Raw genomic sequence first — 70,992 nt, 5'->3', positions numbered from 1 at the left:
TAGACGGGGTGAGGAGGCCGTTGCCATGGGAGTCAGCCGATCCCATCAACACGTAGTTCAGTCCTGGTCAAAAGACAAAAATCTGGTCAGCTAATGTCCTCAAACAACATACTCCAAGAACAAGGTCAACTTGACCGTGTCAGTTCCTCAAGCTGGGTGGGTTTCATGTCTGGAATGTTTCAATAACAGACAAATTGCAGGATCTTGATCAACAGCACAATCACACGGACCGTCTAGATGCTTATATTTTGGACTTTTTGCCCATTTTTGGCTTTTGTCTTCCATTCTTGGATCTCGTCAAGTCTGCTTTTGTTCTCAACCAAGTTTGATCTCTTGGCGACTGTTTCTTGTACCCACATTTGAAACCTGAACCACGATCTGCTCTGTGTAGTTCAATCCAACCACCACACGATGGCAGCAAACACACTTCGGTGGAGCGTGTGCATGACAGTTTCTAGAAGGTTGGAGTTGGGATTTTACCTTTTGTTAAACCGGGGCATCTCCTACAGGTGGACATCAGTGTGACTGACGAGGCGGGTCCTGATTTGGTAGTTTTCAGGCGTCCCGGCTTATAGACCTTAATGAGGGACACCTCAACTGTGGTGGAGCCCCTCGGACCAGAGGTCACCGATGTAACCTTTCCGGTAATCACTGAAAAATAAGAACGGACAGATGAGGAAAGAGTTATTTCTAAAAAAAAAAAAAAAAATCTAAGATGAGTCGTTTGAGGCGGAATAAGGCTGATGTTTTGACTCACCGAAGTCGTGAGGGCAGAAGTTGGTCTGCAGAGTTCCCGTCCTTGTACAGTTTTGTGTACACAGTGGGTTCAGCGGTAAAGCTGTGGAAAACGTGCACATACATGATGAGAACCTGCTGCAGGTGCGCGCCGTTCCTGTATTTTAAAAATCGGTTTCTTACGTTTTTTGCTCACAGCGGGCTTCTTTGGCAGCGTCTTGCTTAATCCCGGTTTTGGGGTCACTACTTTAGACTTCATTTTCGGCTTAGTTGCTGGTTTTACTCGAGTCTTTGAGGTAGGCTTTACTGGTTTGACACCTGGTTTACCGGAGGGTTTGGTTTTTGGTGCCGGCTTACGTGTGGGTTTGGTCTTCATGCTTGGTTTAATCGTAGGCTTAATCTTGGGTTTGGGTGTTGGTTTAGCTCCTGGTTTAGGGGAGACCTTTTTCACAGGTGGTTTCCGGGTGGGTTTGGCAGGTTTGACGGGTGGTTTGCGTGGCGGTGCTTTCTTTGGTATCTTCACCGCTGGTTTTGGGGTAGGTCTGGGGCTAGGGGTTGCTTTTGTGGGCTTACTTGGCATCACAGTCGGTTTTCTCATCGTGGGGTTGACCTGAGGTCCGAAGATGAAGTCACCTCCGGCGGTGGGTGTCCGGGAACTGCGGGGAACGCTGGAATAGTGGGCCATGAATCCATCTGAGGTCACGCTAAGATCAGAAACAAACTGGACCAGGAGCTCATTCCCATTTGTCACAATCGTTCTGTTAAAACCAAATATGGGTCAGACTGGTGGTTTGCACGCAAATATCTGTTAATCCCGATTCCCGATTGTGGGCTCACCCTGGCGGCCTGTCGCCGCAGAATTTCCCAATCCGCCGAGAGTTGTCCCTCTCCCCGCCGTTGAACAGCGCCACATAGTCGTAGCGACAGTACATGTCAGGCTCCAGATCCAACTTCTCGAACTTAACCTCGATCACCTGGAAAACAAACGCCGTGAGCTGCCACATGTGGCTAACGTGCACGAGTGCGGTCCGGTGCAGGCTGGGCGGAGGTGGAAGAGGCATGACTTGTGAAATACAGAAGGGCATTTACTCCCTCGCTCTCACACTTGTTTCCTTCCCTCTTTCCTTGCATGCAGTATCGCAGCACATATGGACACGCCTCCAATCTCTGAATGAAGTCTTTCATTTGGATGCCGTCAGCTCCTGTCACACAGGTTGGGCCCCTTCACCACAATTTACATTTCTTCACCTCCTCCTGCACCAAACATCTGATTCCACACACCTGGCGTGGTTGAAATAATAACTTAATCAAATATGTCTAAAAAATAATTAATAGGAGTGGTATTATATGGGGTAGAAGACAGCCTAAATTACATTTATGCTGTATACAACCCCTGGCAAAAATTATGGAATCACCAGCATCGGAGGATGTTCATTCAGTTGTTTAATTTTGTAGAAAAAAAGCAGATCACAGACATGACACAAAACTAAAGTCATTTCAAATGGCAACTTTCTGGCTTTAAGAAACACTATAAGAAATCAAGAAAAAAAGATTGTGGCAGTCAGTAACGGTTACTTTTTTAGACCAAGCAGAGGAAAAAAATATGGAATCACTCAATTCTGAGGAAAAAATTATGGAATCATGAAAAACAAAAGACCGCTCCAACACATCACTAGTATTTTGTTGCACCACCTCTGGCTTTTATAACAGCTTGCAGTCTCTGAGGCATGGACTTAATGAGTGACAAACAGTACTCTTCATCAGTCTGGCTCCAACTTTCTCTGATTGCTGTTGCCAGATCAGCTTTGCAGGTTGGAGCCTTGTCATGGACCATTTTCTTCAACTTCCACCAAAGATTTTCAATTGGATTAAGATCCGGACTATTTGCAGGCCATGACATTGACCCTGTGTGTCTTTTTGCAAGGAATGTTTTCACAGTTTTTGCTCTATGGCAAGATGCATTATCATCTTGAAAAATGATTTCATCATCCCCAAACATCCTTTCAATTGATGGGATAAGAAAAGTGTCCAAAATATCAACGTAAACTTGTGCATTTATTGATGATGTAATGACAGCCATCTCCCCAGTGCCTTTACCTGACATGCAGCCCCATATCATCAATGACTGTGGAAATTTACATGTTCTCTTCAGGCAGTCATCTTTATGATTGCTTTTCCTTAGCCCATTGTAACCTTGTTTTTTTCTGTTTAGGTGCTAATGATGCCTTTCGTTTAGCTTTTCTGTATGTAAATCCCATTTCCTTTAGGGGGTTTCTTACAGTTTGGTCACAGACATTGACTCCAGTTTCCTCCCATTCGTTCCTCATTTGTTTTGTTGTGCATTTTTGATTTTTGAGACATATTGCTTTAAGTTTTCTGTCTTGACGCTTTGATGTCTTCCTTGGTCTACCAGTATGTTTGCCTTTAACAACCTTCCCATGTTGTTTGTATTTGGTCCAGAGTTTAGACACAGCTGACTGTGAACAACCAACATCTTTTGCAACATTGCGTGATGATTTACCCTCTTTTAAGAGTTTGATAATCCTCTCCTTTGTTTCAATTGACAGGAGCCATGATTCATGTCAGTCCACTTGGTGCAACAGCTCTCCAAGGTGTGTTCACTCCTTTTTAGATGCAGACTAACGAGCAGATCTGATTTGATGCAGGTGTTAGTTTTGGGGAGGAAAATTTACAGGGTGATTGCATAATTTATTCCTCAGAATTGTGAGTCCATATTTTTTTTCCCTCTGCTTGGTCTAAAAAAGTAACCGTTACTGACTGCCACAATTTTTTTCTTGATTTCTTATAGTGTTTCTTAAAGCCAGAAAGTTGCCATTTGAAATGACTTTAGTTTTGTGTCATGTCTGTGATCTGGTTTTTTTCTACAAAATTAAACAACTGAATGAACATCCTCCGAGGCCAGTGATTCCATAATTATTGCCAGGGGTTCTATCTACCCAAGTGAAGGCTCGTAGTAGGGGAGACTGGGAACATTTGTAACAAATGGAAAGTTGTAACAACACCTGTCCCACCAATCAGGATAAGGTTGTCCCATTTATGATGGTAAAAAAAGGCAGATTATGCACAAATGCATGAATAACTTGGTATGAATTCGCAAAAAAAAAAAAAAAAAAACATATTCACCACTAGGGGTGACAATCACTTGGGTAATTTATGCAAATGTAGGTGTTGGTACAAAACAATGTTGCTGACCAGTTTTCCATGCTGGTGTTGCATACCTGCCAACATTTGGATATACCAATGAGAGACACCCACTCATGGATGTGAACGCAAACTGCGTGAAGCATAACTAGGGGGGTCCGGGGGCATATCTAGACCTAGACTACTGCGAGACTAATGGGTGTTCCACACACACTCATGCAGGATGTGAGACACAGGGGTACCAGGACTGTCCTGCACAGTGCGGGATGGTTGGCAGCTCTGCTGTTGAAATGGAAGCAAACAACATGGCTGCCATATTAGCTAGCTGTTATTTAATACATTATTATCAAATTCTGACCTACCAAAGTAAAACCTAATACCAAATTAATATCATTTGAAGTTGGTGTAACCTGCGTCGCTGCATCCCATTCTGGGTGTGAACTGAGATCCTCTGAGATGGGAGGCAGGCACTCTAACCACAAGGCTAACCACATTGCCTCTAGCATCGGTCGCTAGAGCAACTTTTGGCCTTGTAGAGTGAGGTTTATTTAACTTCTGCTGCACAGCACCACCTGCTGGCCATTGTTACATTGGGATGTAAATGCATTCACTTCAGATGACTATAAGCTTCTCTGAATAGCAGCAACAGCTAGCTAGCTAAGCTAGCACAACCATTACTCTATCTATCTTAGCTTTGCTTGTTAGCATGTAGGTGGTTCTAAAATGAGTGATCTTGTTTCTGAACATTATCACGTTCTGCTAATATGTGGCTGCTACCAATTACTGATGTGTTTCATCAGCTAAATGTTTCAACCTTACGGCTGCACCATTACAGATTTTTGCAGAAACGTTAGCATCACATTGATGATACCCAATAGACAACCTCTCTACAACACTACCAAGCTTTTAGCTGCAACATTTAGCCAAACAACATGGAGAAAACTTGCATTGTCAAACACTGCCCTGACCAACAAAATGTTATAGTTGTCCCAGTCTCCCCTACAAGTTGTTTTTGTTGAATAAATAGAAGAAGTGTGGGGAAAAAATCTTAATGTGTGATACGAGTGGCTGACATTGCTGGGTTCTACGGAGATGTGCCAGGAACAGCTGATGCCTGCTGGGTAATCAGAGTTGGGCCAGTTGGGTGTCCTGACAGAACCCTGGGGTTTGGTCAGTCTTCCTCCACAGAAGTGGTTATCTACTTAAAAAAAAAAGAAAGAAGTCAAAACATAAATAAATGTGAGAAACTACCTTAATGTCATTATTTTCACTGACATCTTTTAAACTTTAAGGGGATTATCAGTGATCCCAAACTGGATTAACTGTTCACACCCTCCACATGTGGCTTTCCTGCGTTGAAATAGGCCAGGAAGCCCCTCCCTCCGGTGGCCTCGTCTGACACCATCTCCAACATCATGGTATTGGACGTGGAGATGAGCGCGCCGGGCCGGAACGTTCCGCAGAAGCGACCCAGCTTCTGCACCAAGCGGGAGTGCCCGTTGTAGATGTCTAGGTAGTCATAGCGACACGTGGAGTCAGCTTCCAAGTCGAAGAGACGGAAAGACAGCATGACCACGTGACCCTCTGGGACCTGGAGGAGCCAACAGGATGGTCTGAGTTTTAATATATACCCAAGAAATGTAATCAGAGTCTATTTTTTTTCAATCTGGGTGCTTCACATCTTTGTTTCCAGCATGTCTGGGTCAATGGAGATGAGATGTGACTCAACTGGATGATGGGACATGTTCACATTATTATTTATAGTGACATCAATTAATTAATGTGCACACAAACTGTGGAAGTGGCTCAAATCTGGTATGTTGACATCACTCAGAAATCTGACCTGCGTAACTTGTTTACCTGTGTTCTCAGAAGCTTGACTGCGTGTGCGTGTCTGTTTGGGCAAATTTGTGTTGGCGTGTTTCAGCTCAAGCTGTAGCTACCAGGGGGGCAAAGTCTTTGGAACATTTTATATGTGGGATCATGTTAAAGACTTTGTGTACCAAAGTGAAATTTGGCACACAAGGTCACCTCACTAAAACCTCTGGCAGGTTGTGCTGGGTGAGATTTAATTCTAGTTGTGGCCACCAGGGGGGGCAGAGTCTCTGGAAGCTTGCGTATGCAGTATCGTTACAAATACATCACAAATCAAGGTAAAATTTGTAACACAAGGCCACCTCACTAAGATCTCAGACAAGTGTGATGTTGGGTGGAATTTGATTTTAAATGTAACCACTAGGGGGCAGAGTCTCAAACCTGAAGTTATGTGATAATCTCATAATAACTTTATGGATTGTCATGAAACTTACTGTTGTAGATTATACTTTGCTAAAACCTTGCACAATTCCAACACTACAAATGGTAATGTGAACATAGCCTCTGCGGTCGCCCATTTAGGTTTGAGATTGTAAATGGACTGCATTTATATCGAGCTTTCTTGGTCAAAGCGCTTTACAATAATGCTTCACATTCACCCCTTCACACACACATGTGGACATGCTGCCATGGAGATTAAGGATCTTGCCTAGGGCCCTTAGTGATTTTCCCCAGTCTGACGTGGATTCAAACCAATGCCATGTTCACATTACATACTGAAATGGCCTGAATTCAATTTTTTGTATTTAAATATCAATTTTGTTAGGCACAATCACAGACCTGTGTCCTATATGAGTATTTTTACAAGGACAATCATATCCTCAGATTAGCTGTGAATCACATCAAGGACAGTGTGAGCTCTGTTCACATTACTGGTTGTAGTGACCTGAATCTGACTTTCCATTTTTATTTTTATTACTGTTATAGTTATTCAGATTGTTTTTTTCTTATTAATTTTTGCCTTTGTTTGATACAGATATTTTCTGACTAAATTCAGCACACAGTATTTCTATATACAATACACCCGCATGCTAGATTTGGGCCATTTTTGCATCGACTACAATACATTCACATTAATGGCCCAATTGTTCTGTTTTGTTTGGAGAAAGCCAATGAAAGTTTATATTAGCCGTTAAAGTGACTTGAATCAGATATTTTCTTTTTAGAATAATAATAAATTAATTTTGTTTATGGATAACTTTCTGATTCAGAGGTGACTCTTATTGTTGATATGGTTTCGGTATGAGATGTTGGGCCATTTTATATAGGTTACATTCACATTAACAATTGAAGTGACCATAATCTTAATTTTATTTATTTATTTTTTTGAAGGTAGGGGGTGTCCAAATTCATTTATTTCAACAATTATTTCAACTAATAAATTCATACAGCTTTAATTTAATGTGGATGCTTTGGTTTCATCATTTGTTGCCAGACTCACAGTGATGTACCAGGTGCATTTACTGTTGGGTTTGTAGTGACCGGGGAAGCCTTCACTGGCCACAATGCCCGAGTCTGTGACCAAGTGTCCTCCACAGTGGAACACAGGTCTGAGAAAGACACAGAGAGACAAATACAGTCAAAGGTCCAACTCAAAGCGCTGCAATGGAGGGAAAACACGGCAAGCACATGCATCTATACTGAAGGGGACTGAGGTCGAACCCCTGCACGTAAACACTTTTACATAACCACAGTGGTACAGTGTGTCTCTGTTCTGTGATTCTGGGGAGGTTCCTAAAGAACTGCCATGATTTTTCATCAAACTTGGCAAAACTGTTCCAGTAAGGATGTGAGAGCTTTCAACACCACAAAAAAGGTGTTTTGACACGAAACGCATACTTTACTCTGGCAGACGTGCAAATCACACATGAAGTTTGTACACACCCACCCGGGCCTTGAACTTGGCTAAACACAGAGCAAAACCAAGTCGGTCTGGACTCTTAAATCTGCAGCACCCACTGTGTTAAGTCTTAATTTCAACGACTGCTCGCATCCTCTCACAGCAAAATTTTGCAGCTTTACTTTTTTTGAATCGAGAGTTCACCTTCGTTTGTGCTCTTTTGAGGACTGTGTGTCTGTGATCACAGTTCTGCAGACATTGCTGCGGTACCGTCGGGCAAAAATATCACAGTGGTGGCGTCAGTCCCCGTGGCGTCCCTCCCTTATGACCCTCTGGGGCTGAGCAGCCCACAGGCATTTGTTTGTCTCTCGTGTTCAATCTGCACCCTGTGGAGTGCAAGTAGTTCCGGCATCTGGTTCAGCATTAATTTCAAAGTTGACATCTTTAGCAAGAACTGCGAGAAACCTGCAGAAATTAAGTGTAAATGCAAATAAAAACGAGACAACCACATTTTAATTCTACGCGATTACGAAATGCCAACCACATCTTTCCAAACCCAGCAATCATCCGGCCTTGAAATACTCTAGCGGGGGGGGGGGGGCATAATGTGGTTTTAATGCCACATGTGCATTCAGGGTTTAAAGTGTTGATGCATCTAAATGGGGTGACATGCGTGAAAGAATGTGAAATCTGTGTCCTACCTGGTGAAGTTGGTCTGACTTTGGGCCTTGGTCCATCCCAGTGCAACGATGACAATGGTGCATAAGCTCCACATGCACATCCTGCCCTCCATCCTGCCGTCCTCTGAATTTAGGAGAGATATTGAAGAGGTGGGAGAGGAAGGAGGCAGGAGTATCAGAGAGGCGTGGAGGGATATAATGTTCTTAGGGGAGGAGAGAGAGGATAAACGAAGAGGAAAGGAAAGGAAAGGAAGGGGAAACAAGAGGGAAAGGTTAAAGAAGGCAGTTGGACACCTTTGTTGACCACCTTCAAGAGAGTACAACCCCCCCACCCCTCCAAAAAACATGGGCGATTGCACCAGCCTATACTCTGCCTTCACTTGACATCCTTGCATGGGGTCATTGACATCTGATCCACATTAGACCCACAAGAGCAGAATTCTGTGCAGAAAACTTAGTTTCGATAGCTTAGCTAATTCAGGAGATATCTAGGCGCGAATGCATTTTGGATGATGACCTCTAATTTGACCATGTACAAAAACCCATTACCTTGACATGACCTGTGTTGAAAGAGGATAGACCAAGTTTGTCAAAGTTGAATTGAAATGATCTTTAAGATTTCGCTGAAGAGAGGCAGTTACAATTGCCTCCTTCTGTTTCATAATGTTTTTGTATGCTTTTGTAGCAAGTTCAGACCCAGACATAAAAACGTCCCCATGAGCTACACTCGCCTGGTAGCACGTTGGTATCACGAGCAAGATGTCTGGTCTGGTTTTCAAACCCCATTGGAGGCATAAACATGTATGCTGCTCTGCTACAATTGGTGTCAGAAGTGGGATAGGATAAATGGACTGTGTTTATATGCTTTTCTATCTGAATCAGAAGCTCAAAGCACTTTACAATGATGCCTTGCATGCGCTTACTATACACCGAGAGCAACTTGGGGATTAAGAACCTTGTCCAAGGGTTCTTAGTGATTTTCCAGTCAGGTTGGGGTTTTTAACTGAGGATTCTCTGGTCTCGTCACCACCCCAGAAGTCCATGTAAGTTCTAGTTACACAACATAGTTTGCCAGTTTGTCATCTTGTTTAGTCTCAGAATGGAAATTCTGTTTGTCAATACTGTATGTTCACCCGCGCAATATACAAACAGATGGTACACAGCAATGTTAACACCAACATTACGTATATTATCCAGCAATGGTTGGATTGCCAGATTATGATTTGAAGTGTAGCTATATCCTGCTAGCTTTTAGTTAGCATTTTATTCTGTTTACATTGGGTTTGCTTTGCTAGCCTTTTGTTAGCATCAGAATCAGGTTTATTACCAAGTATGTGCTGGCATTCAAGGAATTTGCTTTGCTGAACTGGTGTAAAAATAAGGGCATGATTACGGAGACATAATATATGCACAGACTGAATTGAATGAGTATGGTGAACATTACATAGGTTTATGTCGTTAGCTTTGTATTCTGTTAGCTTTGCATTAGCGTTATGCTTGCTGTTTTATATGGTTTTTGCTTCACATATTAGGGGTCTTAAAAAAAATTTAATTAGCTTTATGTCTATGTTCCGTTAGCATGCTAATTCAACTAGTTTTAGATTCAATTGAACTTTTTGGTCAGTTTGATTTTAAATTTCTGGTGCAGTGATTAGCACTTTTAATCATACTTTCTGAACATGGCACTAGAAACTCCTTCTGAGGCAACGTCAACAAATATCTTCTGAGAAAACAAGTACAAAAAATGTGGTCCTTTCCTTTTCTAATGATCAAAGAAATGAAACGGCCATTCCTGAGAGTAAGCTCACCATATTTAATGAGCTATTGTGAGAATTAAATTACTTTAAATGCAGGAAACTGACAAATACAGCATGCTTAACCAAAATGGAACGTTGACACGGATAGTTTAAAATATGCCGAATTCTCCATCCAAATATATCCTTGTAATTTCACAGGGGAAGGTCCATCGTTAGAGCTTCAACAGAAAAGCACGCACTCTGCATAACGGTCCCCCACAGTGAGGCCGACGTAGAACAGTTTAATATCAGATCATAGAAGTTACAATTATCTTCGCATCGTAATTGTAAAGTGCAATGAAGTCAGTGTTTTTCGCTTTGGGTTTGTCTGTCAGAGGGTATGTCTTTTTTTAAGCTGTGGTCAATGTTGAGTAAGAGATTATTTTTGTTAGTGGCCGAACCACAGACTAGAATGAGAACAGTGCACATAAAAAAACAGCTTTACATTTAAAGGGATTTCAAATTGTTTTATTCTTTTTTTTGTACAAAGATTCCACAAAAATATTTAATAACTGTTGCGGACACCACTGATGTCAACGAGATACCACATGACCAGAATAGCGCCACAGAGAGGAGAAGATGGGGAACAGCAAGCAAACGGTTGTAAACACTTTCCAAACTCAAAATGTTCCTCAAAGTTCTCCTTCCACCGAAGAGCTCACAGCAAGTTAGTTGGATGTGTGTATTTTTTTCCCCTCATTACGGAGTGACGACAGCAGTCACTGATGCACGACTCTGACCCAGGAGGAACCTCGAAAGCCAATGCTGGTGTCCCGGCAAATGCCGCACTCAGAAAATCCTCTCTCTGTTCTCAGTGGATGGAAGTATAAAAAAAATATATATATACACAATGTTTACAAAATAAAGTCACTGTACACTTTGTTATTGAGTTCATGTGACTTTTTTGTTTCGATGAGCAGGCGTCCAAGACGGTGATCCTCACAGACATTCAACACAAGAAGAGACACCGGTGAGCAGGTCTACCACTGTCTGTCTGGACTGATGGACACTGTGGTGGAGCGGATCCATCTGCTGCGAATGTGTAAAGTGCACGTCCTCACGAATCATATTACAACACAACTCGATCAGCATCCATGATGTGCCATCATCAGTACTGGACGCTGAGAAATGACCTGTAGGTCCAAGTGTCCTGCAGAACCCGTTTTAACAAACGGGATGGGTGCAGAATTGTTTTGGACGTTCTTCATTTTTGGCTGTTGATTAATATGTCATCGCAGCTCCCGTCTTCTCTTCCGCACTTTCCGAGGACGTACTCTGCTCCTCGTCTTGCCTTTTGTTTCTGTTCTCTACTCCTGACTCCTCCTCTTTGTCCTCCTGATGGCCTTCATCCATGGCCGAGTCAGACTCGGACAGATATTTCTTGGTGTTGCTGGAGGTCGCCGCCTCCAGGGTCTTCAGCACGCTGCACAGCTCCATCTCGTGGCTCTCCACGTCGTACGGGGCAGCGGGAGGCGCGCAGGGGGGAGACCTGCACCCTGCACAGCTCTGGGAACAAAAGGGAAACATGAATGGACTACATCCGCATTGAACGTTCTGAAACAAACTGAAGATTTTGGCGTGTCACACTCACAGAGACGTTGATGGCTCGGGGGAGGCGCCCTGTGCGGATCCACGGGTGCACCTGGCTGAGCTCCTTCTTCTGCTCCTCGTTGAAGCGCGGCTGGTGTTTCTGCATACTGCTCAGGGCCTCACGGTCCTCTCGCAGCACCGTCTCCATGTCTCTGTGACACGGGACAGCAAAGCGTGACGCTGTCAGCCTTTGTTGATTTATTTTTCTAACGTATCTGGTGACATTTCACACAGTTGTCATACCTCACAGGCAGCTGGTATCTCATCATGACCTTCTCATCGGTGTTGGCCATTAGCAGCCAAATGGGATCCTGTAGGACACATTTAATAAACTGCTCCTCTCCATCTCCCACTGCGCTACTGCTGCCCCCTGCTGGCTCTTTGCGGGAGTGGTCATTCTCTGATGAGTCAATACTTCCAAAGTACTTGCTGGTGTGGCTGCCCCGGCTGCTGCCTGCGTGGATGACAGGATGAAAAGCAACTTTTAACACGAGTTGGTCTTCTCTGCTTATTGTTGCATAAAATGCTGTTGGTGACTCACAAGACAAATTTTTATGGATTTAAGGTGAAGGATAGTTTTAAATTTCATACATATTTGGCAACAACAAAAAGTTGACATTAAAAAAAAAAAAAAATATTTCAGAGGTATGATTAGTGACTGACTCATGCCGCTGGTGCCAGAGGAGCTGCAGCCATTAGAGCCGGACCCAGAACCCGAGGACCTCGTGCCCGAGGACCCCGTTCCAGAAGCCGCTGATCCGGTCCCTGAGCAAGAGTCTTCGTGCAGCAGCAGATCGAGCAGGTCACTGGAGGTGGACATGGCGTCGTTGGATTCATTGGTTTCGCCCTAATAGCATGAAAAAAAAGGAGTGGGGGGGGACTTTAATGCCTTTCTAACATTTCATTCTACCTCAAATTTTTCAAGATTATTAAAATAATGTACATTTTCATTCTCCTTGGACACGTCGTCAGAGCTCCTCTGGTTGGTCGAGCTCTGCACCCCAGCTGCTCCGCCCTGCACAGAAGGTGTCGCCTGCTGTGATGCTGCCAGTGCCGTGGCAACCTCCAACCGGTTGCTAGGTGACTCCTCCAGCTGCAGCAGGTTGAGAGGGGAGGAGCATCGGGACTGGAAGAGTGGAGATTCAACTCCCTCACGCTCAAGGGGAGTCTGAGTGTTGGACTGTGGGGTGCTGCTGCGGGACAGGGCACAAGCGCCTGGAATGGGCACGGGGTTAGGGATAATAGCGGGCGCTGCAGGTGGGGCAGCTACGGGGTAACCAAAGTTGGGGTTGTAGAACTGGCCGAGGGTGGCACCTGGCTGAGAGACGGGCGCTCCTATTTGGGGGAACATGTAGTTGGGTAGAACGAACGCCATCATGGGGGGAACCACCTGGGCTGTGTTGAAACGTGTCGGGTCTGCGAAGGGCACAAGCTGCGTGAGCGGTGGGTAAACTGGGTAGAATGGAAGCATGCCTGGGGCAAAAGGGGCAGAGGGGATGCTGGTCTGTGAGCCAACAGAGGGCCACGAGGAAGAGTTTGTGGGGGGTGCGAGGGGCATGTTGTGAGCCATGGGAGCTGTGCAGGTTGTGGGACCTCTGTGGGTCCCGGTTAGTCCCACGGAACTGTGCTGGTCAGATGACTCTTGATGCTTGAGCCTCTTACCGCCGCGGCCACGGCGATGACTGGTGCTGCCTCCTGCAGCTGGGTAGTCACGAGAACATCGAACTCCTGAGAAGGAAAAGGAAACAACAAAAGAAATTAGGTGTCAAACAGGAAGACATGATGAGACAGAAGCTGTGTCCAAATTCAGGGGCTGCATCCTCTTAAAGCTGAATTTATCGACTGGTGCGAATACGCCGTCACATTTTGAAGGCTCTTTGGAATGCCAAACGCACTTTCTATTCCCCGAAAATGAAGAATAGAACAGGTGTATTCTTCATGGCCCAAACATTCCCATGAGTCATTGTGCGAGCCCCACCCACCAAGAAAAAATGGTTGGTAAATATATATAAAAAGAGTGTTTTGGCCTGTATATGTACAATTATAAGTAGGTAACATTTATAATTCAAGAATAAACAAGAATTAAAAATGATGACTAAACTAGAGGTTACGGCCACTGCGCTAGGTCGTCACGGGGGTAGGGTCGGGACAAGCAATCACAAAGTGCTCCGTGGGCTATGAACAGTTGGTTCCATCTCTGCAGTCTTGAAAGGCCAGAGCTACATAAAACGCAGTGAGTGAATTGAGATGCAGACAGATAAGTACCAAGTAGTGAATCACAGTTTAACGCCATCTGCTCCGTTAGCAAGGGAGCTAAATAATGAAGATGAAGCACTCGGGATGAGTGTGGCGCTACCTCGTGACAGCGGGTTGGCAGTTGCGGTTTGGCAGTGCACAGTCGAAGAAGCAGTCTGGTCAAAAACATGGAGCTTGCTCAGGTCCTTGAAGCGGTCGAGGAACGCCTGCTCCTCCTGCTGCGTGTGGGCGGACAGCACCTCCTTCGTCAGACCCAGACGGCCTCCTCCGCCGCTGACACTTGAACTTCTCCGGCTGTCCCACTCTGGGTGGGCGGCTTGTGGCGGCGGCAGAGGTGGAGGCAAGGTAACTGCCGTGTTAGCGAGCGGTGTTGCTGTCGTGGTCGGACAAGGCAGCGTAGGAGTGGTAGGAGCCTCCTCCATGACGATATCTGTTAAAAAATGAGAGAGAGAAAAAAATGAACTCTTGAGAACTTTTTGTATGAAGTCAACAGCTGAACTCAAACCAAAATAAAATAAATTGTTTCGGAACAGAACGCCACCAAATAGAAACTGCTCACCAGACTCAGGCGGCTTCTTGTCTCCCACGTGGACGATGGTGCTGCTGAAACTACACTGGGATGTGACGGAGGCAACGCTCTTTGCCTTTTTGACCAAGGTCAGCGGAGGCAGAGGAGGTGGCTCCCCCACCAGGCCAACTGAAGCAACTACAAGAGAACAAAAGTTTGGTTACAATAATCATGCACATTCTTCTTCCCTGATTTTGATATTGTTAATTCCCCATTCTCAGTCTCATCTTGGCTAAAATGGTTCTATGTAACGGTACCATACCTTTAGTGCTGCCGTTAACCTCCTGCTGTTTGTCATCGTCTGAGGTGGATGAGGTGGTGCAGGAAGACGAACCGCATTTCCTTTTAACTGTGTTTGGAATGTTGCAGCTCTCCAAATACCTGGTTGGAGACACGTTTGAGCAAAACACCAAAACTCTGACAGCTGCAACCAGGATGTGACACCACAACACACACACACACCTTATGATGCTGTCCAGACAGTTGATTTGCTGGTATGAGTAGGCAGTAGGAGGCTCCTTCTGTACCAGAGGTGCAGGTACCAGGGTGTGTGGAGGTTTTGTCATGTCGGCTATCAGGCCTCTGACTGGGTCACTGAAGGTGCTCGCTGCACCTACAGCGGAACGGCAGAGCAGCAGAAACTGAGTCTCATCTTTTTGATGCTACACATGAAAATTATTTAAAAAGTTTATTGAACGCATATCTATCAACATGCAGTTTTGTGTGGATCTTGATAACCGTGACAGCAATTGCGCTGCATGCTCCTCTGGTTAGTCATGTTTTCCAAGTTTAACTGAACATTTTCTCATCTGTATAATCCAAATTATGTGTTTTGAGAAATAACAATTATTTGAAATGCTCATTTCTGGGACTCAGAGAGCAGATACACAACTGGGATGTGACCCAGCTTTGACAAATACCTGCGTGGATTTGTTTCCTGGGCGGTGGCCGGTTGCGGGACTCGATGAAAACCTGCTGTCCGTTAGTCTTCACCATGTGAACGTCTTTGCAAATCTGCTGGAAGGTCATCTGAAACAACCACACAATCGCTTGGTAAACAGCTTTTTGTTGTTCATTTCGTCTCCTCGACTAAAAGCTAGTTGTTGCTGAGACTCACCGGTTTGTGTGCGGCCACCATGGCGACGGCGTCTTCCGCGACTGGGCTGTTGCTGTCGCTGGAGGAGGTGGCCGAGGCGCTGAGGTGCTGCTGATGCGAGTGGCGAGATCCCCGCGAGCCGCTGGAGTCGAGCGAGCTATAGCCCTGAGAGCTGCCGCTGTGCACCGGCTGCACCAGGACCCGGTGGATCTGCTCGCTCAGCTGGACGACATCGGGCATGGCGGTCCGGCTCTCGCAGCTCGCTGGCGTGGTGAACACATCTTCATTCAGTGGACTCCTGAACAGCGGTAGCGAACGGACAGCCAAGCAGTGCTGATGAGCTTCAAGCTTACAGCATAGTGTTACGTTTTCCGAGTAAGTTATGAAACATACGTTCTGACTTTGTGCCGCCCGACAATGAATGACACCTTCCGACTCCAGGGGTTGACAAATGAAGACCAGCTGGTGTCGATGGTGAGGTATTCCCCATTGCGGGCGCACATCCTCAGAGGTGAATAGTCAAACGGCTGTCCGGCAAACTGAAAGACTGACACAAGAAAAGTGGTGAATTAAAAAAAATAAATAAAAAGATTCACATATTTTGCTTGTTCGTGAGAGCCGAGTTAAATGGACTCACTCTTTTCATGTATAGCCACCATCGTGGGCCTGTCTTCAGGGTGGATGTAGAGCAGGATGGGAGTTCCCACCAAGTCCTGAGGCAGATAGCCCAACAACGGCACTGCCCTGCACACACCAAGCAACAACAAACTGCCATCAGTTTACACTCATCCTCAGCGGGTTCAGAGGTTTTTTTTTTTTTTTTTTAGTAATTATTAGCTCACACTGGCAGGAAAAAAAACATGAAAAGAAATAAATGTGAAAACCACAGTGATGCTACTAGGCCCATCCGGACATGCAGGATTTATTCACAACATAAAAAGTAGCAGCCATCTATTTGTATGTAATGATTAATGTTTTCATGGTATCCATTGCAAAGAATGAAGCAATGCTCCCTCTGGGCTCTGAGCTTTTCTGTCCCTCGTTTTCATTCTTGGCCTCACAAATGGCAGCGACTTTCTAGAAATGATCCAGGCTAATTTTGCTTCTGACAGAGACTGTGATTGGCCTAGAATCAATATACATCTTTTTTTCGTCGTGTAGACAGACTTTAGACTTGTTAAAAGGCTCCAACGCCGTTCATTCTCCAGAGGAGGGAGGGTTGAGGAGGAGTGGCCGAGGAGGGAAACCTTGTTTACATCCTGAAGTGTTGCTCAAGTATGACATCTAGTGGCAGAAAAATCATTCATCGCACCTTTAACAATGGCTAAATAAAAATGAAATTGATGTTTCTGAAAAGGTATGGAGGGCCGATGGAAGGCTGAAAGTAACACAGTGAATAGCCTTAAAGTAAATATAATATTGTGAATGACAACATGTAACTCTGATGCAGTCCTTAAATAAAAGTTATTTTCAGATTGTGTTCAATTGTATTTGCAGCTGAATTTGTGCCATTTCAGTTTCCAGTGTCACTCGTCTCACTGTGTTCACCTGTATCATTCCGACACTGTACCCAGAATGCACCACAGCAGTGACCATAGCATGACTAGTTACTGACCTCTCGTCAACATCCTGGAAAAGGCAGCTGGGGGTGTGGCTGGTGGTAAAGATCCTCTTATCGGGTGGAATTCTGGGAGCTGCAAATATAACAGAATAGAAGCACGTTTGTAATCTGTAACTAACAAAACGAGGAGCTGGAGCCTGCATTTCTGTCGTAGTAATGCCATAGGTATTAAAGGCACTGCGCTGCCGTGGTTTGAATCATATTTATCTAATAGATTACAATTTGTTCATGTAAATGGGGAATCTTCTTCACAGACTAAGGTTAATTATGGAGTTCCACAAGGTTCTGTGCTAGGACCAATTTTATTCACTTTATACATGCTTCCCTTAGGCAGTATTATTAGACGGTATTGCTTAAATTTTCATTGTTACGCAGATGATACCCAGCTTATCTATCCATGAAGCCAGAGGACATACACCAATTAGCTAAACTGCAGGATTGTTCTTACAGACATAAAGACATGGATGACCTCTCAATTTCCTGCTTTTAAACTCAGATAAACACTGAAGTTATTGTACTTGGCCCCACAATCTTAGAAACATGGTATCTAACCAGATCCTTACTCTGGATGGCATTACCCCTGACCTCTAGTAATACTGTGAGAAATCTTGGAGTCATTTTTGATCAGGATATGTCATTCAAAGCACATATTAAACAATATGTACGACTGCTTTTTTGCATTTACGCACTATCTCTAAAATTAGAAAGGTCTTGTCTCAGAGTGATGCTGAAAAACTAATTCATGCATTTATTTCCTCTAGGCTGGACTATTGTAATTCATTATTATCAGGTTGTCATAAAGTTCCCTGAAAAGCCTTCAGTTAATTCAAAATGCTGCAGCTAGAGTACTACGGGGACTAGAAGGAGAGAGCATATCTTCACCCTATTGGCCTCTCTTCATTGGCTTCCTGTTAATTCTAGAATAGAATTTAAAATTCTTCTTCTTACTTATAAGGTTTTGAATAATCAGGTCCCATCTATCTTAGGGACCTCATAGTACCATATCACCACAATAGAGCGCTTCGCTCTCAGACTGCAGGTTACTTGTAGTTCCTAGGGTTTGTAAGAGTAGAATGGGAGGCACAGCCTTCAGCTTTCAGGATCCTCTCCTGTGGAACAGTCCAATTCAGATCAGGGAGACAGACACCCCTCTTACCTTTTAAGATTAGGCTTAAAACTTTTCCTTTTTGCTAAAGCTTATAGTAGGGCTGGATCAGGTGACCCTGAACCATCCCTTAGTTATGCTGCTATAGACTTAGACTGCTGGGGGTTCCCATGATGCACTGAGTGTTTCTTTCTCTTTTTGCTCTGTATGCACCACTCTGCATTTAATCATTAGTGATTGATCTCTGCTCCCCTCCACAGCATGTCTTTTTGCTGGTTCTCTCCCTCAGCCCCAACCAGTCCCAGCAGAAGACTGCCCCTCCCTGAGCCTGGTTCTGCTGGAGGTTTTCCTGTTAAAAGGGAGTTTTCCTTCCCACTGTCGCCAAGTGCTTGCGCACAGGGGGTCGTTTTGACCGTTGGGGTTTTTACGTAATTATTGTAGGCCTTGCCTTAAATAAAGCGCCTTGGGGCAACTGTTTCTTGTGATTTGGCGCTATATAAATAAAATTGATTGATTGATTGTAAAGACTTTTTGTGCTGTTGTGACTCATCTGATTATTTCGAGTTTATGTTTCCATCCATATTCAGAGGAATATGGTGACTCAAAACAATCAGCGAAACACCGGCTGTCATTTTCTTCTGCTTTCATTTGCAGACTTAATGTACCTCAAGAATATTTCAAATTAAAACATGTAGATAATAAGTTGATGACACTGTGAAACCCACTTATAATAAAGATACGGTGCAGTGACGCTACCTTCGTATCCAGAGTGGACCCTCTCGGCTATGAGCAGGCAGCAGGGCTGCGGCTCGGCAGCGTCAGAGTCTCTGATGGTCAGTTGGTACGGCGTGAGGCGAAAGGGGTAGTAGCGGATCTCACCGCCTCGGCTCCGGTCGGCACTGATTCGACAGAACATGGACTTCTCCTGAGTGCAGTCAACCAGAGGAGGAGCTGGAATCAGGTGCATCGAGAGAGAGTCAGTGCTGTGAGTAGCGTAAATAGTATTTCATAAATTTTTTTCTTCCCCAAAATTTCTCTGCATTGAGCTCACCGGAACCGATGCAGGAAGCCCAAGAAGGCAGGCGGCAGGGCGCCGTGCTGCTGTAGAACGTGCTGATGTCCTGCGGGGCCAAAAGCTCAGAAAACATCGTCCCCTGCAGACACTCAGGTTTACAGCGCAGCAGAGATGATCCTTGGGGTGACACATACACAATTTTCCCAGATAGGAACGACACCGCCATGGAGAAGGTGTCCTGGAAAGACCAGAAGAATTTCCCCACCAGGTTAGTCACTGTGTCATTTAATTTTATCTGTCACGGCAGTATAAACACATTCTGGTCATACTGTCCATCATAAACCATTCTTGGCTAATGGTTGTTGAGGAAAAATAAATAATTTGATCCTTCTTAATATGCAAATATATGGACCGACCAACCGTCAAATCTAATCAGCTTCTCTTCTCCTTAGTGTGTACTTACAGTGCACGTTTGACAGGTCTACTATGTATGAACAAGTTATTGTGTTCACAAGAATGTGTAAACACAGATAGCCTGATGGCAGCTGGATAACATAACACCCTTCATTCTATTAGGATCAAGTCCAGTAGTATGAAGATGGAAAAAGCTGATGCCACACTGAAATACTTCAAGTGTCATCAGGCCACGAGTGAAAAACAGCTGTTGTTCAGCTTTGTTCTGAACTTACGGTGTTTTTTAGGGTGTACTCTGAGGTGATATTGTCCAGTTCCTCTATTGTGAACGTAGATAAGTCCAGGCTGCAGCCGTGGCACTCTTCCACACTCCACTGGTGGTAGTACTCCTTGTTGGCTGGAAGGACACGCACACAATTATTAGCTTAGCTTACATTATTTTTGCACAAGCAAATGAGCACAGACACATAAAAAAGGGCAGTGACTTAAAATGTATCAGTAATTTTGACCTTGTCCTGACATCTTCAATTCACTGTTGAATTCTGAGTGCCACTTTAATAAGATGCACGCGGAGTCGTGCCCTCACCTCGAACCTGTCGCACACATTGCAGGGCATATTTGAGAGCGGTTATGGTGCTGGACTGGCCCTTGTTCTTGCGCTCGGCTGGCAGGCGGAGCTTGAGCTCCTTGATAGCCTTCATTAGCTCTTTGTGGGTCTGAAGCCTCGCCGATTGGTCGCTGCTGCAGCCGGACGTGGACGGTGGGTCCTGCTCGGAGCTTGCTGACAGCAGGCTGTAGGCCAGTGAGCTGCTGGGGGGTGAGTTGGAGCTGAGAAAAACAAAGTTGAGATAACGGTGAATGTCAGTTTTTAGATGATAAACTCTTAGCATCGTTAAATGCTTGTGATGGTTACAGTTCAGCTGACAAGTTTGTTGTTTCAGCAGCTCGATATACGGTGATCTCGTTTACAGTTGAACCCTGGAGCGGCGTGACTGCCAGCAGGAAGCAAGCAGCTTGTAGCCTGGTACTTTGAGGATCTTTATGACTGACTCTTGGAAATTACGAAGCGTTCTGGATCCAAGATTTTGGAAGCCGGGATCAGGCTTTATCTGATCAGAAATTAATTTACGTGAATGAAACTGTAGGTGAAGCTCTGCTTGTTAGTTTTTTTTTTTAAAGACATGCTACATTTGAATTTTGAACTGAACCTGAAAGAAAAGGCAAAAGGAGCAAAACCACAAATATTAAGGAATAAATAAGGTTTGCAGTTTATTTTCCATTTAATTTTGTGAAAGAAGTGAATCCAATCCAAATCCACCTCAAAATGTAATCACTTGCTTCCACTTCAAACCAACATACTGCTACAAAAGTTAAAAAAAAAAAGCATAAAAAAATCCATCAACATCTTTGCAAGTTATCTTGTGCACATGACACACAAACTGAGGAAAAGCCGTTGCACCAAAAGTATCAATTCTGTTTGTCTTCTGCTTGGATGCTCCACTTTGTTTCCCAACATCAACATGAAAATGTGAAATTAAAATTCCACAGCATGTGTATTCCTGGAACATTAGAATTTTGAGTCGTTGTGGGGGGCAAAAGCCAAAACAGAAGCCACCTGGATGTGTAAAATGAAACTCTGACATCATCTTCGTCTTTCTTACCTCTTGTTGCTGTCTGTGGTTTCAATCATGCCCGAGTCCTTGCCGTTCGATGAGCTTTGCGAGCTGCGTGTGGACTGGCGCCCGCGGGACCCGTTCTCCCTCTCCATTCCACCCTCGCTCTCCCTCTCTCCAGAGTCATTCCCGCTGGAGAGGCCGTCCATATCGTCGGAGGTGGGACCCCTCCGGTTGCTGGGCGAGCCACTGCTGGGAGAAGAACCTCCTCTGGCGCCAACAGCTCGGTCCTGGTTGGTGACATTGGTACTGAGCTGACCACTGTTGGGTTTTGGGGAGTTTAATCCTGCAGAGTCTGTTTCTAGCTCAGTGTTTTCCACAGCAGCTACTCGCCCCCGAGTGTTGGTGCTGGCCAATGATTTAGAGTTCTCATAACTCATATTAGATTAGGACACAGCTGAAGAATCAGCCAAGGTGAACAAAAGGATCCTACGATTTTTAAGTGGGACTACTGTCTTTGCACAAGTGGATCATTGTTGTGAGCTGACTGACAGAAACGACTGAGATAAATCTACTGATGAGACAAAAAAGTTGAGTGGAAACCCACCCGTCTCTGAGGAGTCAGGCGGCTACAACCACAGTTTTTCCAAAAGGTGCCAAGTGATGTTTGAAGTATCTTAACCAAGAGCAAGTGTCTGTCTTAGCATTGGTGAGAAAAAAAAAAAAAAAAAATGAATCTGCAATTATGAAACAGCCTTGGCGTAAGTCCTCCAACAGATGGGAGAGTGAGAAAAACAGCTCGGTTGGAAGCAAAAAAATATTTTTCAGTCTAATGCTTTTCTCACCTCTTCTGAGATGCACAGCTCTAAGTGCCTAAAGCCACCTGAGATGACAGAAACAGAGAGAAATAAAGTTAGCTGGTTGATTATGAAGGGCAAAAAAGGAAGAAAATAAAAATCAGCACTCACAATTTTAACAGGTTGTCTTCCACATAAGGAGGCGTGGCCTGTTTTTTTACCTAAACAATCTGCAATATAATCTTGACCGCAGAATAAAAATAATCTCCTGCTGCTATTTGCATGTAAGTGCGAACGTATGCACCTCATCGTGGAAAACAGGTGACCATGTGCTAATGCCGTAATCACATGGGACATTTGTTAGTCGTCATTGATTAGTCTACTTTTACCAGGAGGGCAGCCAAAACAAAGAGTACACCAGGAGGAGGGAGCAAAGATCACATCACTGGACCTGTGACAAATCTAGGCTTGCTTTTCAAATAGTACCTCAAAGTATAAACCTGTCCACTACCTACGCAAGAAATGGTGGACAGCTATTTATTCCACAGATGGGAGAAAAACCCTGTAATCCTTTAAGCTGTTCAGACGCAACCACAAGACAACACAATCGTCAGCGCCTTCATTTTTAGTCACCCGGCTGCCCTACAACCCTCTTTACCAACTTGTCCAGGACAGGTAATTCATATATACTACAGCTTCCTGACGCACTTGTCAACACGGCTGAGGAGACAAACTGAGCATGGGCCAGCAACAGAAGAGATCTCATTAGATCTGACAAGACAATAACACTGTCACCGAATAACTCACTCACTGCAGGAAGCGCAACAAACACAACAAGTGCAGATATCTTCCTGCTGAACATAAACTGCCATTCTGTTTGGTCACATGGATGATGCACACATGCAAAAAAAACTATGTGTGCAATGCCCGAACCAGGTGGAGAAGGAACAATTATAATCTATATTATAATAACCAAGTAGCCTCTGTGTGCGTGATCATGCAAAAAACCAGGGAGAGCTGACATTTGCTGTTGGATATGTTTATGTATTTCGGCTCAAAGTTGAACGCATCGAAAACAGAAAGTTGATAGGACTATTTTTGGAGAAATTTATATAATTAGTAATTTTTTCTCTCTTTTCAAACATGCTAAACATGGTCCTGGTTATGTGGATTCCCATACATGGAGTGCTTGCCAAAAATGTTAGAAAAGTAAGGACATAATTTAAATATTTCATTTACTCTAAAATGCCTAAAACAATTTAAGTATCTTTACAATTTGAGGAAAAAAAAAAGAAGTTAGGCTTTCCCATTGACCACTAATTATAACACGCACAATGCATTCTTACAAAATGCATATCCTGAAATTACATTTCAGTTTTACACACGCTGAGGACATCACCTCAGTGGATGCATCTCATAAAGCAAGCAGAAGTCTAAATATACTCTTCTGTGACATATGGCACAAATTATATGGTTTCAGGCTTAAACGGGACAGTTTCTACATGAACAAAGAGAACTGTGAGTCTGTGAGGGTGATTAACATGAGAGTTGATTAAAAAGAAATGGATTTGACACACTATGACCACTTTAATGAAAATGTTCCATCCTCCACCTTTATTTAAGAAATCTGCAATAAAAATTGTATAGTGTCAGGCTAATCAATGAATCAGTTTTGCACTGTTAATTCATTACAAACACATGCAGCTGCAAGTTTTTTAAGCGTATTATAATACGCAATGCAGTAATACTTTGCAGCAGGTCTTTGACCCACTGATGATAAAATTAGAATAAAGCCCCACTGAACATGAAGCTGAACTGTCACTCTACAGCCGCAGGTGGCGCTCAGTGGGCAAACACGCCAACTTTTTCTGCTCACCAAAACGTCCGAATCCACTTCAGACGAAAAAAAACAAACAAAAAAAAACACACACACACACACATCAGAAAACATCAGTTATTTATTTATTCCTAAGTGCCAGTGAGTATTGCGGCACCGTGAACCGCTCCATCAGGAGGCGCTGCATTGACACGCGGCGGCACGTGTCCGAGGCAGTGGTTTTCCGCGAGCCACGCCGGCTGCTGATTGGTCGCCGGGCCGACCAATGTGTCCGCGCGCACTGCTGTGACGGCGCCGCGGAGGAGGAGGAGATGGAGAGTCGCGCGCGCAGGCGGGGCTGCCACGCGAGCTCCGTGGACAAATGCGCGCTGGAGAGAACATGCGCAAAGCGAAGGATCGGACAGAAGGTTTTCAAACAAAGACGCAGTTTGAATGTGGAGGTTTAAGGGGACTTTCTGTGGCAATGTTTAAAGAGATCAGTCGAGTATGATCGAGGTTTCACCTTAAATAGCCTCATCATGCAACAATTCTGTGTGTGTGCATGTAGAAACCAGCACATGCAATCAATATTCAACCCCGACATGGTTTGTTTTGGATCTCTGTGCCATTTGCAATGCAAAGTCCATATTTATTTAAAAACAAACAAAAACGAGAGCACTGCACTCAGAGCGCAAACCTCTGCCAACACCTTGGAAAAAATGTCAAGGTCAAACTCTTTTTAATGCTAAAATCAAATAACCGCAAAATCTGCAATACAGATCAGATGCGGCTCAAACGTAAGTCTGTTCACTGAGAGTGCCAGTTTGCACCTCATTGTCAAAAATGAGAGTGATCGAGGCACTTCTGATTGAGATGTAATGCAAAATGTACACCAAATGGGCTTTTCAGTATTAGATTCAAATGTCTATAAAATCCACAATCTGGATCAGATCCGGATCAGACTTTGACAGGTGATAGTGAGTGCCAGTTTGCACCTCACTTTCAAATATAAGAGTGACTGGGGTGAGTTTGATTAAGATATAATGTAAAATATACATGGGGTTTTAAAGGTTCAATTTTAATGCCCACAAAATCTGTAATCTGAATCAGATTCAAACTTTGTCAGTCAACAGAGGATACCATCCTACATAATGCACTCAAATATGAAAGAAATTTATCTTTTTTGACAGAGTTACGAATTTTTGAAATTTTGCTCAATATTAAAGGATAGGGTTTTTTCCTGACTTTGACCTTTGACCTAGAAAACTGAATCAGTTCTTGCCTATCAGGATATAAATTATCTGGAAAATTTCATAACAATATACAACCCCAATTCCAGTGAAGTTGGGATGTTGTGTAAAATGTAAATAAAAACAGAATATGATTTGCAAATCCTCTTCAACCTATATTCAATTGAATACACCACAAAGACAAGATATTTAATGTTCAAACTGACAAACTTTATTGTTTTTGTGCAAATATTTGCTCATTTTGAAATGGATGCCTGTAAAACATTTAAAAAAAGCTGGGACAGTGGTATGTTTACCACTGTGTTACATCACCTTTCCTTCTAACAACACTCAATAAGCCTTTGGGAACTGTGGACGTTGATTGTTGAAGCTTTGTAGGTGGAATTCTTTCCCCATTCTTGATTGATGTACGACTTCAGTTGTTCAACAGACCGGGGTCTCCATTGTCGTATTTTGTGCTTCATAACGCACCACACATTTTCAATGGGCGACAGGTCTCGACTGCAGGCGGGCCAGTCTAGTACCCGCACTCTTTAACTACGAAGCCACACTGTTGTAATACGTGCAGAATGTGGCTTGGCATTGTCTTGTTGAAATAAACAGGGACGTCCCTGGAAAAAATGTTGCTTGGATGCAGCATGTATTGCTCCAAAACCTGGATGTGCCTTTCAGCATTGATGGTGCCATCACAGATGTGTAAGTTGCCCATGCCATGGGCACTAACACACCCCCATACCATCACAGATGCTGGCTTTTGAACTTTGCGCTGGTAACAATCTAGATGGTCTTTTCCCTCTTTTGTCCAGAGGACATGACATCCATGATTTCCAAAAACAATTTGAAATGCAGGCTCATCAGACCACAGCACACTTTTCCATGCTGCGTCTGTCCATTTCAAATGAGCTTGGACCCAGAGAAGACGGCGGCGTTTCTGGATGTTGTTGATGTATGACTTTCACTTTGCATGGTCGAGTTTTAACTTGCACTTGTAGATGTAGCGATGAACTGTGTTAACTGGCAATGATTTTCTCAAGTGTTCCTGAGCCCAAACGGTAAGACCCTTTACACAATGCCGCCTGAAGGATCAAAGGTCGGAAGCATTCAATGTTGGTTTTCAGCCTTGCTGCTTATGTGGAGAAAGTTCTCCAGATTCTCTGAAATGTCTGATTATATTATGGACTGTAGATGATGAAATCCCTAAATTCCTTGCAACTGAACATTGAGAAACATTGTTCATAAACTGTTGGACTATTTTTTCATGCAGTTGTTCACAAAGTGGTGATCCTTGCCTGTTCTTAAACTGTTGGACTATTTTTTCATGCAATTGTTCACAAAGTGGTGATCCTTGCCCCATCTTTACTTGTGAATGGCTGAGCCTTTTGGGGATACTCCTTTTATACCCAATCATGACACACAATTAGTGTCCTCAGTTCCCAAACGCTTATTGAGTGTTGTTCGACGGAAAGGTGATGTAACACAGTAGTACACATACAACTGTCCCAGCTTTTTTGAAACATGTTGCAGGCCTCCATTTCAAAATTAGCAAATATTTGCACAAAAACAATAAAGTTTATCAGTTTGAACATTAAATATCTTGTCTTTGTGGTGTATTCAACTGAATATAGTTTGTATTCTGTTTTTATTTACATTTCACACAATGTCCCAACTTCACTGGAATTGGGGTTGTATGAAAAACTGTGGGTTCCAGGCTGTTCACAAACAAACATGGGCAAAAACAACCTCCCCCAATGAAGGTTGGTAACAAACCTGCTCCTTGGTACAATTTCTTAACTGATACGTATGCATGAAATTAGCAACAAATATTGCTTTAACAATTTTTCTATGGTGATGATTCTGGATGTGATCATTCCACTACTTACTAAAAAATACCACAAATCCACAATATAAACAAAGTATACTTATGAATGCTGCTACTATTCAACCCTGAACTGTGACTGGATAATATGCAAAGTGTGAAGTGTTTAAATGGAGCCACTGTACATAATCACAGCATTGATTTAAGTGCAAGAAATCCAGTTAACCTGTTCACAAAATGTGATAAAGAAAGGATGCTTTACTGAAATGTGCAGTCAGGCCCTTAACAATGGATAAAGTGCAATAAACAATATGTAGTGGTGCGGGGAACCTGCAAGAAACCTGAAATGGTGCATGTCAAATGTACAACAGAAATAACTGAGGTGGAAGACAAATGGAAGACATGAGAATCAGGATGTAAATTGCCATAACCACCCATAAATTAATAACTTTAAACTTCAAGCCAATCCTTATGACCCATCAGGTCACCAATTCCACTAAAGCTGTTGTTTTCTTTGCCAAGAACATGCTCTGCTCTTCTGAGTCACAACTTTTTACTTTTAACATTTTAATGCAATTTATTCCAGCAAAAACTTGACTTTGAGGAGGGTAGCCCTGTACCCCTACCAGTGCTGGTAAAAGGTCATGCACATATATATATTTTTAAATAACTAACTTTTTTAATTAACTGCCCCCTCCCCATGCAGATTTTGCTGGTGATCATTTTCCAATGGGTGGAGAATGCTTACCCCTACTCATTCTACACCATAAACATACTTGTATGTTCCCATTTCTGCAAGGTAATATCTCAAAAATAATAAAGTGTACAATCTTGTACTTCTCCAACTTATAAGGGCATGTAACAAGCACAAACTGATTAAATTTGGGTGAACTTTAATGCATAGGATCAAACAAAAATCCAACTTTGTTTATGCGTATGTAACGTTCCACAGTTGTGTCTGCCACCTGCTGGATGCAGCACTTACTTTCTCACTGATCTCACAACTCAGGATAGCAACTGCAGGGAGTAGCACATTGCCCATTATGTAGCCACACAATAGAACGAGAAAATAAAAGTGAAATTAAACAAAAATTTTGTTGATACTGCAAATTACTGTTAGCAAATTCAAATTACTGCTTTGAAATATTTTTGAAACACATGCATTTTGAACACTTTCAGATTCTGCATGAAAAGGAAGACATCATGTGCTGCCATCCAACAATTACTGATGCAACATTTAAAAGCTGCAGTAAGTGGAGGATTTGTACATGCAGTGGCAGGTACGCTGCTTGTGTAGAGATTTGATGACAGCCAAATGCTGTAATACAATAAATAACAACAATAATAAAATAAAAATAAATGTGCATGTTTGCAATTTTAAGAAGTTGTTTATTTTAAAGATGCAGGAGACGTACGGCTGTTTTTTCTCTTTCTATCACGAGATTTGGCAACACAGATGTAGTCAGCTGATTAGATTACTCAGATTTGTGACCATCACAGCGTTAACAAGGACATGTCACTGTTAGCAGTCTTTAACCCATACAGTACACAGTATTAACCCATTACAGGTGTTTTATTTTTGCAGATCTGTTATTACATTTGTGCAACACTCACATGCATGTGCAATCTTACATACAAATAATTCAAATTGACGAGCTCAAGGGCGCAAAATAAGACTAATTTTAAAAATACGCCACGTCATTGTTCCATTACTGTTTTGTTTTTACCAGTTAACACAACACAATATTTAAATAGGATATCGGAGCTAGCATACAAAGCTATTAGCATGCTAGCGCAGCTGTCACCCACTCACAAAAACAAAATAAAAACACACACACAGCTCTTCAAACCGCCCAGCTTACCTTAAATGTGCCTTAAAACGCTGTGTTAATAGATCAGCAGGTTAGGTATTCCACGATATAACGAGCGCTTAACAATACGTAGCAAAAATCTGGCGGCGCTGACTGTCTTCTCTTTGACGCGCTCAGACATTTTTGTCCACCTCCCGACAACAGTTTACACGCAGGGCAACACGTGCAGCCGCATGGTCACGTGGAATAAGCTACCACCATTGGCCGGAGTGAAAGTGTGGCTCCACCCGCGACACGCCCCCTCACCATTTCATTGGTCCAGACCAGCAGAGGGGCGCCGCACGCGGCTCGTTTGTCACGTTGCAATGTGTCTGGTCTTGAATTCAGCTTCAAACTCACGAGAACCTGAGAGGGCGGAGCCCGGCCGTCCTTGCGTCCTGCATATGTCGTAATGGCAGTAAAAGACATGCAGTAACATTTTCTTTTGTGATTGTGGCACATTCCACAAATAGATAAGGAACTTATGCATTCTGACCTTTTTTTGACCCCAAAAATCATTAAAGGCAATGTTAACGCTGTTCACTGTTTTCTTCATCTGTTTTCGTGTTAAATGTTAACATTGCAGTGATTATTGCAGTGATTAGCTTGTAGCTAGGTCTTTCATGTGTATGTTCGAGAGTATCATGGATATCTCTTCAGTGGCGGCGCCAGGAAATTTTTTGTTTGGGGAGGGGGCTGAGGGGGGCTGGGTTAAAAGTTGGAGGGGCTCCACAAAATGTCGTCGAAATGACAATATATAGTAAATTGCTTTATAAATACCAAGGTATATGTTTTAGTCACCCGTGCTCCTCTAACATGTGGACACACCCTGCACACACACATCACTTAGAATGATTGCCGAACAACGATATACAGCTTATGTATTCTGTGTTCGTGCGCGGCTGCGGCCGACGTGCTTGATGAATTCCTCCGCAAAAAGTAGTTCCCAGATAATTGTGATATATTCCTGTGAGATAATAAGTATATCTCATCTATATCAATTCTAAAATTTACCAGTAATAAAATTATAAAGATAAGTGAAGTTTTAACGTGGCCGTAATAAATATTTAGGAAACTGAAATTTTTGGAGTATGGAGATAAATTTGTCTCATTAATACTTGCAAATGCACAGAGGGTGATTTAAAAATATCCTTTGATGTGTACACGTGCTTTGTGATCCACAAACACAAATTTCTGATTTGTAACTTGTGTGTGGTTTTTACAAATAAATGTTTATTTGCAAAACTGAAAATTCTGTTTGTGAAGGGTGATTCAAGATTGGTGGGTCACCGAACACACACATTCATCATTTTGCTCAGTTACGCAATATTGAGACATTCTCAGCGCAAAACTGCAGTTGAGATCCACAAATATGTCAGTCGCTATTCACATTATTGGCAGAATTATTGAAGGGGCTGAGGGGGCGCTTGGCTCATTATTGGGGGGGGCTTAAGCCACCCCAAGCCCCCCCGGCGCCGCCACTGTATCTCTTTTAAAAATGGTATTTTGTTGGTCCTCAAACTCTTTAAATAAGCATTGAAGATAGTGTTATTTTTGTTCACCTTTTTTTTCAAACTGATTTAGTGCTTAATTAAAAAAATATAAGGACAGCTAGCAGCTATTCCTTTTGTGTCTAGCTTGTGGCTACTCGCTAGCTAGATGAACAACAATTTTTGATATTTCCAATTTTCAAAATGACTAAATACATTGTTACATCGTGTGTTTAAACAGAAACTCCATGTGTTTGTGAACTGTTTAACAGAAATGATGACAAATTATAAATATATTTAAAAGTAAGTTATATTTAAAAGTCATTTTGTTATTTATTTGATTTTTTTTACTTTTTATTGTTTAACTTAGAGCAACCACAGTGTTCACACCTGAAAAAAAATACTTTATTCTTATAAAAGAAAAGAAAATAATAGTGAAACAACGAACTAAATCAGCACTATTACGACAACATGACGACATGGTGAGTGCACTGGTTGTGTTTGCGCGTTTTCTTGGTTATTACGGTTGTGGTAATACCCCAGCATGCACATTTCAACGTGCTCTCAACTCAAAGACGTCATTTATCCACTGAAGCTCTCAGCATGCAGGCGGGCTGCAGTGCACAGATGTAGGCCAGTGCAAGGCCACATGGCTTAATGATAACAGTAATAATCATCACTAAAATAACCTTATTTGATTTTATTTTCTATCAAGAAGATTGTGTCCAAAAGAGACAAAATAAAAGTTGTTGCTTTTTCTTTAGTTGAACTATGTATACAATATTACTTTTTATTTGCAACAATAAATATAACAACACATTTATTATATTCCTGCTTGGAAGAATCTTGTGAAATTATTTCTCACGCCACCTAAAGTGGACCATTCCATTTCTATAATGTGATTGTCGATGCGCGCCTCAATGTGCGCGTCATACCAACGTGGTTAATGTAAGAATCTAGACTTTTTATTGTCACTGTTTAAAACACTTTATTAGCTTGTCAAGTGTCTACAAGTAAAACACTAATTTTTAGCTCCTTTCTACCTCTACATTTGGCCTGAAAGTAATATAGTTTTCAGACATTAGCAAGAAAGCTAACATTTGCTTTATCGCTCGGAAGTTTGGGGATTTCGACCGCTAGCTCGTGGAAAAAATGCCTTGAATGCAACTTCTGGCAAAAACTATGGAATCACCGGCCTCGGAGGATGTTCATTCAGTTGTTTAATTTTGTAGAAAAAAAGCAGATCACAGACATGACACAAAACTAAAGTCATTTCAAATGGCAACTTTCTGGCTTTAAGAAACACTATAAGAAATCAAGAAAAAAAGATTGTGGCAGCCAGTAACGGTTACTTTTTTAGACCAAGCAGAGGGAAAAAAAATATGGAATCACTCAATTCTGAGGAAAAAATTATGGAATCATGAAAATCAAAAAAACGCTCCAACACATCACTAGTATTTTGTTGCACCACCTCTGGCTTTTATAACAGCTTGCAGTCTGAGGCATGGACTTAATGAGTGACAAACAGTACTCTTCATCAGTCTGGCTCCAACTTTCTCTGATTGCTGTTGCCAGATCAGCTTTGCAGGTTGGAGCCTTGTCATGGACCATTTTCTTCAACTTCCACCAAAGATTTTCAATTGGATTAAGATCCGGACTATTTGCAGGCCATGACATTGACCCTGTGTGTCTTTTTGCAAGGAATGTTTTCACAGCTTTTGCTCTATGGCAAGATGCATTATCATCTTGAAAATGATTTCATCATCCCCAAACATCCTTTCAATTGATGGGATAAAAAAAGTGTCCAAAATATCAACATAAACTTGTGCATTTATTGATGATGTAATGACAGCCATCTCCCCAGTGCCTTTAACTGACATGCAGCCCCATATCATCAATGACTGTGGAAATTTACGTTCTCTTCAAGCAGTCATCTTTATAAATCTCATTGGAACGGCACCAAACAAAAGTTCCAGCATCATCACCTTGCCCAATGCAGATTCGAGATTCATCACTGAATATTACTTTCATCCAGTCATCCACAGTCCACGATTGCTTTTCCTTAGCCCATTGTAACCTTGTTTTTTTCTGTTTAGGTGTTAATGATGGCTTTCGTTTAGCTTTTCTGTATGTAAATCCCATTTCCTTTAGGCAGTTTCTTACAGTTCGGTCACAGACGTTGACTCCAGTTTCCTCCCATTCGTTCCTCATTTGTTTTGTTGTGCATTTTTGATTTTTGAGACATATTGCTTTAAGTTTTCTGTCTTGACGCTTTGATGTCTTCCTTGGTCTACCAGTATGTTTGCCTTTAACAACCTTCCCATGTTGTTTGTATTTGGTCCAGAGTTTAGACACAGCTGACTGTGAACAACCAACATCTTTTGCAACATTGCGTGATGATTTACCCTCTTTTAAGAGTTTGATAATCCTCTCCTTTGTTTTAATTGACATCTCTCATGTTGGAGCCATGATTCATGTCAGTCCACTTGGTGCAACAGCTGTCCAGGGTGTGATCACTCCTTTTTAGATGCAGACTAATGAGCAGATGTGATTTGATGCAGGTGTTAGTTTTGGGGATGAAAATTTACAGGTTGATTCCATAATTTATTCCTCAGAATTGAGTGAGTCCATATTTTTTTTCCTCTGCTTGGTCTAAAAAAGTAACCGTTACTGACTGCCACAATCTTTTTTTCTTGATTTCTTATAGTGTTTCTTAAAGCCAGAAAGTTTCCATTTGAAATGACTTTAGTTTTGTGTCATGTCTGTGATCTGCTTTTTTTCTACAAAATTAAACACTGAATGAACATCCTCCGAGGCCGGTGATTCCATAATTATTGCCAGGGGTTGTACTACATTTTTACTATGTATAATATATTCACATTCTATGTACAATTAGTTAATGTACCGTACATCAGCAAAAACATCTTTGACAATTTCATTTAGCCCAAAAGATAACGTTAGCCTAGATCTATTGTGGTACAGGCTAAGTAGTTGATGGCTCAAATTACCAACGTAAACTCAAGCACGCACTTTTTCTCCAAAGCTGGGTGTTTTTATGTTGGGTTTTTCCAAATGTCAAATAAATAAAAGTTGGGCCTTTTTTATATTTGTTGTTTGCTTTTATAATATGCAGGCAAACTATTGGTTTTTTACTCAAATTTGGCAATTTTACCATTCTGGGCAATTGGGAAAAATACGTATATACAAAAACATCATGCATTGAAGGCTAAGAAATTTCATTAGTCCAAGTGAGTGACTGCTTTATTTAAAAATATAACTTTCTCAAATGTTTACATTTTAAAAGTGTCTAAGAAACAATGCATACAATAAATACATGACCTTTTCCAAGGGAAAAACATGTTTCTGTCTTCTGAATGAATGGAAAAAGAATAAGTCCCTGTGACAGCTGCTTCATGTCATGTGTTGTGTTTGTTAATTTATCATGAAGAGTTGCTGGGTGGGCAGCATGGTGCCTTAGTGGTTAGCTCTGTTACCTCGCAGCAAGAAGGCCGTGGGATTGATTCCCACCTGTGGCCTTTCTGCATGTTCTCCCCGTGTTTGCGTGGGTTCCCCTCCGGGTGTTCCGGCTTCCTCCCACGTCCAAAGACATGCAGGTAAGGTGAATTGGAAATTTTAAATTGTCTGTAGGTGTGCATGTGTTTGTTTGTCTATATGTGGCCCTAAAACAGACCGGAGTCCTGTCCAGGATGTACTGCCCTATGACTTTTGGGATAGACTCCAGCCCCCGTGACCCTTAATTGGAGTAAGCAAGTATACACATAGAAAACAGATTGATTGATGGACTTGCTGGGTGATAGGGGGAATCATTATGTATTGATGTGGTTGTTATTGTTGTGAGATGGGTGATGTCTGTCTTTCATTTCCAGCGACTTCATTGTGATTATTGCATAATTTGCAATTTGTTTATGATAATGCAAAATAGAGAATGTGGAACAAATCCTTGTATGCGATTAGCTTTTTTATTTGATATTCGACTCACTGCATATTTGATGCACTTTACACATGTATTTATTTGCAGTGAACCCTAGAACACATTTGAAAGCATCTTAAATCTGTCCATTAGATGGTAGCATTGTAGAACATTTGCACAATACAACAGAGTGCACTGACCTGCGGCAATGTGATACAGCTCTAAAACTTTAATGACACTGATATTGCAGTGTAAACTTATTAGCTTCTTTTAAAATTTCATGACTTTTCACCTTTGGCGTGTTCGCCATGTTAAGAAAATCTGCATTTACAGTAGTGTTCAGAATAATAGTAGTGCTTTGTGACTAAAAAGATTAATCCAGATTTTGAGTATATTTCTTATTGTTACATGGGAAATAAGGTACCAGTAGATTCAGTAGATTCTCACAAATCCAACAAGACCAAACATTCATGATATGCACACTCTTAAGGCTATGAAATTTGGCTATTAGTAAAGGTTTTGAGAAATATACTCAAAACCTGGATTAATCTTTTTAGTCACATAGCACTATTATTCTGAACACTACTGTATATGGCACCTTTCATCAATATCAGAACCTCAAAGCACTTTACAATAATGCCACACATTCACCCACTGATGCCACGGTTCTGCCGTGCACATCCCATGCAGATTAAGGACCTCGCCCAAGGCCTTCAGTGATTTTCTGGCCAGGTGGAAGGTTTGAACCAAGGATCTTCTGGTGTCAAGCCCACTGCTTAACCACTGGACCATCACCTCCCAATCAATCATCAATGCAGAATGGTTTCCACTCCGCTTCAGGTGATGGAGCTGGCTTGTCTTGCTCTGGGAGATGTTCACTTGAAGACTTTGAGGTGTTAACGAGGCAAAAGACATTTTAGCTGAGAATATATCATCAGCAAACTTTTACGTCTTTTGATCTCATGCAGGAATTTGCTCGTAACTGAGCATTTATCTGGTATCATAAACATTGTATCCTATGTGTCCTGTCTTTGGTAGATGAGGATGTAACATGATTTTTGCCGATCCTGGCAAACCACAGCACTCGTGGTCTCACTGACCATGATGTCATTGCACGTGAGCCATGAATCTGAGGTTCTGTCGGAACTGTTTGCCTTACAGAACCTGTCGCAGATGTAATGGCCTATGAGGAGAGGACACATTGTGACATTAGACATCTGAGGATACACTGAATATGAAAATGCTACGACTTGACTCATAGTAAAGAATAAGAGGTGCCAAACACCTACCTGACTCAGACGTGCTGCCAAAATGACTGATGACACTCACAAGAGAGTAATGTACAGAACTCTAAAAAACAACCATACAACAGTTAGTTACATACACATAACCAGTCAACATTCACCGAAAAGAGTCAACGTTTACCATTTCAGGACTTGTGGGTGTTGCATTGATCACAAGTTCAGGTGATAGCACGATCGGGGTGTGCACCTTCGTAATCATGTAGGGCGGCACAAACTGGAACCGTTTGAGCTGCAGGATCAGGACACTGTTGCCAGAGAGAGAGAGAGAAGAAGCAAAGTAAAACACAAGGCTCAGACAATGTGGACGAAGTGTCTGAACAAATGGTCTACATATTGGAAGTCCAACTCCAAAGGCTGAGAAGCCATTTTCAGTTTCTGTTTAGTTTTTTGTTGGGGGGGCAGTGTTGGGGAGGCTGAGGTACTGACCTTGGCATGGATTTGAAGGACAGTTGCATTCTTGCCATCTGGAACCCACATTGGCAGTGATACTCCACCTCGGTCTCCTGCAAAAGACAACAGACAAAACAACCCTTTAAAAATCTCTTGTTCATCTGCCTCGTCAATGAAGTTTGGATACTCTTTGAATCAGAATCTTAAATTCTAATCTGAGTGGTCAAAAAGCCAATCCAAAAGTCACATACCATCAGGTAATTCTGCAACAAATCGCTGACTGACGCATCATGTTCAGTGTTCAAGGAGAGTTGCGTGAAGTCCTCCTTTCTGGACGATTGTCGACCACACCTGGAGAATAAAGGGAGGGTTTAAATAAAAGCAGTTCTTGGTGAAAACACATCATGCAAGTGGCTACTGTCCAAGATTGAGTGTGTTGAGTCAAAATGAAGAGGATTTCAATCGTACCGAATGCAGGTCCTGGTGTTCAGCATCTCAAAGCCCATGTGATTTCCAACAGGGCAGGTATAGGGGACACCCATGCTGTCTCCTATTGCCCCGAGAATTGGTGAGAGGGAACTTATCTGATGAAGCATGCAGGTCAGGAACTCGTGAGTGTCCTGCACAAACACAGAAATGCACAAAGCTCAAAACTCACTAGTAAGTGCATCAGTATCAAATAAATAAAATGACACTGGAGTCAAAGATAACTCACTTTTTGTCTGTTGTCTTCAAACTGCGAGTAAGACTGAGACACGGCCTTCTTCAGCTTTCGAAGCGCATCAAACTTTGTGCCCTGGTCTTCGAAGTTGCTGACTTCTGCAACTTTCACAAAGTTTCTAGACAAAAAAAGAGTAAAGAATTGAGCAGAACGTTTTGAAATGTGAAAGCTGGTGGACAGCAGGAAGAGTCATGGGGTGGTGTTTTACCTGATGATATCAGCATCAGGAAGTGAATGCCAAATCATCTTCTGTCTTTTAATATCGTCAAGAAACGCTTTCAGCGTCAGGAGGCCTTGCAGTGCAGAATTCATGTAGCAACTCTGTCCTAAATTTGGCAACCTGAAACACAAAAGAATGACGGAATGCAAAAGGCAGAAAGGTTGAAGGCTGTAGACAGCATCAATACCCCTGCAATAATCAGAAACGGTGCTTAAAAACACCAAAACTTTAAAATGGGGTAAAAAGTTCTCCAGAGATGCAGGTGAACATACAGGTGAAAATGTGTATTGGTACTGGTGCTTACCCACAGGAGAAAAAATCATTTATTGTGGTAACTTGCGGTGGCCTCCCACCGAGGCATTGTTGAGTCTGGTCTTTTTCCCTTCATGGGTAGACACAAACACAAGGATACACAACTTAACTGATGAACAAAATAGTGTTAACATTCAATTATGCTGCAAAACTTGAGTATATGACACAAAATATACAAATGAAAAGAGTAATATGATCGTTGAAGGCCAAATATCGTTTTGTATCGGAGGTGCAAAGCAAACCCTGCATGCATTATTGGTAGCAAGGGTATTTGCAGACAGTCCGACACATATGTGTGATTATAATATTGTGCATGAACACTAGTGTGCAGGGTGTAAAAACTTCACACCCTTGTGAAAACGTCAGTAGAACCATTTCCTTACCTGTGTTGCTTTTCTTCACTATCGTGTTTCCCTTTGAAGAGTCGTTCCTGTAGTTTATTGTGAAGCTTAAAAGACAAAATAACACAGTTAAACACAATATTGGACAAGCACAGACTTATTGACAGAAGGATCACACTGGAACTAAATGTGTTTTATATGCAATAATTATTTATATTTGTTTTTGCTTTGGCGGAACCCTCTGTCAGCGAGGTCTTCAACTCCCACCTCCGGGAGAGCTTCTCCCAGATCCTGGGGGAGGTTGGAGACATGGAGTCCGAGTGGACCATGTTCTCCACCTCCATTGTCGATGCGGCCGCTCGTAGCTGTGGTCGCAAGGTCTCTGGTGCCTGTCGTTGCGGCAATCCCCGAACCCGTTGGTGGACACCAGAAGTAAGGGATGCTGTCAAGCTGAAGAAGGAGTCCTACTTATCTTTGTTGGTAGGTGGGACCCCAGAGGCAGCTGACAGATACCGGCAGGCCAAGCGTGCCGCAGCCCGTGCGGTCGCAGAGGCAAAAACTCGGGTCTGGGAGGAGTTCGGGGAGGCTATGGAGGAGGACTATCGGTTGGCCTCGAAGAGATTCTGGCAAACCCCGTCCGACGCCTCAGGAGGCGGAAGCAGCTCTCCACCAGCACTGTTTACGGTGCGGGTGGGGAGCTGTTGACCCTGACTGGGGATGTTGTCGGGTGGTGGAAGGAGTACTTTGAGGATCTCCTCAATCCCATCGTCACGTCTTCCGAAGAGGAAGCAGAGACTGGGGACTCAGAGGCGGACTCATCCATTACCCAGGCCAAAGTCACCAAGGTGGTTAGAAAGCGCCGCGGTGGCAAGGCTCCTGGGGTGGATGAAATCCGTCCTGAGTACCTTAAGTCTCTGGATGTTGTGGGACTGTCTTGGCTGACACGCCTCTGCAAAATTGTGTGGCGATCGGGGACAGTGCCTCTGGATTGGCAGACCAGGGTGGTGGTCCCTCGGTTTAAGAAGGGGAGCCGGAGGGTGTGTTCCAACTATAGGGGGATCACACTCCTCAGCCTCCCCGGTAAGGTCTATTCCAGAGTACTGGAGAGGAGAATTCCACCGATGGTCGAACCTCGGATTCAGGAGGAGCAGTGTGGTTTTCGTCCTGGTCGTGGCACACTGGACCAGCTCTACACGCTCCATCAGGTGCTCGAGGGTTCATGGGAGTTCACCCAACCAGTCCACATGTGTTTTGTGGATCTGGAGAAGGCGTTCAACTGTGTCCCTCGGGGCACCCTGTGGGGAGTGCTCTGGGAGTATGGGGTCCGGGGTCCTTTGCTAAGGGCTATCCGGTCCTTGTACGACCACAGCAGGAGCTTGGTTTGCATTGCTGGTAGTAAGTCAAACCTGTTTCCAGTGCACGTTGGCCTCCGCCAGGGCTGCCCTTTGTCACCGGTTCTGTTCATTATTTTTATGGACAGAATTTCTAGGCGCAGCCAGAGTGTAGAGGGGGTCTGGTTTGGGAACCACAGAATCTCGTCTCTGCTGTTTGCGGACGATGTGGTTCTGTTGGCTTCGTCAAATCAGGACCTTCAGCATGCACTGGGGCAGTTTGCAGCCAAGTGGGAAGCGTCTGGGATGAAAATCAGCACCTCCAAATCCGAGGCCATGGTTCTCGACTGGAAAAAGGTGCTTTGCCCTCTTCAGGTCGGTGGAGTGTCCTTGCCTCAAGTGGAGAAGTTTAAGTATCTCAGGGTCTTGTTCACGAGTAAGGGACGGATGGAGCGTGAGATCGATAGACGGATCGGTGCAGCATCTGCAGTGATGCGGTTGCTGTATCGGACCGTCGTGGTGAAGAGAGAGCTGAGTAGGGGGGCAAAGCTGTCGATTTACCGATTGATCTATGTTCCAACCCTCACCTATGGTCATGACATTTGGCTCATGACCGAAAGAACGAGATCGCGAGTACAAGTGGCCGAGATGAGTTTCCTCCGCAGGGTGGCTGGGCACTCCCTTAGAGATAGGGTGAGGTGCTCGGTCACTCGGGAGGAGCTCGGAGTCGAGCCGCTGCTGACACGCTGGAGGGACTACATCTCTCGGCTGGCTTGGGAACGCCTTGGGGTTCCACCGGAGGAGCTGGGGGAGGTGTGTGTGGATCGGGAGGTCTGGGCGGCTTTGCTTGAGCTGCTGCCCCCGCGACCCAACTCCGGATAAAGCGGAAGAAAATGGATGGATGGATGGATGTTTTTGCTTTTAATTTTCCACTAATAAATCCATATTAAATCCAAGAATATCATACTTACAGTATGATATTGCTACCAAACGTTATGTCGATGAAGGTCAACCCCAGAGTTGCGCATTTTTTTCTTTTTTTTTTCTTTCAGTAACCATCAGGTTCATTTGGGTCAATGATCAAAACAGATTTTCACAGTAAGTCTGGTAAATGGACAGATTTACGCTCACCTGCCACTTTATTAGGTACACCTGTTCAATCGCTTGCTCAAGGGCCTTTCTTCATTTTCCTGCCTGATAGGATCTCAATTCCATGTCAGGCCAATAAATGACGAAGGGCTCTTTGGGCAAGATCCTTTAACCACTAGACCAGAGGTCAATACTGGTGGATTACTATCACCTTTCCTGTCTTCATGCTCACAGATATTATTACTGAGTAGATTAGTCATTTTAAATGTAAAGTCAGACTGGTGGCTTTATAGATATTGTGTATCTGTACCACATCTACTCAAAAAGGCTTCTGACATTATTCAAAACACATTTAAAAAGTGTCAAACACATTTATGCTCAGTGACCCTAAAGATTAGGCATGTTTCTGCATGTGTATGTGTACCTTTGCACAAATATTTTTGATGGAGTCCTCAATGTGCTTTAAAGATTGTGAAAGCTCACAACAAAACACAATGCAAGCGTCGCGAAAGCCCATGATTGTCCTTCACAGAAACGCTTCCCAAGAAACTATCAGACTAACAATTGCTTGTCTTGTATGATCACTTGTCAGTCCCTCACCCAAATCACTTTTTGACTGATGCTGACTAAGGTCAACTTTTAGTACAGAGACAACAAAGCCAATTCTAATCCTTTAGTCTCAGAACTTTAATGTCTTTATTCTTCATGTGTCACTTTAATCTTTTCTTTAAACCAGTCCTTTAATCCTAAAACTATGAACTATGAGTTCTAAAGATCAATACATTAAAGCATCACATTAAAGTGATGTCAACACTTTAATCTTTAACTGCTTAAACAATTCTAATCATTTAGTTCCAGGGCTTTTATGTCTTGAATTCTATATAATGTAATTTTTGTTGATGATTGCCATGGCAACCAAAGACCCCATTATATTCTACATCCTTCAAATGGTGTCTGGCGGTGATTGCATGAACTAATGTACATAATTTAATGCAAATAAATAAATAAATTATATTAATTAAAAATATACAAGCTTTCTTTGTGGTTTCTGGATGTGTACCTGTAACTTAAAAAAAAAAAAACTTTGGATGAGGTTCCCTGTGCGCTTTAAAGAGATCCACAGTGTACTAAAAACACTGCAAGCTTTGAAGGAACCCGTAACTTTCCTCCAGAGAAACATTTTTCATGAAACTGTGACTGTCAAGTGATTAGACTGATCAGATGAAGTAGTATCGAGGGGGAGAAGGAGAGACATGTGAAATTACACACCAGCAGATACACTGAATATTAAAATCGAATGACTTGACTCATAGCAAAGAGTAAGAGGTACCAAAAACTTACCCGAGTCAGCAGTACTGCCAAAATGACTGATGACACGTAACAGAGTAACGTGCAGTACCCTAAAAACAATCAATCATACAGCAGTTAGTTACACACACATTGAATTATAATGGGGAGAAAAGGGTCAAAATGTACCATTTCAGGACTTCTGGGTGTTGCATTGATCATTAGTTCTGGTGAGTGTGCGATTGGGGTGTGCGCTTTCTTAATTGTGTGGGGCGGCACAAATGCAAAATGTTTGCAGGATCAGTACACTGTTGCCAGTGAGAGAGAGAAGAAAATTAAAACACATGGAGACATGCGATGAGATGGCTAGAAGGTCAATCTGAGGCCTGTTTGTGGTATAATTATCTCCAAATTCCACAGCATGAGGCATATCAGAGACTACAACTCTCCCCTGGATGGGACGCCAGTCCATCTCAGGTTACCATCCAAGGACAGTACCCATTTACAACTGGGAGGGCTTCGACAATGCAATTTCTATTTTAGTTTTTCTATTGGTCAGTGTGAGGGAGTCTGAATTATTCACTTTGGCAGGGATGAGAAGGACTTATCTGTTATTGATATCTGGGAATCACACTGGCTGGGGTACTCCACTCAACTCTCCTACAGATGACAACAGACAAAACATAATCTCTTCTTAAATGGTCTTGTTGATGATGGTTGGATACTCTTTATGAAACACTTGTTCGCTGACACATCAGAGTCTTGGAATCACTCTGGGTCCAAATGCCTGACACCAATTTGCATTGGGAGACACCAATGCTCTTGGCAACATGGATTTCAATCCATATGTTGTGTTTTATAAGGTGTCAAATGTTAGAGAGATGGTATTTTGCACAGACTGCCTAAACTGGAGACACTTTAAATTAGATATTCTATGCATACTGTATTTATTCATATGAAGGCCAATCCAAAAGTCACATACCATGAGGTAATTCTGCAACAAATTGCTGACTGAGGCATCGTGCTCAGTGTCCAAGGAGAGATGTGTGTAATCCTCGTTTGTGGACGGCCATCGACCACACCTGAAGAATAAAGGGAGGGTTGAAATGAAAGCAGGTCTTGGTGAAAACGCATTTCAGGCAAGTGGCTACTGTCCAAGATCTTAGTGTGCTGAGTCAAAATGGAGAAATTTTCAGCCATACCGAATGCAGGTCCTGGTGCTCAGCATCTCGAACCCCTTGTGGTTTTCAGCGGGGCAGGTATAGGTGACCTTCCACGCGGTGTACTATTGGTCTGAGCTTTGGTGAGAGGGCTCTTGCTTACCCATTATTTTTTGTCAATTTGGAAGGTTACTTTGCAGATTGCAGGCTTTTGCATCCCACCGAGGCATCCTTTAGACAGTTTTTTTTTACCTTTTGGTAAACATGAATGCAAGGATATCAGTATCATGAAGTGCACAACTTGGCTGATGATAAAAACTACTGTTGACATTCAGTTTTACTGCAGGTAAAGTGAAGACTTGAGTACATGGAACAAAATATACAACTGAAAAGGGTAATATGATTCTTAGAGTGCCAAATATCTATAGGTTTTGGTGTCGGAGACATGCAGATACATGCTTTTCAGACTATAGTGACATCATTAAAGCATCTGCACCAGATTTGTACATGGACACATATAGCTGAATACAATACTGTGCATGAATGCTGTTCTGCAGAGCCAAAAACAAAAACCCTTCATATATTGGTGAAAATGTGATAATGAAACTTAAGAGCTGACGTAACGTGAATTTCTCCTCTGTGAGATCAATAAAGTTTATCTATTTCCTTACCTGCCATGTTTGTGTTTTTTCACGGACTAGTGGTTTCCTTTCTTTAGAGTTTCACTTAAAAACAAAAAATTGGACAAGGTCATACTTACATTGGAAATAAGTATATTTTATATGCAGTTAAAATTTGTATTTGCATTGTTATTTGTTTTAATTTTTTCCAAATAAATCAATACCAAATTGAAAAAGAATTTTCCCAGTCTGATTTGCATCAAACTTAGCCCACATTTGGAAATGGTTTCTTGACTTGGAGAGCAAGATCAAATTTGAGTCCAAGGACACGTCTGTCTGCCTGTTTGTTGGCTGTTTTGCTGATTTCTACCAAATTTAGTATGCAAATAAAGTCTGATCCCAAATTTTCCATCTTTTATGACAAAGATCATGGCCAAAGAATTTGGTTTTCAACCAGATTTGTGCCAAATTAGGTGGATCCCAGAAGTGCCCAGAGACGGTCATGCTGAAGTCCGTCATTTGGGTCCTGTTCAGGTCATGTATCTTGTCTGTACCTACTGAAAATGGCTTCTAACAGTATTTCTAGTACATTTAACAAGTGGCAAATGTATTTATGATCATGTTTCTTCATCTGTACCTTTTTAAAATAGTTTTGATGAGGTCCTTAATGTGCTTTAAAGATTGCCAAACTGTACTAAAAATCCCCGTGAAATCTTTGGAGAAGCCACCGATTTTCCTCCAAAGAAACATTTTCCACAACACTGTCTGACTGTCGAAAGATTGGTCTGTCTGACCTCTTCATAGTCGCCAACTAACATACTTTAAGACCAACATTTGAGACATAACATTTCAGGAAATTCTTATGCTTTCATTTCAAAACTTTAGGTCATCAAATCTACCTATGGGTCCAAATAAAGTCACCTGAAACTGAACGTGAACCTGAACTTTTATGTCTTAATAAGTTCATGTGATTAATGCTTTTATCTTTTTTGCTTTTCATTTAATCCTGAAACTAAATTTGTTTCAAATCATTCTTATGATTTCTATCTAAAATAATGTTAGGCAGTTGCCATGGCAACCAAAGAAACCATGTCCTTGAAATGGTGTCTGTCTTCGATTGTGTGAATTAATGTATACATAATCCTAAAAATAAATGAATGAATAAATAAATAAACAAGAGCAATCTGAGATTTCTGCCATCTACCAATTCGGATCCAGATCACCTCCAAAATTCAGTGGAGTCTTCCATGCCCTAATATCTATATGTGATGCAAATTTGGTGAGAATCCATGAAGTAGTTTTGATGAAATACTTCAAAGCCCATATAAAATGAAATCTTGATTCAGAATCCAGATCACCTCCAAAATTCAGTGGTCCTCCATGGCCTAAGATCCATCTGTCGTGCAAATTTGGTGTGAATCAGTGAAGTAGTTTTTTTTTTTTTTAAATGTAATCCTTCAAAGCCTATAAAGTGAAATCTTGAACTAGAATCCAGATCACCTCCAAAATTCAGTGGACTCTTCCATGCCCTAATATCTATGTGTGGTGCAAATTTGGTGAGAATCCGTGAAGTAGGTTTGATGAAATCCTTCAAAGCCCATATAAAATTAAATCTTGATCCAGAATCCAGATTTGGATCACCTCCAAAACTCAGTGGTCTTCCATGGCCTAATATCTATATGTGGTGGTGCAAATTTGGTGTCAATCAGTGAAGTAGTTTTTTTTTTTATGTAATTCTTCAAAGCCTATAAAGCAAAATCTTGAGCCAGAATCCAGATCTGGATCACCTCCAAAATTCAGTGGAGTCTTCCATGCTCTAATATCTATATGTGGTGCAAATTTGTTGAGAAGCCGTGAAGTAGTTTTGATGAAATCCTTCCAAGCCCATATAAAATTAAATATTGATCCAGAATCCAGATCTGGATCACCTCCAAAATCCAGTGGTCTTCCATGGCCTAATATCTATCTGTGGCACAAATTTGGTGTGAATCAGTGAACTAGTTTTTTTTTAAATGTAATCCTTCAAAGCCTATAAAGTGAAATCTTGAACTAGAATCCAGATCCGGATCACCTCCAAAATTCAGTGGAGTCTTCCATGCGCTAATATCTATATGTGGTGCAAATTTGGTGAGAATCCGTGAAGTAGGTTTGATGAAATCCTTCAAAGCCCATATAAAATAAAATCTTGATCCAGAAACCAGATCACCTCCAAAATCCAGTGGTCTTCCATGGCCTAATATCTATCTGTGGCGCAAATTTGGTGTGAATCAGTGTCGTTTTTTTAAAATGTAATCCTTCAAAGCCTATAAAGTGAAATCTTGAACTCAAATCCAGATCCGGATCACCTCCAAAATTCAGTGGAGTCTTCCATGCGCTAATATCTGTCTGTGGTGCAAATTTGGTGAGAATCCGTGAAGTAGTTTTTTATGTAATCCTTCAAAGCCTAAGGTGAAATCTTGATCCAGAATCCAGATCCGGATCACCTCCAAAATTTAATGGAGTCTATCTGTGGTGAAACTTTTGTCAAAATCTGTGCAGTAGTTTTAACATAATCCTTCTAACAGACAGACAGACAGACAAACAAATACATACATACATACATACATACATACATACATACATACATACATACATAAACGTTGATTTTTTTTTTTTTTTTAAACGGACGCCAAAGCTTTCTTTCTTTTTGTGGTTTTTCAATGTAGTTTGTCAAAGAGACTGGGTGATTTACCGCCACCTACCGGAGGAGGATGCAGTGTGGCCCTTTAAGAACAGGGCGTGTCCGCTCGCTGCGAATCAGGAAGTGGTTTATTTACTTATTTATTTATTTAATTTTGTTTATTTAAAAAAAATTTTCCCCAACCGAGTCCCTCCTTCGGCCACTCGGAGCCTTTAGCGGTCAGTTTAGGATCGCTGGTGTGCAGCTTTTCCTCACCATCAATGGCCGATTTAAACGTCGGTTCAAGTAAGTTTCATTCTGCTTTTCTCTTCTTTCTTGTGTAAGTAAGAACGCAATAATGTAGCAGCGCTCGGTTCCTTTTATATACTTCGTGTGTTGCGAGAGAATAACACGAAAAATACTTGGCGCGTGGGAAATTCTGTACGTTTACGTTTGGCAGGGTAGAACCTACCAAAAAGTTTGGGAAAATAGCCTGAAAATAAATTAAAACGTAAAATTCTAACGTACGAAAGGGGCGTTTTTAATGCGCTCAGGAATGATGCGACTGAATTTAAAATTATTTGTTTTTTATGAAATAAAATGATTAAAATGATCAGGATACATTGAATAAATTGCAAAAAAATAAAAATAAAAAAATCTAATTATTTTATAGGCAGTAAGCAATCATTTAAGTGCATTTCTCACGTTTTGTGCAACTGTCTGAAAAAGTTAGGGTTCGGTAGACTTTATTCACTGTGACCATGTGCTTCTTGTGTGGTGTCAGAATCCAACACCGAAATCGTCACACCGATCACGTAGGGGACTGCATGTTGAGGTGAAATATGGTGGGGACCTCGCGTGTGTTCCGTGGTTGCTACGGTAACCGTAAAGGCCTACAAGGAATCCTGAACAGAAACGGCTGTCGGGGCTTTGGAAACAAGAGGTCCTCAACGGCTGATCATGCTTCAGCAGGTTCTCAGAGCACGATCATCTCAGCCAATGATCTGTCTAGAACCGTGTGTTTGTTGGCGTGTAACGACATTCCCACATGAAACAAACCACGCATCTTAACCAACCTTAGATGTTGAATTCCACCATCCCAGGAATCAACCAAGAGACGGTCTTCCACGGTACAGAGGTTTTACCACGACGACATTTCTTGTGCTCATGATAACAGACCTTCACCAAATTTGAACTGGACATCCTAAATGCATGCATTTTAGACAAGGTGGAATTTGAGCAGGATTGTATTTCATTAAGACCCTCTTTTGATTGTCACCACTTAGAGGATTGGTTGTTTTTATCATCCCTTGGTAGCCATGAGTGTAGTTGATTTTATTTTTTTGTCAGTTACAAATGCATTGGTGTGGGATGCACAGGTTATGGTTGGTATTCTGTTTCCAACCCAGAGTCTTAATTTGATCCTGATGGAAGTCCAAGTATGCGATTTTGCAATCTCAAAATCTCATCAGTGCACTAAAAACACATTTTTAGAACTTTGCATGTTTTGCTCCCGAGTTAAGCCCTGGTCTCACCAAATAATAAAGCCACGAATAAGGAGCCATGTATGGATTTGTCAGAAATTTCAGTGATTGTTCGAATAATGAGCCACATATATGAACATTGTGCAAACAATGAGAAAACACTGAGTGCGAGACATTGCCCCGCATCACAGCGCAGCTCATCTGATCGTTTATAATGAGCTATTAAGTCCGTCATAAACATACTTTTACAGATGCTCATAAGACGGAATGAACATGCAACTGTTTTACCAAGCTATTACAATAAAAACATTACAAAGAATTACCTTTTAGACTGTTCCAAATATGTTCTCCACCTCATGAAGCACAGGAGAGAGAGGGAGAAAAAAAAAAGCTGCAGCTGAAATGGTTCTCTGCGATTCCAGAAGTGATTAGAGGTGTTTTCTGAGAGAAAATGATGAATCCGCTACGAAATATTTTTTTTTAATAGTGGGTGGGATTGTCACGAAGAAGTGCGCAAGAGTACGGAGCCAAAATAGCCTGTCCTGTCCTCGTAGTCACCAGGTACTCGGATAATGAGCTTCTAACAGCCTCGTCCTCCCACTAAAATGCCTCTAAAATCTTCATTTGTCCTCATAGTTTCCTGAACACAAACTGGCCTATGCTGTTTTTTGCTAAATTTTGAACTTCTCAAAATTAGTGCCACGCTCAGAGGTGAGCCTCGTTAGCAGAATATTGTGCCTTGAAGAGCCACTATTCTCTAATGTTTGTTGAATAACTAGAACACGCTACATGGCTCATTATTCGATGGGACCAGGGCTTTGTTTTTATATGAGATCATAAGCCTCTTTGTTCTTGTCCCATACAGATTTACCCATATCCCACAGCAGGCGTGGATACCATATATTACCTTATTTCATTTATTTTATTTATTTTTTTGATGGGCCACTCTCATCCCTGAGTGCAAAGGTTGAACAATTTAATTTAAATAATAATGCATGCAAGCAGTTAATATGGCAGTGCCAGGGGTGTGTCTTTGTGACATGCTCACAGATCTCTTGTTAAATTTAGTTAAACACCCTGAATTTTGGTGCTAAAGTTTTTGAAATGCTTTTTCTAAATTACATTATTAAATGATTTACTTACTAATCACAAGCCAGATTGACCAGATTAACAAATATAATGCAGTTTGAGCCAATGGTTACAAATATACAGCCTTCTGAAACGCATTGAACATCTGGTCATCTTTGTGTTTTTAGCTCATAACATATTAACTGTTGGCCCAATTAAGATCAAGATGACAGAATCTTCATATTTCATACAAACTTTCCTGCGACAGGCTGCAGCGTCTATCTGTTGTCTTGTCATGGAGTAACTCTTTACTGCAAAAGGATCGCCAACGCCAGCCATCTTTGCTCCACCCACTACTAACTGACTAAGATAGGTGCCCTCAGCCAATCAAAAGCCGGGAAATATTAAGAGTGGCATCTGTAATGAAGTGTGCTTTTTTGGGATTGAAAACTAAAGATGGTGTTTCTGACTTAAATTGGGAGCTGGATTCTGAAGATTAAGAACTTTTATCGCGGTACAAGTTACAACCGCTATCTGTTTTATTACGCACCTCCTTAAACAGGATGTTCAGCACATTTGTAGAGAATGTTTCACACAGTCCTCGTAGTGGGCTGCGATGATGTGACTCATCTCATTTGAAACTCTCAGCGCCGTACCAGTCAGGACGGACTGCTACTGCGGAATTCATCACGGGATCTCGACATGTAGTGTAGACATACAAAAGGTCACAGCGCGGTCGCTCAGCACCACACACCAGTCGTTATCCCCGTGTTTAGTCTGATGCACCACAGACCCAGTACAATGGAAGCGCATTAATGTTTAAATGCATCAGCAGCCAGACGGTCAGCCAACCAGACATGTTTGTGAATAACGTGAAGTAATCTTCTCCTTTTGTGTTGTTGGGAGGCATATTTTTATGATTGCATCACATAGAGAAGTTGGAGAACTTTCGTTTCACATCTTACACAACTGTAGCCATGTAACATCAAAAAGGGGTACAAACTGAAATCTATCTATATGCTAAAAGGTGAAGATGTTTATATTCAAGACCAACTGGACGCTTAACAAAATATGAAAGTATATGTTCCAATGTACATGTTTGCATATTCATCACATTTGTACATGTCACCACAGAGATGTTTTGGCTCAAGGGACCAGGACCGAAAGTATTTAGGGCCCCGTCACACTTAGCAAGAATCAAGCCGACCCAGGTGGAATGTCCAAAAAGCTATAATTCGTGCTGCATCTGGAAGGGAATAAGAATTGCGGCAGACAGTCTGTGCTGCGATGATTCCAAGTGAATCGTGCACACGCTGTGCGCAGTAAGCCCCCGAATGTGGTACAAATGTTGATCGAACACATTAGGGTCACCCAGACAGCTGTCAGAGTGCAGCGAGAATATGACAAATTCTATTCTGTTAATTCTAGAATAGAATTTAAAATTCTTCTTCTTACTTATAAGGTTTTGAATAATCAGGTCCCATCTTATCTTAGGGACCTCACAGTACCATATCACCCCAATAGAGCGCTTCGCTCTCAGACTGCAGGCTTACTTGTAGTTCCTAGGGTTTGTAAGAGTAGAATGGGAGGCAGAGCCTTCAGCTTTCAGGCTCCTCTCCTGTGGAACCAGCTCCCAATTCAGATCAGGGAGACAGACACCCTCCTACTTTTAAGATTAGGCTTAAAACTTTCCTTTTTGCTAAAGCTTATAGTTAGGGCTGGATCAGGTGACCCTGAACCATCCCTTAGTTATGCTGCTATAGACTTAGACTGCTGGGGGGTTCCCATGATGCACTGAGTGTTTCTTTCTCTTTTTGCTCTGTATGCACCACTCTGCATTTAATCATTAGTGATCGATCTCTGCTCCCCTCCACAGCATGTCTTTTTCCTGGTTCTCTCCCTCAGCCCCAACCAGTCCCAGCAGAAGACTGCCCCTCCCTGAGCCTGGTTCTGCTGGAGGTTTCTTCGCCTTGGGGCAACTGTTTGTTGTGATTTGGCGCTATATAAATAAAATTGATTTGATTTGATTGACTCTCTGCTCCATAATTACTCCAAAGTCCATCGTTTGTGGATGGGAGTGGGAATGAGTGAAAGGCTTGGATCAGATCAGAAGAGGAAATTTTATGTTCATTGAGTTTTTTCTTATTATTTTTCCTCACAAACAGCCAGTTCTTGTACTTGTACTTTCCCACTTGGCACGCTGGGAAGATTTGTAATCACGTTAATGAAAGAATCTGGTCTTCCTCGGCATTACCAGCAGGTTTTTTTTTTTAGCACAGGATGTACAGCTGTTGTTCAGGGCTGTTATCACAGTGTTCTTTCATAAAGCTGAATTTCCAAAAAGCAGGGTTGGGAAGATAACAAATTTGTAGTAAGTGACTCAGCTGGTCGGTGGCATGACAGTCGCGCTCCAGCTCTCCCGCCGCTAACTCAGCCATTCATTTATTCCACCCTTTCAACCCACATTCCAGACACTACCACTGTGTTTTCCAACTTCGCGGTGCACATTCGACATTCTGCCCGTTTCCGTGTCAACCGTGTTTATGCTTCAGAAGTGGACTGAATTGATTTGGAGAAAAAACATGAAAGCTCTGCCGTGCCGCTGCCGATGATATTTAAATCCTGCCAGCTGTTCGGCCCGGATTCCCATCAAGGCCGTTTTAACCTTTGTTTTTTGTGTTCTCTGTCTTTTGTTGTGATGCTTTGGTATTTCCAAACGCAGTTGACTCTTAGTATTAAATGCTAATCAATCGATCAGGTATGGTGTTGGATGACTGGGGTCGATCATTTAGCCAGAGGATAATACTTTTGATATTTTGACAACATGTATTCTAAACTCCGTTTCCGCTTTTCAGGTAATCAGACGACAGATGGGGGGAACGATGAAGGTGTAGGAGCGGAGATCAACGCTGCCTTTGTCCTTGTGCCGGTTTTCTTCCTGCTGGGCTTGGTAGGGGTGGTGATCTGCCATGTGCTGAAGAGGAAGGGCTATCGATGCACCACCGAGGCCGAGAAAGACCTGGATGAGCTTGAAGGGTTGGAAAAGGATCCCGAGCTCAGCACAGGTGAGCGCCGCATAAACGTCTAATCCTCGTGAGAATACAGTCGCTCCATAAACAGTGCTAATTCCAGTGTGCGGTGAAACGCTTAACTCGCTGTTCGGGCGTTACTGCGTCTCAGTCACAGGAAAAGTAAATGCAGAAGAGGCTACTGTGTTCGTCCGCATCTCCAAATGACTCATTCAGCTGTATAAGATTTTCCATGTTGGTGTCACGCTCATGTGAGGTGAGATTCACAGTTTGAGTATAAGATTCCAGACTGCAATAAGCGGGTACACGCGGGTAATGTAGGTGGAGATGGTTGAATGTAATGAGAGAGTTGGTGCGATGGTTCTCTACCAAATACCCCAGTAGAAAAGATCAGCTGTCACCAATTTCTGCATTCCTCAAACATGACAAAACACCTTCATAGGTCAAAACTTTGGGAATAGATTAGCCTTCAGGATAATTCCGTTATCGACCTATTGTAAGATATGAACATGAAAGCTGTTTGTTGCACGTGTGCATTACAGGTGGGTGGATCAATACTAATATCGATACCAACGCTGGTATTGATATTGAATGATCCTCGTGTAAAAAGATCGATACTCAAACTTATTTTCTCTCCCGCACGCACTGACTGCTGCGCACGCAGATTCATCAAAGTCTACTCTTTGTAAGAGCAGCGCTGCGCTGTGTCACACAACATGGAGCAGCGCACCCTTGTATTGTAGTTTGTCAGCCCTCTACCTCAGGAGATTTTGTTTTAAGTTGTGTTGAGTGATATTTTTTAAACAAAAATGTTGATTGTGATAATAAAGTATTTTGTTGTCACGTACAATGTTTGGTGAAGTTCTGTCCGAGGTCTTTTGGATCCTTTGGATCTATGAAGCTTAAATATGAAAAAGTATCGGCGATACTGGGCCTGTATTTACTTGGTATCGGATCAATACCAAAATTCCTGGTATCGCCCACCTCGAGTGTGCATGCTAAAAATAAATGCTGCACAGTAGAAAACATTTTTATTTTTTTTAGTAATGCGCGCACCAGCTATGTGCACATAACAGTAATTTGTTTGTAGTTTTGGTTGAGGTTTTTTTAAATGACATATTTAGAGTATTTATTTCTTATAAAGATGTGAAATTTCAGCTGCACTTTTCCACAAGGCACACGGGAGACCGCAAGTTGTGTCACCAGTTGCTGATGCAGAGACAAAACTTGCGCAACACCTAGTTCCTTCCAGTCACAGCCACAGAAGCCTATAACTCCTTCAGAGGTGTCATGTGTGTCTTGGTGGCTTCCCTCACTAGTCTACGTCTTGCAGAGTCTTACACACTGTCCCAATACTTATGGACCTAGCTATATAGAACAGAATGGATGACAGCTTTGATGCATCTACATTATTTTCTATATTGATCCAAACAATGAATCCAGTCCATTTTAAACCTTTAACGCTGCTTGTTGTTTTTCCTTAGAGGCGTATAGCTGGTTTCTCCTCTGTTAGCAGAACAGTATTCAAGTATCTTTGAAAGTTCTTTGTGCTTTTTCTTCTCTTTGTCTTCGTGGATGTTTTCCGAAGACGCCCAACCCATTTTCTCTCACGTGTCCAAACAAAAGAACAGGGAGGGTTTAAAAAAAGCCCCACTGCGTATGTGTGATGTCACTCATCAAACTAAAGTACTTCCATGCCCCCCCCCCCCCCCCCCCCCCCACCCCCCCCCCCCCCCCCCCCCCCCCCCCCCCCCCCCCCCCCCACCCCCCCCCCCCCCCCCCCCCCCCCCCCCCCCCCCCCCCCCCCCCACAAAGATCACGTTTCTCTTTCTCTCTCTTGCTCACCCAGGTATTGCAAACTACAGTCTTGACATTTTTTTTTTTTTAAGCTGATTGTGAAATGTAAAAGCAGCAATGACATACCAAATAATTCTAGGATAGGAACAGATGCTCATAACTGAGGAAATAAAGCGCCAAACTGGAAGCCTGAGGACATTTGCCAGATACATTTCTTGGCTGATGATATCAGCCAATATGCGCCTTTCATGAACATATTGTATCTGCGCTAGTTATGCTGATATGAAACCTTTTATTTTATCAAACAAACAATGCACAAAAATGTTTTGGCTAGACATGGTGTCCTTACATAGTTTGAGTCAAGCATAGCTGGGACCCCATCACCCCTTGGTCACATTAACTACAAGAGACAGGCAAAGCGACAAGCTGCCATTCATTTTTCAGTCAGAGCGTACATTTTACAGTGATAAGAGACAAGTGGACACGATGCTGCCAGCTAGGCGGAGCCTTATTTGAAGGAAACTATTTTATGCAATCAGGTTATAGCCAAAAATGCTAACTAGTTCAGCGTTTCTCAGTCCTGGTGTTCATGACCCCAAATACTACATGTTTTACATTTGTCCCCAAACTGTTCAAAGCAGCTCAGTCAGCTGTTGATTAGCAGAACACAGCTGACTGAGCTGCTCTGATTAGTTCAAGGACAAATGAAAAATGTGCAATACGTTGTGTTCTGAACACCAGGACTGAGAAACGCTGAACTAGGCTCCTTGACTTGCTTTTTTCTTCCCCTCGAGCAAACATTTGTGGGATGTCACAACATGTCTCATCACCTGTAGTCTTTGACAAAACATGTTAATAATAGTAATAAGTTCTTCAGACTAACTGACTAATAATTCTTACTTTAGATCTTGGTCAGTGTCCAACCTTGAAGTTGCTTTGGGCACATTTACATGAAATTGCACACATACTGTAGCTCCTTGTGTGGCCTCAGTAAAGGTGTAAACCGTTAAATTATTTGTCAAAACGCATGCACGCGCAAGGCATGTGGTGTCACTGTTTGTTTTAGCTAATTACTGCCTGATGCCATTTGGAAGATTGTTTCACTGGAACCACGTTTAACCTAAATCTGGCTGTTCTCGTTTGGAGACACCATGTCTGTGTGTGTAGGTTTTAGTGAAACACTTTCTAATAGAAGCATTTCTCTGTGTGGTTTCTTCCAGATGACAACCTCAGTGAAAACAATGACACGGTGGGACAGATTGTCCACTACATCATGAAAAATGAAGGTACTTGTGTTTGAGCCGTGCGCGCGCCAGTTATGTGCACACAAGTTATTTGTTTGTAATTTTGGTTGAGTGGTTATTATTATTTTGTAACTTATTTAGAGTATTTATTTATTATAAACGTGACTTTTCAGCTGCACTTCGCCTGAAGGCACATGGGAGACCGGCGTCTAGACTACATGTTTTTTTTGGGGTTTTTTTTGCATTAAAACCCTTCCAAGTTCCACTGTATAATGACGCTGTATAATTGGTGATACAACAGACAAAACTTGCACAACACCTAGTTTCTTCCAGTCACAGCCACCAAAACCTATAACTCCTTCAGAGGTGTTATGGGTGTCTTGGTGGCTTCCCTCACTAGTGTATGTCTTGTACATTTATTTTACCGTGCCATTATGTCCCCATCCCAGAACTTATAGTGCAGCAGATAAGACAATATTTAGAGCTCAATCCTGTAAATGGTGATAAAAGCATCAGATTCAGCAGAAATACTCCTCAGACAATCCTCTTTTGAAAAAACCGATTGGCGACTTGACTTTCCAGTCGGCATTCAGGCAGAGATCAATTGAAGAATTACACAGGAGTCAAAATTAAAAGATGCTTCAATCATATTGAAACCTATACCACATTATTTGCCTGATAATAAACATTCCAAAAAGGTATAGTTTGGACGGTCTGTAACTGAATTCTATGGAGTTATGGGATAAAAACAGCAAGAATTCTTGCCACTGTCGCCAAGTGCTTGCTCACAGGGGGTCGTTTTGACCGTTGGGGTTTTTACGTAATTATTGTATGGCCTTGCCTTACAACATAAAGCGCCTTGGGGCAACTGTTTGTTGTAATTTGGCGCTATATAAATAAAATTGATTGATTGATTGAAGAATGGTGACAAAGGTCAGTGTCGGTTTATGCAGGGGTCAAAAGTTAAAGTGGCTCCAATTTTGGTAAAAGGTAATGCAAATTACTAGTTGAGTTAACACGGTTTTAAACAGGAATAGTTTGGACCATATATCATCCTTACTTATCACATTATGGGGTAACATATGTCACATGTCATAGAATCCAATAGACGTAGACCTTGTTTGACCTTTACTTTTGAGACTAAGCATTCAATACTGTCAAAACTATTCCATTTATTAATCCTATTAGCTCAGCCAATAATGTGCATCACTTTTTACCAAAATTGGAGCAACTTTAACTTTTGACCCCTGTAGAAAATGATTCTGATCTTTGTCACCATTCTTGCTGTTTTTATCCCGTAACTCCATAGAATTCAGTCACAGATAGTCCAAACTATACCTTTTTGGAATCTTCATGATCAGGCAAATAATGTGGAATATTTTTCAATATGATTGGAGCATCTTTTAATTTTGACCTCTGTGTAATTCTTCAATCAACCCCCTACCTGACCACCGATTGAAAAGTCAAGTGGCCAATCTGTTTTTTCAAAAGAGGAGTGTTTAAAGAGTATTTCTGCCGAATTTGATGCTTTTATCACCATTTGCATGATTGTTTCAGTTATCTGCTGCACTATTATAGACCTATGTCCTTAAGTATTGTAAATAAAATGCATGCAACAAAGCACGCTGAAATGGTTAACAGTTTGTGTAATTTAAGATGGCAACATTTGTGATTTCCTCATTGATGCTTTGTGAACACGCCACGGTTAAAAGGAGCTCTGTAAGCGCTCAGCTTTCACTAGCCATCTTCCCACAAAGTTGCTTATTGTTTTGAACACATTTTCACAGGGCTTCAAGGAAGGAAATGTGTATCCGCACGATCGCACACTTGGGAAAAGGTTTTGACTTGTACAAATTTCTGTGGAAGGACAACTTGAGGCCAGTCGGATTTGGAGGGAAATTTATGAATGTGGGTTACAAAGGATATCGGCACGGTTACATAATTGTGCGGCAGTTGGAGTAGTATTGTTGCATTCCTGTTGAAGGAGTAGTATAGTCATTCCCTGAAGTGCAGCCTATGCTCCAGTGTGACTTACATACGGAAAAATCACAAGTTTGTTATAGTAGTAATTATAATAACTATTTAACAATGAACTAGTGCTTTGCCCATGGGGATCCATGGGCTGTAAATTGGGTAGTGTTTATTAAATAGGTAGCTCACATTTTTGAAGGGTGGTAATAAATTATGCAAACTTTTTAACTGAAAGTGCAGGAAATTAAAATGGGAGTTTTGGCTCCTAGCATAGGAACACGTACAGATTCTGGGCACCCTAGGGTAGAAAATGAAGTACCTTGAAACATGTAATGTAATATATCATTTTAAAGGGTACTGTCTGGAGTATTAACCTGTGAAGTTTCAGAGCTTAAAACCTGCTCAGTGTGGAGACACAGCTGAATCAATAGTCAGATTACCTTTCCGCGGGTAAAAAGAAAATGCATTTTTGAAGATTGGACCATACTTTGACTAGTCTACTTCCTTAAAATTAATACTCTTCCAATGGTGTGCCCGTATTTCCGGTTCAGTACCTGATACACAAACGCGATGTACACCAAAACGTGACACACAGCAACTGAGAGAGAGATTTTTTGGAACTGTTAGCTACTGCTTGAAGTGTTCAAACCAAGATATATTGTAAGTCAGTGTACTCTAAGTCATGGCGTAGTTCCAAGGTGGTTCTGTTACAAGCGGAATTCTATAGAGCGTGATGTACACAAATCATGACGTACCATGTCTGTGTAACATTAATGGACCTGGTATCAAATAACATTCAAAGAAATAGCTCACTAAATACTAACTAAATCTTAACTAAATATTATTTGGCAAATGTAGGTGATGTCATGTTTTGTAATGGGTAAAGCTGAAATATTACCTTTGTTCAGAGCTTGTCTGGTTACCAGGAACTGATTAATGGTGATATCAACATCTGTTGTTACATAATATCCCTAATTTCTCCAAAAATATTAGTTCTGTCAACCTTCCGTTTTCATGGTGTTCATCCTTGGCCCAAAATACAAACATACCAAATGTATATATAAAGATGATGATTTACTGCCCCCTGCTGGAAAGGTGGTAGTCCACAATTTAATTATCAACCTCCGTTGTTGACTGTTTTTTACTTAATATCCCTAATTTCTCCGAAAATATCAACTTTCCATTTTTGGGACATTCATCCTTGACCCAAAATACCAAATGGCAAATGTCAGCTCTCCCCAGTTTCTCCGTGATTGAAGCCATACACGCACGCACACAGGTACCCAGAGGCCACTTGGCATTTAACATATAGATGCCAATTATACCATGTACTCTAAATAAAAGAGCTCACAATACAGATAAAGGTTTAACGTATACTCTGGAAAATACCCTATTTATTCATAATTGAGGATTTGCAAAACAAAACATTATTTCAGGAAATAGCATCTTGGTAAACATAAATTTTCAAGAAAATTCACTGCAGAAACCACCAGCATTTTAGGAAATTCTTTTGTCAGCAGAGATGCAGTGAAGATGCGACATGCATTGCCAGAACTGTGTCCTAATTTTACCTCTTGAGAGACAGTGCAATTACAAAACCAGTGTTACGTTTCCTGAATTGCGCTTGCATTTTCTGTTGTGTTTTGAAACACTTCAGGGCCACCATACTGTACGATTGACGATCAATGCAAGAAATGCAGCAGTTTTCTATGTGCATTCATGCTGATGGACTTGGCATGTACAAATAGCTACTGCATGAAGTAGAGGTGCTGAAATGAATCAAATATAACTGAACAGAAACTGAAAAGTCCATAAAATTAGGTACAGGCTCTGTGGCTGATCACATGGGAAACCCTGTCATCTACAGGACATCCAGACAAAACTATGCATCTGAGTTTAAAATGTAAATATGTGAGTGTTACATGATTAATTTAAAGGTTAAATACACCCATAAATTGTTACAGACTGACACCAAAGTTAGAACCTCAAATCAGAAAGGAAAAAAAGTTTAATCATGAACATACTGATCAGGATTCATTGCTGCATTACAAAATGTATTTTTAAAATGTTTTCTCGCTCAAATCAGGTGATATCAGCTGATATGCGCCTTTCATGAACATATTGTATCTGCGCTAGTTATGCTGATATGAAACCTTTTATTTTATCAAACAAACAATGCACAAAAATGTTTTGGCTGCACATGGTGTCCTTACATATTTTGTCTACCAGAAGAAGCTTTGAGTCAAGCATGGCTGGGACCCCATCACCCCTTGGTCACATTAACTGCAAGAGACAGGCAAAACGACAAGCTGCCATTCATTTTTCAGTCAGATGCAAGTTTTCACTCTGGATGTCAGAGTTTTTTGTGATTTTAATCCTGGGCTATTGAGAAAGTGTGGGTGGGCTTTTCATAATCTGAGGGGGGGTGGGGTTATTTCTGTTACATATGTCACAGAAACAAATTCATCTCAAATCAAGAGAATATCTAAAAACACTCAGAATCGTGGAACTTTAGAAATGTTTACCATTAAATGTCAAACACATACAAATATAAAATATGATGAATACTTAATTCTAATTAACTATTTGAACATTAAAATCTGGATGGGAAAACAAATCAAGCATTTTTAAACTGTTTTAAACTTACAAGAACTCTATGTGGCTGTTAATTAATGATCCTTAAAGCTGAACCAACATTTTGTTGGTTAAACACACAAAACACCCACATTTGCGATAAAACAATGACAGTTATTAAATCAAGTCACTTTGGTATGAAAAGTATTCAACAGGTATTTCATCTACATGTGTTGGTGAACAGCAGGAAACATTCCTCACGTCAGAGAACAACAAAAAACTAGTCCGTGCGCTGTGGCTGTGCTGATGGCGTTACTTTTCCTTGGCGCTAAAATGCTCTGTTCCTGCAGACATGAGGGGAAACAGGAATTTTTCCTCCACAAAAGGATGGCTACATGTATACTTCCAAGTCACTGAATATGTCTTGGACTTCATTTACCCCTATCATTAAGAAATATAAACAGTATTCGTACTGTCTTGTGCAGCAGCATGACCTCCCAAAATTTCCTGTATATTTGTATTGTCAGTTGTGTCAGTAGCATGGCCCAAGCAGATAGTCACCCCTTTTAGTCTGGTCTGCTTGAGGTTTCTTCCTCAAATCATCAGAGGGAGTTTTTCCTTACCACTGTCGCCTGTGTGCTTCCTCTAGGGGTTGGTATGGTTAGACCTTACTTGTGTGAAGTGCCTTGAGGCAACTTTGTTGTAATTTGGCACTATATAAATTAAATAAATTTGAAATTATTGTTGTGTATGGTAAATCTCTGTCTACTAGGCAGTTTTAGTGAGGGAAGTTTCACCTCTCAACATATCACAAATGCATGACAAATACCTGCTCTTGATATACTTTCATGTGTTCATCCACATGGAAATTATCTGAACTATCAGCGCTCAGCAGGGAGTGTACAGTAGCGGTTATTGTTGCTATTGGTTATTTAGTGCACGTTATACAACCCCAATTCCAGTGAAGATGAGACATTGTGTAAAATGTAAATAAAAACAGAATACATTGATTTGCAAATCCTCTTCAACCTATATTCAACTGAATACACCACGAAGACAAGATATTTAATGTTCAAACTGATAAACTTTATTGTTTTTGTGCAAATATTTGCTCATTTTTAAATGTATGCCTGTAACACATTTCAAAAAAGTTGGGACGGGGCAAAAAAAAGACTGGGAAAGTTGATGAATGCTCAAAGACCATCTAATTGGAAACAGGTGAGTGTCATGATTGGGTATAAAAGGAGCATCCCCAAAAGGTTCAGCCGTTCACAAGCAAAGATGGGGTGAGGATCACCACTTTGTGAACAACTGTGTGAAAAAATAGTCCAACAGTTTAAGAACAATGTTTCTCAATGTTCAATTGCAAGGAATTTAGGGATTCCATCATCTACAGTCTATAATATAATCAGAAGTTTTAGAGAATCTGGAGAACTTTCTACACATAAGCGGCAAGGCTGAAAACCAACATTGAATGCAGTGACCTTCGATCCCTCAGGCGGCACTGCATTAAAATCCAACATCATTGTGTAAAGGATCTTACTGTGTGGGCTCAGGAACACTTCAGAAAACCATTGTCAGTTAACACAGTTCATTGCTACATGTACAAGTGCAAGTTAAAACTCTATCATGCAAAGTGAAAGTCATACATCAACAACATCCAGAAACGCTGCCGCCTTCTCTGGGCTCGAGCTCATTTGAAATGGACAGATGCATTGTGGAAAAGTGTGATGTGGTCTGATGAGTCCACGCTTCAAATTGTTCTTGGAAATCATGGATGTCGTGTCCTCCAGACAAAAGAGGAAAAACACCATCCAGATTGTTACCAGCGCAAAGTTCAAAAGCCAGCATCTGTGATGGTATGGGGGTGTGTTAGTGCCCATGGCATGGGCAACGTACACATCTGTGATGTCACCATCAATGCTGAAAGGTACATCCAGGTTTTGGAGCAACACATGCTGCCATCCAAGCAATGCCTTTTTCAGGGACGTCCCTGTTTATTTCAGCAAGACAATGCCAAGCCACATTCTGCACGTGTTACAACAGTGTGGCTTCGTAGTAAAAGAGTGCGGGTACTAGACTGGCCCGCCTGCAGTCCAGACCTGTCGCCCATTGAAAATGTGTGGCACATTATGAAGCTCAAAATACGACAATGGAGACCCCGGAGTGTTGAACAACTCAAGTTGTACATCAAGCAAGAATGGGAAAGAATTCCACCTACAAAGCTTCAACAATTAGTGTCCTCAGTTCCCAAAGGCTTATTGAGTGTTGTTAGAAGGAAAGGTGATGTAACACAGTGGTAAAGATACCACTGTCCCAGCTTTTTTAAAATGTTTTACAGGCATCCATTTCAAAATGAGCAAATATTTGCACAAAAACAATAAAGTTTGTCAGTTTGAACATTAAATATCTTGTCTTTGTGGTGTATTCAATTGAATATAGGTTGAAGAGGATTTGCAAATCATATTCTGTTTTTATTTACATTTTACACAATGTCCCAACTTCATTGGAATTGGGGTTGTACGCCGAAGCCACATTTGAATAATAGCTGCCTCTTATTGAGCTGCAAGTCAGATTAAACATTTTCAGGCACATACTTCAATTAAGGTTTTTTTTTTTTTTTTTTTTTTTAATTGATTGGCACGGTGCCTTGAAGTTTCAGTGTGTAACCCATTTCCTGTCTTCGCTGATTGCATGTGCGGTGCCGCTTAATTGTGCTAAGGACTTAATCTGTTATAGTCATCTTTCAATAAGCGCTTGGCTTTTGAAGTCACTGGAGCGTTCTGTTTGCTAATTCCCGCACCGCTTTTATCTCCCCCATTCTCTCTCTCTCTGTCTAGCCAACTCAGACGCCCTCAAAGCGATGGTTCATGAAAACAGCATCGACTCTGACGGGTGAGTATTCTCTCCTGTTTTTCTTTTCTTTCTCCTGAAAGATGAAATTTCATCAGCAGAGGCATGCCATGTTGACTATTAGCCACCATGTGGCACTACAAGCCTCCTTGATGCCATACCTGTGTCCTAAGCAGAGTGACTAAACTCAGCTGCCAGAGCAAATTTTTTTCTGCTACTTTTCAAGTGCACACAACTGGGGATTGTGCCCCAAATGATCATTTACTGGCATTTTAAAAGGTACTTGCTTTGGTTTTTAATCTCTTTATCTTCATTTGGATAACATTTGGACAGACTGGACACAGATGAGTGTGCAAGAATATTCTTATCACATAGAATGTGTTTGTATGTCCTCAGGTGTGTTTTGAGTAAAGCCCGACTGATCTCTGCGTTATAAGCACGAGAGCTGATGGTGCCACGTTGGCCGTCATCACTCTCCACCTGACTATTCATCTGTAGAAAAAAAATGAGCCAGCGTAGTGCTGTTTTATTTCTGAGATAAAGGAGGAGGAAGTGAGGCAGATGGAGGGATAGGAGGAGGAGACATGTGACAGAAGGAGAACGGGAAGTCAGTCGAGTTACTGGGGTATGTTTAGCTTCATCTTCCACTGGTTGGAAAAAAAAAAAACCATACCAGTGAAGGAGAGATGTTCTATTTTTGTGATTACATGTGCATGTCATTTATTTATAAATTTGTGACATGATACCTTTTTAAAACTTGCAGTGAAAACAGATTCCTCCAACATGATAAATTAAAAATATTGAAGCCAAATTTGTCTGGAATATGAGGTTCTACCATAAAGAGTCAGGAGGCAAGATGGCGTTAAATATTTATTAATCTATTGTGATGATGTACAGAATGTTAGAACAGTTTTGGAGGAAGTCCCTCTGTCATGCCAGAGCTTAACGGTACGTAGATATTTGATCCTGTCTGACACCGACTCCTGGGTGTCAGAGAGTGATTTTTGATGGTGGGGTGGAGGGGGTAGCATCCATATCAGCGACCCACAAGCATCAGAGGGGTGACGTACACTTGATATTTTAAAGAACATGCACGTTTCCTGTTGCTCTCTTGAGCCTGATGAAGGGGCGACCAGGTGCGTCATATCGATTAGGTGATTATAAGTGTATACTTTGAAATCAGTCTTTCTTGCAGAAGCTGCATTTGTCAAAAACTGACCGTGCAACAAGAAGATTGATGGAAGCCAAGATGACAGTCGTAACAAATCTAAAGGAGTTTACAGGCTTTTGTGGCTGTGACTGGAGAAATGGTGCATTGTTGATGTCTATATATGTCTGTCTCTCTACCTTTCTGTATCTCTATCTCTCCATCCATCTCCCTATATCAAATTAGTAGTTTTTCCTGTGCTAAGACTTTGATTTTAATGGCGCTTTGCTCCTTTCAATCCTGCTGAAATTTGCAGACGTCTGTAAATTCACATTTTCTGCTTTCATGCACACTGTCACCTGTCCCCCTTCACATTTTTATCGCTTAAGTTGTAGTCTTTCTTTTTATTTCCCCCATTCAATTCATATCTTTCTTTTCCCCCTCTGCTCATCCAAGTCGGGCTTTCTGCCAGTGGATCACTTAGAGATGCTGGAATAAGGGGACAAGGGGTAACTGGCTAATTTATAGGACACTTGGGGGGAGATGGGGGGAAAGAGTGTGCAGTATGATCTGGACTCGCTATTCGTCACTCTCGATTTTTTTGCTCGACTTTCACTCTTGTCAGCACTACTCCATCAGTACTTTTTCCCCCCTTTCCAATTCCACCAGAGGTGGAGTTACGTATATGATGGAAACCTGCTTCTGCCAGTTCAGCTTTTATTTATTTTTCTTTTGTCAGTAATAATTGGGCCCAATATAAGACAATCTTCCAAAGATGAGCATTCCCCCCCCCATTGTGTGGGAGGAATTTTTTTCAGACCACATATTTCTAGAATCCATTTGAAAATATCAAAAGCACACAAAGAGAATGAAATACAGAGTTAATTGCAAACAGCAGTAGGGCAATAAACAGTGGAAACTAGCCTGCTTTGGCTCCTCAGATCATCATGTTGGTCACTTCTCTTCTGAACGGTGCGTCCATGTTCATGCTTGAGATCAGCTCCATTATCCAAGGACTTTTCAAAAGGGACTCAGATTTAAAAAAAAAAAAAGAAAAAAAAGAAAAGCAGAAATGAGTACATTACAAGACACTGAATGAAAAGGAGCAGAGAGAAGAACAAGTCTTATATTTTCTGCCCCTTTTTACAATACAGTTTTTCAATTTTAAGCATCATTATTCAACATTATTTAACAGATTACATTTTTTGACTTTGTCACATACCACTGACTTATTTCATAATTTTAGCTATTATTTAAAAGATTACATTAACAGGTTACATTTTAGACTTAAAACATTTTAGACATTATTAACAGATTACATTTTAGACTTTGTCACAACCCACTGACTTATTTCATAGTTTCATACTTACTTAATACATCTAGTTTAATATGTTTTTTTTTTTATAATTTAAGCGACCTTGATTCTTTGATTTCTTTATTGAGGTTGTTCCATAATTTTACACCATTCACTGCAATACTTTGGTTCCTAATCTTGGTTTTTTAAAGACTTCTGTTCCTTTCAAATTATAACTACTTACTCTTTTTTCAAACATATTTTGAATGTTTATTGGTAAGGTATTTTTATTAGCTTGGTGCATTGTTTGTAATATTTTCAAATCAACTAAATCATGAAATTTAAGTACCTTATACTTAATGAATAATGGATTAGATGGATCTCTAAAACGACTATTGCTAATCATTTTTAAAGCTCTTTTCTGCAGAATAAATAATGGTTGTGTATAAGTTTTACATGTTGATCCCCAGATTTCTACACAATAAGTTAAATATGGGACAATCAATGAATTGTACAATGTTAATAAACCATAACTATTCAACGAAAATTTTACTTTATGCAAAACAGCAATGGCTTTCGCTATTTTTCCTTTTGTGTAATTTATGTGTGACTTCCATGTAAGATCTTCATCAGTCATGACTCCTAGAAATTTGGTTTCTTTTACCCTTTGTACGTATGTCCATTCCATCTATTTTTAATGACATCATTTTTTCCACTCTGTCATTAAACAATATGAAATTTGTCTTATTAAGATTTAGTGACAATCTGTTTATATCAAACCAATGTTTAACTTTTTCCAACTCTGTATTTATCACTTGTACTACTTCCTGTATATCTGATCCAGAGTAAAATAATGTTGTATCATCAGCAAATAATATGCTGCCAAGTACTTTAGATACATTCACAAAGTCATTGATATACAAAATAAACAGTTTGGGTCCAAGTACCGACCCTTGTTTGTGGTACTCCATAAATAATGTTACACAATTCTGATTTAGTATTATTTATCTGAACAAACTGTTTTCTATTTTCTAAGTAGCTTTTTACCCACTGATGTGCAATACCTCTAATTCCATATTGTTGTAACTTGTGAAGCAATCTTGAGTGGTCAATAACATCAAAAGCTTTTTTCAGGTCGATAAAAATACTTACAAAATAATCCTTATTATCTATTGTTGTTGATATTTTCTCTGTTAATTCCATAATTGCCATAGCCGTCGAATGTTTTGTTCTGAATCCATACTGAGCATTATTTAAAATATGATGTTTCTCAATGAATTTGTCCAACCTTGTCACAAAAACTTGTTTTTTTCCCATGAAGGGATGAAGGAAGCAAGAACAGATGTTCACAAGCCCACCCTCCCCCAAAAATATATAGAACTGTTTGATGGCCAGAAACAAACACAATTAAGAGTTCTGGAATGTGCTTGAGTCACCAGACTGTTAACAACATCCGCTGTGATCGGGACATTGTGGGCAATGTGGTGTGATTCTGCTGCCCTCTTTATGATAAAATCTCTCCTGATGCAGTTTGAGCAGCAAAAATAGAGTGCATGCCAATCTTTGAAGTTTGTGGGAGACACCAGGAGCTACATATTGTAGTCCTGAAAGACACACTCATATTACAAGTACATATTAGCCATCACCTACGACTGTGGATGCACCTTGACCCTGAATATACAGCAGACACTCCCCTCTTCTCCCTCAGTTGATGAAGAGAAAAATCACATTTGCATTTCAGCATAAATCAATTGTCTGGTACATGAAAACACCGTTGGTATTAGCCTGCCCGAAAGAAATTATACATTTTTAAACAGCAATCAATGTCATGCATTTTACTTATTTATATTATTTAACAGCTTTTCATTCCTCTTCTTTAAAAAATATATTTACATTTGTGCAAATTAATTGCACCTGAAATTTGTGCAGAGTGCTGTGTGCACACAAGCATCTAATACCAATACAAAGCTGGTACAGTATCAATATTTTATAAAATGATTCCAGTTACTTATTCATTTTATTTTTTGTAGTTGCTTCATATTAAATTTGCTACTCATCACTTGTCTCACCTCACGCCAGCTCGTACATAAATTTGCTTCTATTATTGCTCGAAGCTTCATCTTGAGTCACAGTGATTGTTCTCGAAGAGCTTGTCGGGATTTTTGTCCCGCTGTTAAAGTATAAATGTGTCATTCTTGCAGCAGTTAAGCTGAGATAAATGAGGCACTGCAGAATTCAAAGAGCTTAATAATAAAAGGTTTGAATGTTTAATGAATTTATTTACCCTTTCATGAAAGGAAAATGTTTTTGGAATGAATGTAGGTCAGGTCTCACTTCTTGGAGCTACACGCCCAACAACTGATCTAAGAAAGTCATTTTTAATCGATTTGATCTTTGAATGCTGCTGACCTATAAAGCATTTTTACTTTGTTTGCTTCCTCTGTTATATAAATATTGTTCAGTGGCTGATTTACACTCTCATAATTAATGTGCTTCAGCTGAGTTTTTTTGTGACAAGATTTAAAGACTTTAAAATAATGTGATTTTTCCTGTCCTCCAGTCCTCCGATCACCTCCTTGTCTCCCGGCTCACCTACGCCCCCGATGACGCCCCTGTCACCAGGTGCCCCTGTGGGAGCCGCCAAGCACACCTGCAACCACCTGCACACCATCGGGGGTGCAGCAGGCCAGAAGAACATCTGCACCCGCTGCAGTCAAAAGAAATGGCCTCTGATGAGGAAGCTGTCAAGTCGGAGGTCGGAGCAGCGGCGCAGCCACTATGGAGAGGTCACTGTTCTGTCTGTGGGCAGGTGGGTGTGATTTTACTATTTTAGATCTGCAGTGTCAGAGATAATTTGAACTTGTATTATGCACCAGCATGTGCACATGTCAGTCAAACCATAATTTTTGTGGACTATATGTTCCAAGGTTGTATTAGTCAAACAGAAACATCACATTAGCAAGCAGAAACTAATGAGCTAATTTATGTATGAGACACAAAGTAAACTGCTTGTTATTGCCACGTCATTATAAGTGCTTGGATGCACAGAATGCTTCAGTGCAGAGCTACATGTGCGCATCCACCTTAATGGTGCATTACCACCACCTTCTGGTCTAGAGTTGGATCAGACAGTACCTCATTCAGATCACTATACAGGGCAACTTTCAGTTTACACCTGTAGACATTGCCATCTTGTGGCTATAGATTATAATGCAGTAGATTTTTGACATATAAGCCACTTTGAAATATAAATTGCAGAAAAAGACAAATGTGTTTAAAAAAAAAACCCTTGCCTTATAGTCTGGAAAATACTGTAATTTTCTTAAGGTATTCTAGCCTTTTGCACTGAGCAGTGATCCAGAAAAAAAACGCATAGGCTCTAAGATCAGAGTGCTGATTAAGGGTACATAGCTCTCGGATCCTTTATGACACCGACACCTCGAGCTGTTAGGCAGAGGGTGACTTTTGGCAGTGGAGTGGAGGAGGTAGTGTCCATATCAGTGAACTGCAAGTAGCAGAGGGGTGGGTTAGAACTGATATTTTAAAGAATGTGCACGCTTCCTATTAGTTTATTGAGCTGATTACTAAAGGGCAACCTGCTGCTTCTTACTATTGACTGGGTGATGCCAGTGTTCACCCAAACAACTGCTCAAAACCACAGTAAAGAATGAAATCTACAGCATGAAAACTGTAAGATGTTTTAGAATGCCTTTCTTGAAAAGCTTCATTGCTTTTGTTGTGGACCTGGTGGTTCCTGGAAACGACCTCTGTTGGACACTTGATGACAAGATGCAAAGAGAACGCATCTCAATACGTCGACGTGCGGCCCGTCTCCTCCACGTGCACCGAGGGTTACCGTGACCTGGATATGGATGTTCATTTGCTGATTTAATGAGAGCTATAGAGCGGATGAGAGTGGTGTGAAATTCAGGTCGGTGCAGGAAAAAGCAGCACTTACCAGCTGTGGTGTGGAACAGCTGACGTGCAGAATTTTGGGGAGAAAAACTGATTAATTCGACTCGTCTTTTGTCCACTCTCAGGTTCCGGGTGACTAAGTCTGAAAGACCAGCGCGGGAGAGACGGACTCTGCTCATATCTGATGTCCCCACGTTTCCCACAGAGGCGCAGCCGAAGAGCCGGTCCACGTCAGAGTCCCAGCAGGTTTGTGTCCTGACACTTTAGTGTCTCTTCCCCAAACACCACGTGTGTCTCCTAAAAAAAATTAAGTTAGAGGGACTATTGACTAGGATCATCTTTTTTTTCATATCTCTCTGATGATAATTATTTTAAAGCTGTTTATTTAAGTTAAGATTTTCTTCCTCTCAGGAACCGACACAGGATTTGGACAAAGAGAGAAGATAAAGAGGTAACGTGTCAGATTTTCATCAGTGTGGATCCTTTTTTTTTTTGTTTTTTTTTTTAAGAGTACATCTCTGTCTCACAACGTGTTTATCTCTCTGCACAGCTTCACAAAGAGCGGAAACAAAGCATCCGGACAGTTTTAAAATCCAAGTGAGAGCATTAAAATATCAGCAGCGGAGCAGTCCCTTTGTATTCTCACTCCGCAGGGGACAAGGAGGTGCTGCTGCCAAAGACGACGGCGAAACTGTGCCACTATCAGGTTATTTTATAAGCAGAAAGGAGTGACTGATGCCATTCCACCCCGTAATGGGGATTTACAGCAGTGTCTTGCTCAAAAGGGATGAGAGCAGAACAGCTGCTCGACGCCACCAAATATTAAAGCGGGATTTTTTTCAGGCGACTCAATTAGCGACGACATGGTCCAACATGTGTCCGATCGCTCGGACAACTTACAAAAAGCAAAATCACAGAAACTAAAACTTGTAGGTTGGCATTCAGCTTGGAATGGTTAAAGATGCAGGAAGGTCACCTGGTCCAACATCAAACTCGCGTGATAGCAGGTGGGTTCTGCTAAGCGCACACTCCATCAGAAAGAGCTAGCGCACTAACCTCACGTTTCAGACTTTTTCGCAGCTGCCTTCCTGACAATTTCAAGATGTGATTTATCCTTTTTGCCACGTAGTTCCACACTTACTTATCACTTTTTTCCCACCTCCGTTGTTGCAGCTGCTCGGTTACTGGTAGCACACTAGACATGTTAGCGGTTAGCGGCGGACTAGCCAAACTTGAATTTGGTTCAGGAAAATGGAAAAAATGTGATCAGCAAGTTGGGAGTCATTCGGAGGAGTATTAATGATGTATTACTGTAACAGAGCTCTGTTTTTGTGTATCCAGAGAGTGTAAACTGTATTGGTCCAAGTATAAGACTATCCTGATTATAAGACACTAATGACCAAAACACCGCCATTTCATGACCAGTGCGGGATATCCAGCCCTTGTATCGTTTGAATTGATTTGGCAGTTGACCGTGTCTTTGCCTTCAACATTCTACTTCGTCTAAAAATCACAAATATCGCATGCTTTTGTAAGAATCGTCAGTTTCATGTAGCTTTTCAAATGATGTCGGCAAATCATATTGAAATTTAAAATACTGTTTTTCGGCTTTGTGCGCAAGCAAGGCAAGAATGGTGGGTAAAAACATGGAAACGGTGAAAAGCAAAATTAGTGTGACCGTGATGACAAACTCGAACATGGGAGTAAATGTTTGGTCCAGTACTTGATAACTGAGCGCCCGCCCCCTCTCGAATGCAAACAGCCTGTCTTACAGTCAGGCCTTAACCCCATGATGGCGCGAACCTTGATAATGCTATGTCTCACTGATGAATATTTCTTACAATCATTCGTTTTATTTTTTGTTTTTAAAATGTGACTGATGGAAACAAATGTGCAGAAGGCTCCACCATTCAGACCCCTTTTTCTTTTTAGCTTTCTTCTTTGCAGAGTGTATGATTTTTGACACTAACAGCAACACTAAACCTGCTTTTTAAGAGAACTTATTTTCAGCCTGTGATGTTATTGCAGGTTGGCTGGATGCACTTTAAATATATATAAATATAAAAATCTGCCATGTGTCCAATAGATATTGGGGAATCTTGATCTGAATGCAGAATATGTCTAAATCATTTGTTTAAATTGCCAAAGTGTATCAGGAGTAATAATATATAGGTTTAAAGGTGATAAATGGTAATCATTTAAAATATTTTGCTCCTCTAAAGGTGCATCTATATGCTATATAAAGTATTATTATTATTTATATTGGTAGTAATTGTAAATCAGTATGTTTTTAATCCATATTTGCTTTATTCTGCCATCAGCAGTTTATGTGGATGTTTTGCATATATATGTGTGTGTGTGTTATAGGTGACATGATCCTTGATATATTTTATATCAGTTTATCACTGATGGAATAAGCCTACATTTGCTTTTGTGATTAAATGTGGCTTTAGTTTGCAAGCATGTGGATGATTGAATGGCTGTTAAAAAGTGAGACAATGGCTGCTGTCATTCATGAATATGTTTACAGTATCCGGAATCAGTCATAGCAGAGAGCAAATCATGAGTTGTGTGTATTTTATACATTATGTTTTGTTTGCTGTTAAACTGTTTATCTGAATGTCAAATGTTTTTTGGCAACACTTTACAGTAATAGTGTATTAACTCCTATTAGTTAATGCATTAATAAACATTAAGTAACAGTGAATAAAGCGTTAACAGTTGAGTAATAGTTGTTCAATCGTTAACATCAACAGTGAATTAAAATTTAACCGTTTAGTAATTGTTTATTAATGGTTTTCTTGTTAACACAGTAATAAGCATCAACTAACAGTGACTTTGGAGTTATTTATTTAGTAATCATTTA

At 41.5% G+C, this 70,992-nt stretch overlaps 4 protein-coding genes across 8 annotated transcripts in view; 1 reads left to right on the top strand and 3 right to left on the bottom strand.

Moving 5' to 3' along the window:
- Positions 1–8,532, bottom strand: part of pcolceb (procollagen C-endopeptidase enhancer b) — an 8,638-nt gene extending 106 nt beyond the window's left edge. The window contains exons 1-9 of one of the 2 annotated variants that reach the window (XM_034164523.1): positions 8,314–8,532; positions 7,214–7,322; positions 5,230–5,488; positions 4,971–5,098; positions 1,573–1,709; positions 919–1,493; positions 758–838; positions 481–651; positions 1–63 (exon numbers count right to left, since the gene is read on the bottom strand). The exon at positions 1–63 is cut by the window's left edge and continues 106 nt beyond it. In XM_034164523.1, the coding sequence (XP_034020414.1) occupies positions 1–63; positions 481–651; positions 758–838; positions 919–1,493; positions 1,573–1,709; positions 4,971–5,098; positions 5,230–5,488; positions 7,214–7,322; positions 8,314–8,405 (1,615 nt within the window). In that variant the 5' untranslated portion in view covers positions 8,406–8,532. The remainder of the gene's footprint in view (positions 64–480; positions 652–757; positions 839–918; positions 1,494–1,572; positions 1,710–4,970; positions 5,099–5,229; positions 5,489–7,213; positions 7,323–8,313) is intronic. The other variant, XM_034164524.1, reaches the window with a different exon arrangement.
- A 2,748-nt stretch (positions 8,533–11,280) lies between these two features.
- per1b (period circadian clock 1b) lies at positions 11,281–29,067 on the bottom strand. 3 transcript variants are annotated; one of them, XM_034164509.1, is made up of 21 exons: positions 28,908–29,067; positions 21,415–22,249; positions 20,340–20,581; positions 20,029–20,150; positions 19,376–19,577; positions 19,081–19,275; positions 17,214–17,292; positions 16,236–16,342; positions 15,992–16,145; positions 15,620–15,896; positions 15,423–15,531; positions 14,965–15,115; positions 14,765–14,883; positions 14,494–14,640; positions 14,035–14,364; positions 13,105–13,406; positions 12,622–13,062; positions 12,342–12,525; positions 11,922–12,132; positions 11,680–11,830; positions 11,281–11,594 (listed from the first exon to the last, which is right to left on the bottom strand). In XM_034164509.1, the coding sequence occupies exons 2-21, from the start codon at positions 21,804–21,806 to the stop codon at positions 11,310–11,312; spliced, it is 4,200 nt and encodes a 1,399-aa protein (XP_034020400.1). In that variant the 5' UTR covers positions 21,807–22,249; positions 28,908–29,067; the 3' UTR covers positions 11,281–11,309. The 3 variants fall into 3 exon arrangements, with proteins under 3 accessions (XP_034020400.1, XP_034020399.1, XP_034020401.1); XM_034164508.1 differs by having other exon boundaries at positions 12,622–13,406; XM_034164510.1 differs by lacking the exon at positions 21,415–22,249 and having other exon boundaries at positions 12,622–13,406; positions 28,908–29,066.
- A 7,356-nt stretch (positions 29,068–36,423) lies between these two features.
- LOC117505382 (ubiquitin carboxyl-terminal hydrolase 37-like) lies at positions 36,424–40,541 on the bottom strand. Its single transcript, XM_034165026.1, has 6 exons — positions 40,449–40,541; positions 37,647–37,711; positions 37,256–37,333; positions 36,940–37,071; positions 36,726–36,849; positions 36,424–36,630 (listed from the first exon to the last, which is right to left on the bottom strand). Exons 1-6 carry the CDS (start codon positions 40,539–40,541, stop codon positions 36,469–36,471), a joined length of 654 nt encoding a protein of 217 aa, XP_034020917.1. The 3' UTR covers positions 36,424–36,468.
- Positions 40,542–45,858: 5,317 nt separating this feature from the next.
- On the top strand, positions 45,859–70,749 carry rell1 (RELT like 1). 2 transcript variants are annotated; one of them, XM_034164529.1, is made up of 8 exons: positions 45,859–46,056; positions 51,158–51,367; positions 54,349–54,414; positions 61,758–61,812; positions 66,772–67,020; positions 68,252–68,372; positions 68,538–68,562; positions 68,675–70,749. In XM_034164529.1, the coding sequence occupies exons 1-8, from the start codon at positions 46,032–46,034 to the stop codon at positions 68,725–68,727; spliced, it is 804 nt and encodes a 267-aa protein (XP_034020420.1). In that variant the 5' UTR covers positions 45,859–46,031; the 3' UTR covers positions 68,728–70,749. The 2 variants fall into 2 exon arrangements, with proteins under 2 accessions (XP_034020420.1, XP_034020421.1); XM_034164530.1 differs by having other exon boundaries at positions 45,909–46,056; positions 68,538–68,577; positions 68,677–70,749.
- The last annotated feature ends 243 nt before the right edge of the window (positions 70,750–70,992 follow it).

The sequence above is a fragment of the Thalassophryne amazonica genome, chromosome 23 (assembly GCF_902500255.1).
Source record: "Thalassophryne amazonica chromosome 23, fThaAma1.1, whole genome shotgun sequence".
In the NCBI taxonomy this organism is placed as follows: domain Eukaryota; kingdom Metazoa; phylum Chordata; class Actinopteri; order Batrachoidiformes; family Batrachoididae; genus Thalassophryne; species Thalassophryne amazonica.
The sequence above is the reverse complement of the archived record's forward strand: the minus strand, read 5'-3'. Positions and strand labels throughout refer to the sequence as shown.

Coding starts and splice junctions, on each gene's coding strand:
- per1b (XM_034164508.1), bottom strand. CDS start 21,806: ATGAGTTATGAGAACTCTAAATCATTGGCCAGCACCAACACTCGGGGG. Junction 17,293..19,080: donor GGTCCACTCTGGATACGAAG/GTAGCGTCACTG, acceptor TTATATTTGCAG/CTCCCAGAATTCCACCCGAT. Junction 15,532..15,619: donor TGGTGGCCGCACACAAACCG/GTGAGTCTCAGC, acceptor TGGTTGTTTCAG/ATGACCTTCCAGCAGATTTG.
- LOC117505382 (XM_034165026.1), bottom strand. CDS start 40,541: ATGGGCTTTCGCGACGCTTGCATTGTGTTTTGTTGTGAGCTTTCACAA. Junction 37,712..40,448: donor TCAAAAATATTTGTGCAAAG/GTACACATACAC, acceptor TTGTCTTTTAAG/CTTCACAATAAACTACAGGA. Junction 37,072..37,255: donor AATGATTTTTTCTCCTGTGG/GTAAGCACCAGT, acceptor TTTGTGTTTCAG/GTTGCCAAATTTAGGACAGA.
- rell1 (XM_034164529.1), top strand. CDS start 46,032: ATGGCCGATTTAAACGTCGGTTCAA. Junction 67,021..68,251: donor ACTGTTCTGTCTGTGGGCAG/GTGGGTGTGATT, acceptor GTCCACTCTCAG/GTTCCGGGTGACTAAGTCTG. Junction 68,373..68,537: donor CCACGTCAGAGTCCCAGCAG/GTTTGTGTCCTG, acceptor TCTTCCTCTCAG/GAACCGACACAGGATTTGGA.